At 35.2% G+C, this 72089-nt stretch overlaps 1 pseudogene; it reads right to left on the bottom strand.

Moving 5' to 3' along the window:
* Window positions 1-14295: 14295 nt before the first annotated feature.
* Window positions 14296-48164, bottom strand: LOC129024146 (zinc finger Ran-binding domain-containing protein 2-like; annotated as a pseudogene).
* Window positions 48165-72089: the final 23925 nt, after the last annotated feature.

The raw sequence follows: 72089 nt of genomic DNA on the forward strand, positions 1-72089 counted from the left end.
AAGTAATTGAATCATGGAGATGCTAACCCGCATACTGCAGTTCTCGTGATAGTGAATGAGCTCTCAGAAGATCTGATGGTTTTATGAGGGACTTTTCCCCCTTTTTGCTCTGCACTTCTCTCTCCTGCTGCCATATGAAGGACATGTTTTCTTCCCCTTCCACCATGATTGTAAGTTTCCTGAGGCCTCCCCAGCCATGCAGAACTGTGAGCCAATTAAAACTCTTTTCTTTATAAATTACCTAGTCTTGGGTATGTATTTCTTAGTAGGGTGAGAAGAGACTAATACAAATGATCACTATCTCCTCTATTCTTCAGTATTAGACAGAGATATCACTCAATGCAATTAGAAAAGATAAATTAATTAAAGGTAGTGAGAACTACAAGAATAAAAACTATGATATGATAGTATATCTGAAAAAAAATTAGAGATTCAAAACTAAAAGTAACAAAATAATTCAGTAAGTTAGCAAGATGTAAAATCATTATACAGAAATCAATAGGCTTTACAAATAAAAACAATAATAGCTAGAAAATGTAATGGTAGAAAAATCCCCATTTACAGGAAAAACAAAAATATGAAACACTTAAGAATAGGATTAATAGAAAATGTGGAAAGCCTATATGAGGAAAATTTTAAAATACTCTTCAAAGATCAATGAAATACCTCAAACAAAGAGATAAAGATCCCTTTTTCTTGGATAGGTTGGCCCTATATGATAAAACGTCAGTTCTCTCTATAAGTTCCTTTATACATTTAGAACAATCCCAATACAAATACCAGCAATTTTTTTCCTGGATCCAAACATGTTGATACCAAAGTTTATATGGAAAAACAAAATCAAAATATAAACAGTAAACACTGAAAATAGAAACTTACAAGGTAAGATCAGCCTACCATACATTAAGTCATATCATAGATTTCTATTATTAAACCCGTACAGTATTCATGCATGAATAGACCAACAATCCAGTGCAATAGAATAGGGTGTCCAGAAATAAACCAAAGTACACATGGAAATTTAGTATATAATAATGTAGGCATCTCAAATCACTGGGATAAAGATAGACTTATTTTTTTTAATGCTGTGGGAACAACCAGTTAGCCATTTTAGAAGAAGACAAAAAGTCTATTTCCGAATAACAAATTCCGAATGGATCAGGGGTTTAAATATAAAAAATAAAACTATACAGGTACTAGAATAAAATCTGAATATAGAGAAAAAATGTCAACCTATGACTCAAATCCAGACTGAATAAAAGAAAAGATCAATGAATTTGTTAATACAAAAATTTTAAAGCCATCAAGAAAACTCCAGGCCCAGAATCAAAGGATAACTCACAAACTGGGAGAAAATTTTCAACATATATCACAATTAAAGGGCTAATAGCTCTACCTTTATAACAACTCCTAAAAGTTGAAGAAAAAATCCAAAAATCCAATTGAAAATGGGCAAAAGTCATGAATAGACAAGTCATTATATCTATATCTATAACTATCTCTCTCTCTCTCTATATATACATATATATACATACATCCCTTAAATATATGAACAGAAGTTCATCCTTATTCATCATTACAGAAATGCAAATTATAAGTACATTGTTATACTTCACCTACGTGACTGGCAAAAATTATAAATTACAACAATACATTTTATTGGTGAACTGTAGGAAAACCATCATTCTCATATATTGTGGGTGGGAGTGCAAACTCATCCAACATCTACGGAAGGGAACTCAGTAATGTCTAACGAGAGCTACATATGCATTTATCTTCTGATCCAGCAACCCAACATCTAGAACTTTACCCTAAAGATACTATTCCGGAAACAGGAAAATGCATATGCACAAGGTTCTTCCTTGCAGTGTTGTATGCAACTGTGAAATATCAGAAACAATCTAAATGGCTATACCTAGAAAACTATGGCACAGCCACATAATAGAATATTATGTAAAGTGCAAAGGTATGCTAGTTTTTGCTTAAGGAAAAGGGGGAAATAAAACAATGTATATCTACTCAGTTACACCAAAGGAAACATAAGAAGGACAAATCGGAAACAAATGAGATGTTACCTCTAGATAGTGCATGAGAATGAAGTGGAAAGGGTGGGAGAGTGAGAATGGGATAGAAGATAACACTTCTCTCCCATACAGTTTTGCTTACAGCTCTGAAATCATATCAACATTTCACATATTTAAAAAGTGGGGAAAATAAAAACAAAAGGAAATATAAACAAACAGAATAAAAGAGAACTTACTGGTATTTCAAATAAATAACATCCTCAGACTGAAGGAGAGCAAAAAAAAAACTAACCCAATTAACCTATTAATATAGTATTTTGGCTATACACCTCTGGGCTGTAGACAAACACACACACATACACACACACACACACACACACACACACACACACTCTCTCTCTCTCTGGACACTAAACTCTAGTTAAAAGGGTTGTTGTTTTTCCCAGTGCTATGGGTTAACAATTCTGAAACTGTGTGTGTGTGTGTGTGTGTGTCTTGTGTGTGTATCTTGTAGGATTGAGCAACAAGTGGAATGTATTGCAGAGAAATGGAGATAGATTTCTTACTTTTGGAGAAGTGAGTTACAAATCTGGAAAGAGTGGAGGTTAGAATGAGTTTTGTGGTTTTGTATCAGAATTGGAGACAACAGTATGAACTAATGGTTTTTCAGATAGATAAGTAGGCACATATGCATATATGTGTGCACACACACACACACACACACACATACACACTTTCTAGATCTATCAGGAGGACCTAAAGCAATGGCACCCCAGAAGCAATGAGTACCTAGTATCCAAATGTTGGTCTCTAAATATTAGTTTCCAAGACTTCTTAATGCAGGACGATTTGAGCATTAAATAAGTAATGACAACAAGGATTAATAACCCATAGATTAAAATAAGAATACTGATATAAAAAATGAATAAATGGATGAGTAGGGAAAGCTGTTATTGAAATAGTAAATGACAATTAGTAAGTGCAAAAGGAATTATAGATTTATAAAATTACTAAGAGCATTTGTCATCCATCTTTGGAAGTAATAATTCAGACAAGAATCATCAATGGATTATAAATCTAGTGGGTGCATGTTTAATGAAAACCAGCATATTAAATCATCTTAAAGTATCTCTCCAAAATATTGATTACAAAAAACTATAGTAACTTCAGAATTGGGAAACTTGCCTGACACCGTCATATCCAAGTTACCAAGGTTAACATCATTTCTAATGGTGCCATCTGATAGGATGCATTGAAACACATAATAACACTTCTCTGGTATTCCTGCCAAAGATGTATAAACCGAATATAATCATGAGGAAACAACAAACACACCCAAACTGAGAGACAAAATGACTGGCTAACATTCTTCAAAAATATCAAGATGATGGAAAACCCGGGACAAAATGTCTTCACCATGACTGAAGAACACTTTTGGAGTAAAGAGAACTAGAGAGACAATTAAATGCAATGTGTGATGCTGGATTGGTGTTTTTTTTTCTGCTGCTGTAAATAGCATTGGCAAAATTTTAATAAGGTGTAAAGATTAGACACCAGCATTGTATCAGCATTAATTTCCTGATTTTGGCAATTCTACTGTGGTTATTTAAGTGAATGTCTTTCTTTTTAAGAAATAAACACTGTAGTATTTAGGAGTCAGAGGGGATCCTGTCCATTTATCATCAAACAAATTTTAAAAAGACAGTATGTATCTACAGAGAAAATGATCAAGTAAAATTTGGTATTATGTTAACATTCGAAAAATTTGGGTGAATGAGTATTCAGACATCTTTGGTACTATTCTCACAACTTTTCTGTGAATATAAAATATTTAAAAGTTGAAAGTTAAAAAGAAAAATATATTGTATTTAAAATGGAGTAATAGATAAAAATGGCAAAATATTGATATTTGATGACAGCTGATAGCTTCATGTGTATCATTAGATTGTTCCCTTTTGTGTATATTTGAAGTTTTCAATAATAAAATATTATAAAAGCCTATAATTAATTGGATTCAGAAGTCTCTAACTAACGTATGGAAAAACATGCGGAACTTTTTTTTCCAGAAACTGTTACCTACTTTTCTCTGCAGCATCTACTGCCTTTTGGGTACTGGGGGATAATTTATTCTAATTTCATAACTTCCCAGTCATTTTTATTATTAAACGACTCTAATTTCAGGTTAATGTTTAATAACTTTAGGTATTATCATCTATCATCATCTACATCAACTTCCTCTTTCTTCCTCAGATCTCTCTACAACTGCATTAGTCATCCCATCAGGGATGTTGAAAGCATGTAACCTGTTTTTCCTCATCTCTCTCTTCCTCCTCATTCCTCCCGTATTCTTTGTCCACCTTGCAAGCAATGGCTGTGGAGAAGGTATATAATTGCTTAGGAGATTATCTGTATCCAGTGATCACATAAGCTGTTTCAAAATACAATTAAGACTTGTAGGAATTTGTTGTCAATTTTTAATTTTTTGGGTGCATAGTAGGTGTATGTATTTACGGAGTGCATGAGAAGTTTTGATACGGGCCTGCAATTTGAAACAATCATGTCATGGAGAATGGGGTATCTGTCTCCTCAAGCACTTATCACACATTGAGTTAAAAACAATCCAATTACATTCTTTTAGTTATTTTTAAATGTATAATTAAGTTATTTTTTACTACAGTCACCCTGTTGTGCTATCAAATAGTAGGTGTTACTCAATTCTTCTAGTTTTTATTTGTACCCATTAACCATCTCCACCTGTCCCCCAGTCCCCTAATACGCTTCCCAGCCTCTGGTAACCATCTTTCTACTCTATCTCCATGAGTTCAATTGTTTTGATTTTTAGATCCCACAGATAAGTGAGAACAAGGAATGTTTGTCTTGCTGTGCCTGGCTTATCTCGCTTAACATAATGACCTCCATTTCCATCCATGTTATTGCAAGTGAATGGGTCTCATTCTTTTTTACGGCTGAATAATAATCCATTGTGTATATGTACCACATTTTCCTTATCCATAAAAAACAGAAATACAGATATCTCTTTGATATACTGATTTCCTTTCTTTGGGGTATATACCTAGTGGTAGGATTACTGGATCATATGGTAGCTCAATTTTTTGCTTCTTTGAGAACCCCCAAACTGTTCTCCATAGTGATTGTACTAATTTACACTCCCACCAACAGTGTATGAGCATTCCTCTTTCTCCACATCCTCACCAGCATTTGTTATTGTCTGTCTTTTGGATCTAAGTAATTTTAATTGGAGTGAGATGATATCTCATTGTAGTTTTGATTTGCATTTCTCTGACGATAAATGATGTTGAGCACATTTTCATATGCTTGTCACTTGTATGTCTTCTTTTGAGAAATATCTATTCAAATCTTTTGCCCATTTTTCGATAAGATTAGATTTTTTGCAATAAAATTGTCTGAGCTCCTTATATATTCTGGTAATAAAACCCTTGTCAGATGGGTAGGGTGCAAACATTTTCTCCCATTCTGAGGGGTTGCCTTTTCACTTGGTTGATGTTTCCTTTGCTGTGCAGAAGCTTTTTAACTTGCTGTGATCCCATTAGTGCATTTTTGCTTTGGTTTCCTGCGTCGGTAGGGTATTGCTCAAGAAATCTTTACCCAGACCAATGTCCTGGAGAATTTCCCCAATGTTTTATTGTAGCAGATTCATAGTTTGAGGTCTGAGATTTAAGTCTTTAACCATTTTGATTTAATTTTTGTATATGCCAAGAGATAGGGGTCTAGTTTCATTCTTCTGCATATGGATATCCAGTTTTCCCTGCAACATTTATTGAAGAGATTGTCTTTTCCCCAGTGTATATTCTTGGCACTTTTGTCAAAAATGAGTTTACTATGAGTGTGTGAATTTGTTTTTGGGTTCTCTATTCTGTTCCATTGGTGTATGTGTCTGCTTTTATGCCAGTACCATGCTATTTTGCTTACTATGGCTCTGCACTATAATTTGAAGTCAGGTGATGTGATTCCTCCAGTTTTGCCCTTTTGGCTTAGGATAGCTTTGTCTCTTCTGGGTATTCTGCGGCTCCATATAAATTTTAGGATTGTTTTTTCTATTTCTGTGAAGAACAGCACTGGTATCTTGATGGGAATAGTATTGAATCTGCAGATTGCTTTGGATAGTATGGACATTTTGACAATATTTATTCTTCCAATCCATGAACATGAAATGTTTTTCCATTATTTGGTGTCCTCTTTAATTTCTTTCACCAGTGTTTTATAGTTTCCATTACACAGATTTTTCACTTCTTTGGTTAAGTTAATTTCTAGGTATTTAATTTTATGTGTGGCTATTGTAAATCATAATTTTTATTTCTTTTTCACATTGCACACCATTGGCATATACAAATGCTACTGATTTTGCATGTGTATTTTGTATCCTACAACTTTAATGAATTTTTTAGTTCTAACAGTTTTTTTGTGGAGTCTTTAGGTTTTTTTCAAACGTAAGATTATATATATCATCTGCAAACAAAGATAATTTGACTTCTTCCATTTCAATCTGAACACTGTTTATTTCTTTCTCTTGTCTGATTGTTTTAGCTGGGACTTCTAGTACTATGTTGAATAACAGTGGTGACAGCGGGCATCTTTGTCGTGTTCCAGATCTTAGAGGAAAGGCTTTCCAGGGATATTTTTTTCCATTTAGTATAATATTAGCTGTAGGTCTCTCATATACAGCTTTTATTATTTTCAAGTATGGTCCTTCTATACCCAGTTTTTTAAGGGTTTTTATCAGAACGGGATATTGAATTTTATTAAATGATTTCCAGCATCAATTAAAATAATTACAAGCTTTTTATTCTTCATTCCGTTGATATGATACACCACATTGATTGATATGAGTATTTTGAACCATGCTTGCATTACAGTGATAAATCTCACTTGTTCATAATGAATGATCTTTCTAGTGTATTGTTGAATTCGGTTTGTTAGTATTTGGTTGAAGATATTTGCATCAGTATTCATCAGAATTACTGGCCTTTTTCTTTTTCTGATGTGTCTTTCTGTGTTTTTGGTATCAGGGTAACACTGGCCTTGTAGAATGAGTTTGAAAGTATTCCTTCCTCCTGTATTTTTTGAAATAGTTTGAGTAGCATTGGTATTAGTTCTTCTTCATATGTTTGGTAGAATTCAGCAGTGAAGCCAATGGGTCCCAGGCTTTTCTTTACTGGGAGACATTTCGCTATGGCTTTGATCTCATTTGTTGGTATTGGTTTGTTCAGGTTTTGGACTTCTTCCTGGTTCAATCTGTGTAGGTTGTATGTGTCTGGGAACTTGTCCATTTATTCCAGATTATCTAATTTATTAGCCTATAGTTGCTCATAGTAGCCAGTAAAGATCTTTTGAATTTCTACAGTATCAGTTGTAATGTCTCCTTTTTCATTTCTGAGTTTATTTATTTTTATCTTCTCATTTTCTTTCTTAGTTAGTCTAGCTAAAGGTTTGTCAATTTTGTTTAACTTTTCAACAAAACAACTTTTTGTTTCATTGATCTTTGTAATATTTCCATTTTATTTATTTCTTCTCTGATCTTTATTATTTCTTTTCTTCTACTAATTTTGGATTTGGTTTGCTCTTGCTTTTCTAGTTCTTTAAGATGCATCATTAGAGTGTATATTTGAAGTTTTTCTCTTTTTTAATATAGGCACTTACAGCTATAAACTTCCATATCAGTACTGCTTTTGCAGTATCCCGTAGGTTTTCGTATGTTGTGTTTCCATTATTATTTGTTTCAAAAATATTTTTCAATTTCTTTCTTAATTTCTTCCCTAACCCACTGGCCAATCAGTTCATTCAGGTCATTCAGACATATTGTTTAATTTCCATGTGTTTGTGTAGATTTCAAAATTCTTCTTGTTATTAATTTCTAGTTTTATTCCATTGTGCTCAGAAAAGATACTTGATATTCTTTCAATTTTTTGAACATTTTAAAACTAGCTTTGTGACCTATCATATGGTTTGACCTTGAGAATGATCCATGTGCTGAGGAAAAGAATGTGTATTCTGCAGCTCTTTGATGAAATGCTCTGTAAATATCTATTAGATCCATTTGGTCTATAGTGCAGATTAAGCCCAATGTTTCTTTGTTGATTTTCTGTGTGGAAGGTCTTTCCCATGCTGAAAGTGGAGTGTTGAAGCCTCCAGATCTGATTGTATTGGTGCCTATCTCTCTAACTCTAATAATATTTGCTTTATATATCTGGGTGCTCCCATGTTGGGTGCATATATATTTAAATTGTTGCATCCTCTTGCGGAATTGACTCCTTTATCATTATATAGTGACCTTGTTTGTCTCTTCTTATAGTTTTTGTCTTGAAATCTATTTTGCCTAGGTATTGCTACTAAGACTTGTTAAAATTAAAAACACAGAAGACAATGTAAATGGTATAATCCTTAACAATGTAAAAATAATCATTTAAATAACAAATTAGATAAGAGGAGGCAAGCTTACAGGTAGACAAGAGAAGTGGCCTAAGATTAAACCTCATGGAATCTTTTAAAATGAAATAAAGAAAAACTTCAAAATCTCAGGTTCCCCCAAACTTCTTATGCAAAAGGGAAGATGACTGCAACACTCTCTTCCAAATGTATGGCTGTTACTAACATTATGCATCAGCCAGATTGCCATGGAAAGGTAAAAGACCTCAGGCTTCTGAGAAGGACTGCTTCCTTGATCATTCGTAAGTAAGTTACTGGCTGGCCTCTCAGAAACAAAGACATGCTAATTGTAAGTTTAGATCTAAGTGTAGCTCTTAAAACTAAAGTATGTTCCATTCCACACTGACAATGTCATGACAGTTTTGTCTTCCTAGGTAATAGAACAAAGTCAGGACTCATTCCTCTGCCTACCAGAGATGTCTGCATAATTGACTTTCTTTACTCCCCTTTTCTTATCAGACATTCACTTTAACTTACGGAAAATGTAGATTTAGTGGGCACTAACTAAAGTCTCACAAGAATGTAAGTATTTACCTAACTGGCTACCTGTCTCTCTTTCTACATGCCGCCCTTCGTCCCTTTAATGAAATGTATAAATACTAAACCTCCTGAGAAACCTCTTCGGGAAAATAGCCACAGATGTATCTGTGGCTCATGTTTTTCCCAGTTGTGCCCTAAAAGTAGCTTAATAAACCTTGATGATTAAGAATTAAGCTTCAGTCACTCATTTTGTTTGTCAAAGACAAAACCCAATGAAATCGCCTTTGCAAAAATTCAAATAGTGAGAAAATTATGACAGTGAAAGAGAACTGACCTAACCAACTCCATCTTGCCTTTAACCCTAAACTGCCCTTGTTCATTGCTGGTCTTGGACTGAGGTAACTATAGAAAGAATTTAGTTTTCAGTTTAACTTTGAAACAAAGATGACAACAGCCCTTTCCTGAAACAAACTGCCTTCTTGCCTGGGGACCAAACGACCTTTGTAAGACTTACAAATTAGCCACAAGATTAGAAATTATGGTTTAGGAGTTATATAACCAGAGGCCATGAGATTCTGAACCTCCCCGGTTGCTCCTAGTGATAACATCACTACGGTAAAACCTAAGATTGGTGTTTGAGATATTTTCCAGACCCTGCATTGTGATGCATCACCTGGTGCCACCCAGACCGGTAATGTGGTTAAGCTAGTTATGCAATTCTACCAAGGAACAGAAGCCAGCAAGATGAACCAGCTCTGACCCCCTATGATGTCATCTCTGACCTGACCAATCAGGTCACTGAGGTCCTCACTGCCTAACCCCTTCTCAGTCTTTAAAAATCTCAGTCTCTGAATTTTTGGAGAGACTGATTTGAGCAGTAAAATTCCTTTTATTTAGACACCTTCTGCATGCATTAAACTCTTTCTCTATTCCAATTCCCCTGTCTTGATAAATTGGCTCTGTCTGGGCCGTGGGCAAGATGAACCTGTCAGGTAGTTACACCAATTTAAAGGCTTTCAAAATCATTTCTCTTCAATTTAAAGGATGTTTTAAATACTAATCTCATTTGCAATAAAGAAAAATTTATCTTAAGTAAATCAATTTCTTCAGCTGCATTTATGTTCCTCTTTGTTAAACTCAAGCAAAAGAAGCTTAAAATTTTTAAAATTAAAATTATATATAGAGTTTATTTGCATACTATAGCTTATAAACTACTTATGGTTTGTTTGTGTATATATAAATATTATAAATATATATATAAATACATTTTTGGAAAAACATATATTTCCATTTATCTATCCATCAATCCATTCACCCACTCTTTTATTCATTCATATCTAGATTTACTTTTATTTGCTTTTCTATCTGTATATTTACATAGATGAGATGTATGTCTGAAATATTTCTCACCAACTATTAATGATAGTTATTTCTAGATGATGAAATTCTGTGCAAAATGTTTACATTTTCCTCTTCATACTCTTCCGCATTGATTGAATGTTTAAATTCTACCCATATATCATTTTCAAAAAATGAAGTCATTATTACTTTAAAAAAAACAGTGTATTGTACAATGTCATAATACTTTTCAGGTACCATGAACCTCACTTTAAATCATAATCCCAATTCTGTGGCAGCTTCCACTCAAACTCATAGAATAAAGGTATCAGCTCTTTAGAACAAAGCAATATGCCATTAAAATATCCTTAATTTAAGGAACCTAAAATATTGAGTGTAGTATAGTTAACTGTATAACTCCAATGCAGTTAAATTAGAATTTCTGATTAAATTCTAAATAGTTGTGCCATACTCTTAGCTGAGAGAACTGAAATGTATCTCTATCATAGACAATTCCTTTCCAGGAAAGTTAAATGAAAAGGGGAGATAGAGGAGTCTTTGAATTAAAAAGCTCCAGTAAAGAATACTTTGCTGTGAATGCAATAATATAACAAGATAGAACTAGAATCACTAATGAGAAAGTGTATACCAAAATACTGTAAACAAGCAGTACTGTGTCCGGAATTGGTGGGTTCTTGGTCTCACTGACTTCAAGAATGAAGCCGCCGACCCTCGCGGTGAGTGTTACAGCTCTTAAGGCGGCGCGTCTGGAGTTGTTCGTTCCTACCGGTGGGCTCGTGGTCTTGCTGGCTTCAGGAGTGAAACTGCGGACCTTCCCGGTGAGTGTTACAGCTCATACAAGCAGTGTGGACCCAAAGAGTGAGCAGTAGCAAGATTTATTGCAAAGAGCAAAAAAACAAAGCTTCCACAGTGTGGAAGGGGACCCTAGTGGGTTGCCAATGCTGGCTCCGGCAGCCTGCTTTTATTCTCTTATCTGGCCCCACCCACATCCTGCTGATTGGTAGAGCCCAGTGGCCTGTTTTGACAGGGCGCTGATTGGTGCGTTTACAATCCCTCAGCTAGATACAAAGGTTCTCCACGTCCCCATCAGATTAGTTAGATACAGAGTATGGACACACAGGTTCTCCAAGGCCCCACCAGAGCAGCTAGATACAGAGTGTCAATTGGTGCACTCACAAACCCTGAGGTAGACACAGGGTGCTGATTGGTGTGTTTACAAACCTTGAGCTAGATACAGAGTGCCGATTGGTGTATTTACAATCCCTGAGCCAGACATAAAGGTTCTCCAAGGCCCCACCAGAGCAGCTAGATACAGAGTGTCGATTAGTGTATTTACAATCCCTGAGCTAGACATAGAGGTTGTCCAAGGCCCCACCAGAGCAGCTAGATACAGAGTGTCCATTGGTGCACTCACAAACCCTGAGCTAGACACAGGATGCTGATTGGTGTGTTTACAATCCCTGAGCTAGACATAAAGACTCTCCACATCCCCACCAGACTCAGGAGCCCAGCTGGCTTCACCCAGTGGATCCCACACCAGGGCTGCAGATGGAGCTGCCTGCCAGTCCCGCGCAATGCACTCACACTCCTCAGCCCTTGGGCGGTCGATGGGACTAGGCGCCATGGAGCAGGGGGCGGCATTCGTCGGGAGGCTTGGGCTGCACAGGAACCCACGGAGGCGGAGGAAGGCTCAGGCATGGCGGGCTGCAGTCCCAAGGCCTGCCCTGTGGGAAGGCAGCTAAGGCTAGGCGAGAAATCGAGCGCAGCACCGGTGGGCTGGCACTGCTGGGGGACCCAGTACACCCTCCGCAGCCGCTGGCCCGGGTGCTAAGTCCCTCATTGCCCGGGGCCAGCAGGGCCGGCAGGCTGCTCTGAGTGCGGGGCCACCAAGCCCACGCCCACCCGGAACTCCAGCTGGCCCACAAGCGCCGCACGCAGCCCCGGTTCCCGCTCGCGTCTCTCCCTCCACACCTCCCTGCAAGCTGAGGGAGTGGGCTCCGGCCTTGGCCAGCCCAGAAAGGGGCTCCCACAGTGCAGCAGTGGGCTGAAGGGCTCCTCAAGTGCGCCAAAGTGGGAGCCCAGGCAGAGGAGGTGCCGAGAGCGAGCGAGGGCTGTGAGGACTGCCAGCACGCTGTCACCTCTCAGTACCACTAGCTGAGAGGAAATAATCTCAAACACAGCTGAGTAGAAAGCAAAAATCAAGTATCTGGGGATACCTGTAAAACAAAGTGTATATATGTGCATATATGATACTAAAAAGCACTATATCAAGTATATGTTAATTCACTTATTCAGAATTCAAAATGTACACTACCATTCTAGGGTAAAAATGGTGATTAACAGTGATGACATGAAGTCTATCACTTGAAATAATAAACAAAATTTGTTATCTCCAAATTATGTTACTCATGGATGTTAGACAATCTTAAGCATTTTGCTTAAGATCATAGTGGTCTGGAATAGAGCTAATGAAATGTGGTAATGCCACCATAGGCCATCATGTAATAATGTCATTAAAATTACACTAAAAAGGAAACAAAGAAAAACATGTGTTTTCTTCATGTGACCAGATTTTAATTTTGAGAAATAAACTCTGAAAGCATTTTAAGCCATAAATTAGTCTCAGATGAATAGGAAAAATAACAATTTTTGCTTACATCATGCAGAGAGAGGCATTCATTTGTTATCCAGAAGAAAATTTCATGTGGTGTGTTTATAGTTAAACATCTTGAAGTAAATCATCACTTAAATTCACAGTGTCTCCATTGGCCTTCCATCAAAAGAGAAATATACTTCAAAAGTTTACTTCAATTTGCTCATTAACTATGATTTCGCCTTTTCTACCCTATAACATTTGATAACTAGATTTAAAAGAATATCACACAAACCTTCTTAAAATATTGATAAACATGTTTAGATAAGACGTTTTTCTTATCAACTGACCATATCAAAAGAGATAAACTGTTAGACTTTCTTTCTTGCCCCTAATTATGTGTCAGAAAGGAAAATGAGGCCGGGTGCAGTGGCTCACACCTGTAATCCCAGCACTTTGTGAGGCCGAGGTGGGCGGATTACCTCAGGTCGGGAGTTCAAGACCAACCTGACCAACATGGAGAAGCCCCATCTCTACTAAAAATACAAAATTAGCCAGGCGTGGTGGTGCACGCCTGTAATCCCAGCTACTCGGGAGGCTGAGGTAAGAGAATTGCTTGAACCTGGGAGGTGGAGGTTGCGGTGAGCCGAGACTGTGCCATTGCACTCCAGCCTGGGCAACAAGAGTGAGACTCTGTCTCCAAAAAAAAAAAAAAGGAGAAAAGGAAAATGAATCACACCTTTCTCCTTCTGCAAGTCACACGATTCTTTTCCATTAAATGTAGTGGTGCAAAAAAAAAGTAAAGCTTGATAAAGACAATGATTCCATGGCACCCTTAGTACAGCAAATTTCAAAATAAACCCATTTCCAGTTGGCTGCTTTACAACTTAGTTTAACTTTTTTGGTAAGAATCACTTTGACATAGGTTAACAACATAAACAGGTTGACTTATTTTCCCAGAGTAACATAAACATGTTGTTTCCAACTAGTTTACCAGTTTTGCCTCCATGCCCAAAAGTTCAAGCAAGCCCAGATAATTTTGTCTTAGCCAGTAAACACGATATATGTGGAAATGAGAAAAATGAGTTTAATTAGGAAACAATACTTTGTTACAGCTGAGATGATTTTAAATGAAGCAAATGGTTGTAAACCATGAATGACAGAGCATCTATTTTGGGACATTATGGCTTATTAACAGAATGCTATTTACTTTCAACTTCACAAATAAACACAGCTGTATTGTTCTGAAACATGATGAAAGGCATGCACCTCTACTAGCAGATTTAGCACTTCTGACCATCAAAAACACCAACTTCCTTAAAAATGTGCTCCATGCACTGTATTAGATTTCATTAAGATATACATTTTAACCCCTCATTTCTTTTTTGAACTTGAATGGGAACCAGAATGGAATGATCCAGAAGATGACCTGTGGTGCTTGGGTAAAGTAATGGTGTTCTGTAAGGGTTGGCCATGGGCTCAGGGTTGTTTAGTGAGCCCCTGTGGGACCTGGAACTGGATCTTAATTTCAACCCAGAGGATCTTAAATGTTCTCTGGAACTGAAACAAGATCTTGACTATGAACTAGAACTTCTTGAAGGGAACCTGGACCTAGACCTTGAATTTGAAAGGGACAATGAACATGATGAAGATAGTGAATGTGAAGATTGAGACATTGAGTGACTTTTTCTATTAGATTTCTTTTTATTACTATCATCTTCTTCACTGACATCAATATTATATTTTGAGATATCAGCATCATCTTCATCCTCATCTTCATCTAATTTATATTTAGAAAGATCTTTGTCCTCATCCTCTTCTTCTCCCTTTGATTCTTTACTTCAACCTCCTTTCATATAGATGCAGGACCAACAGGTTTCCCTCTGCATTTTTTCTTTTTATATCCAAACTCATCGTATTTACCTTCAGATTCTTCTTATTCTATATATTCAACATTATCTTTTTTTTTTTTTTTTTTGGAGACGGAGTTTTGCCCTTGTCACCCAGGCTGGAGTGCAGTGGCGCGATCTTGGCTCACTGCAACCTCCGTCTCCTGGGTTCGAGCGATTCTCCTGCCTCAGCCTCCTGAGTAGCTGGGACTACAGGTGTATGCCACCACGCTCGACTAATTTTTGTATTTTTAGTAGAGACAGGGTTTCAACATGTTGGCCAGGACGGTCTCGACCTCTTGACCTCGTGATCTGCCTACCTTAGCCTCCCAAAGTGCTGGGGTTACAGGCATGAGCCACCGCGCCCAGCCAACATTATCTTTTATTAAAGCCACCAACATATCTGTTCTTTCTTCTAATTTAGCATACTTTGGAGTATTACATGTTACACTCTGATCTTCTGGTCGAATTCACATTACTGCAAGTTATACCTTGCCAGTCATTAGCATTAAATAGGCATCAGCTATTTTCTGTAAACATTTTTCCTATTTCAGTGCCCCCAGCTTTCATCATCTTGGCCTGTCGTTTTCTTTTTAATTATTACTATTATTAATATTATTCATAGTTGCTTTTACAAATTATGTTTTTGTTTTCATGAAATGATATTCATAAAATTTGGTCAAGTTGTATTTTTCTATTTTCAGTGCTCACCCTCATACAATTATACCATAACTTCCCCTTTCTGGAGATAATTTTGATTATTCATCTTTTCATTTTCCTTATCATCTCCAGGTAATGACTTGTACTTTCGTGGTTTTCTATTACAGACTTTCAAATTCTGATTTTGAATGAAACAATATACTGTCCTATCTCTTTGCTTTGCTTAGATCCTATTTTGGATTTTTGCTAACAATATAATCTTATAGCTTGTGATAGACCTCTTCTGATTGAATCAATGGTATCTTTAACAACAACTAGATCATATCTAAAGTTTTGGCACTAAATTGACCGTATGCACTTTGAAATATACTTCTGACACAATTTTCTCCATGAAAAAATTAGTTGCCATTGGGATATAATAAATTCACTTGATATTTGGGTACAATATTGCTGCTTGATTAGACTATTTCCCTGTCTTCCTACCATCCATAGTCGGTGCTCTTCCCCTTGAAAGGTGGAGCATAAGGTGGTAACCCTCTCTGTTAGTTTATATATTCCATATGCAGAACTGAAATATATATGGTGGAAATATTTGATAATATTTATACACTAAGTCATTAAATTGACGTTTTTAAATAATGAGAGTCAACCTTTTTAAGTCATCTTATTAACTGCAGCATTTTCAGGGAATTAGTCGGTAAAAATTTAATATAATCTTTTTGATTAATTTTATGTATTTTTTTCTAATGAAAGGAAATTGGATGCAATTCTTTGATTAAGTTCACATAATATTTAATATTATAGTTTTGCCTGGAATATTAACTGCCTTTGGGGGAGATTTTCAGAGATTAGATTTGGTAATCCAAGGGTCCTAGCTGATATTTTAAAAATAAATAAAATTTGCAAATTAATAAGTAGTGTAGATTCCAATTATATGATTACATTAGGTCCAATTAAGTAATTTACACAAGGAAAATTAGTCTAGAAGTAACCTGGTCAGGAATACAACAGAGGTAGTCCGGTTTGACATTACGTCCTTTTTTTTTTTTTTTTTTTTTTGAGATGGAGCCTCACCCTGTCACCCATGCTGGAGTGCAATAACATGATCTCGGCTCACTGCAAACTCCACCTCCTGGGTTCAAACAATTCTCTTGCCTCAGCCTCCTGAGTAGCTAGGATTACAGGCACCTGCCACCACGCCTAGCTAATTTTTGTATTTTTAGTAGAGACAGGGTTTCACCATGTTGGCCAGGCTGGTCTCGAACTCCTGACCTCGTGATTCACCCGCCTCGGCCTCCCAAAGTGCCGGGATTACAGGCATGAGCCACCACGCCCAGCCTGACATTATGTTCTTAGACACTACAAAATACCACCTTACATTCTTTGTATGTTTATTAAAATCTTCTCCAATACTCATTGTAAATACTTGAAAAAAAAGAAGACAAACCTTTAACTTCTCTTTCTTCCCAAGAGATGCTAAATTTACTTTATTTTACTCCATAATAGAATGAGAAATATCATAGTCCATATGTAATTTATAAATTACTAATCAAGATTTATAGAAAGTAGATAAAATCAACTTGAATTAATTCATATTTCCTTAGCCCCGTCTCTAGAATAAAGAATATATTCTTTGGTTATTTGTTTTTAACATCTAACACACAAGAGAATATATATATTTTTTAAATATGAAATTTTTTGATATGTTGTAATCATTTTGCTATAAGTGCTACATAGTTTTCAAAAAGGCAGAAAAAACCTTATGCAGTGTTTTATAGCATGACAACCCAGAAAGATCAAGATTGGAAATTCATAAATGTACTATAGCACTATTTGTTATTTTTATTAGGTTTATATTTAAATACTTTCATACTAAATGTTGGGCTAATTTTTCATCCTTCTACAACTCTAATAATTTTGAGGATTAAAAGGCAAAATAAAAATCTACTATAAAAGAAAAATAGAACATAATTATAGGAGAGCACGAACAACTTTATACAAAAATCTTTTAAAACACACAGGCTCACACTTGTAATCCCAGCACTTTGCCAAGGCAGGTAGATTGCTTGAGCTCAGGAGTTCGAGACCAGCCTGGGCAACATGGTGAAACCCTGTCTCTACCAAAAATAAAAAAAATTAGCTGGGCATGGTGGTGCCCCTCTGTGGTCCCAGCTACTCGGGAGGCTGAGGTGGGAGGATCACTTGAGTCTGGAAGGCAAAGGTTAAATGAGCCAAGACTGTGCCACTGCACTCCAGCCTGGGTGACAGAGTGAGACCCCATCCCAAAATTTTTTTTAAAAAATAAAATAAAAAACCAATTTTCTAAAGTATGTGATTTTCCGAAACCAACAGAAAAGAAGCTATGACTACACATAAAGCTACTTAAAAATCTTATATTTGTACTTTGAAATCTACCCAAAAACAAACTAACAACCCACTACGCTTCTTTAGGCAGGCATTTTTATAGGTGAATTACATAAAAACTCAAAGATCATGAAAAAATGATGGCATAGATGTAAGCTGGCTTCACTATCCCCCCACAGAAAAGCAAAAATGAATATACAGTGCTGAGATTATCACCAGCAATATCCCAAAACTCAAATATGGGTATGGTCAGTTCCTGAAGTCACAGAGAAGTAAAAAAAACAAAAAAAAATCCAAGCAGACAGTAAAATAAGCACATTTCCACATCTTCAGTGACCCTCCTCCCAATTTTCCCAACACCAAGTGCATGGAAAATTTCCTCTGACTCACAGTTTCTCCACTGGAAAAAGTGAGATCAAGGTGGACAACCAGCTTCCTCACCATCTTGAATATGCTGGAAGGAGACCTGTCCCTGCCTCAAACCACAAGAAGCATTTGAGAGTACCAGAATTGAGAAATATCCTCGAGGATAGCCAGAGACAAAGAGGGAAGGCAGGACTGCCATCCCCAACCTTGGAATTTCTGCTCTATAACTTGGCCAGAGGAGATAGTAAATTACAGTAGCTATTCAGCAGCATCATGTCGTAGGAGGTTTGTTCCACAGGTCCCCTGGGCAGGAACCCCCAAGCCAGCCTTCCCACAATACCACTATATTTTGTTTGGTACGACACTCATTCCATTCAGGACAGGCTGCTGCACTCTGTTTACTAGAACCAAGGAAAACCTGGGATTCAAGAGCCATCTAATGCCAAAAAGAAAAAAAAAAAACTAGTAGAAAAATTTTTTAAAAATCAGTAGATAAATTACAAACAACATCTAAGAAAAAATATCTAATAAATACCAAAACAAGACAGACTGGAATAAATAACTAGTCCTTCAATTCAAAGACATAGATATACAACCACAAGAAACAATGGCAAACAGGGAACTATGACCTCAACAGACGGAAAGAGCAAGGAATCAGTGACTGACCCTAATGAGATGGCAATATGTAAATTATCTAAACAAGAATTAAAAATAGCGGGGTTTTTTAAAATTATACTTTAGTTCTGGGGTACATGTGCAGAACTTGCAGGTTTGTTACATAGGTATACACATGCCATGGTAGTTTGCTGCACCCATCAACCTGGCATCTACCTTAGGTATTTCTCCTAATGCTATCCCTCCCCCAGGCCTCCACCCTCCAACAGGCACAGGTGTGTGATGCACCCCACCCCCCGTGTCCATGTATTCTCATTGTTCAACTCCCACTTATGAGTGAGAACATGCAGTGTTTGGTTTTCTGTTCTTGTGTTAGTTTGCTGAGAATGATGGTTTCCAACTTCATCCATGTCCCAGCAAAGGACATGAACTCATTCTTTTTTATGGCTGCATAGTATTTCATGGTATATATGTGCCACATTTTCTTTATCCAGTCTATCATTGATGGGCATTTGGGTTGGTTCCAAGTCTTTGCTATTGTAAACAGTGCCACAATAAACATACGTGTGCATGTGTCTTTATAGTAGAATGATTTATAATCTTTTGGGTAAGGAATGCTTTTACACTGTTGGTGGGAGTGTAAACTAGTTCAACCATTGTGGACGACAGTGTGGCAATTCCTCAAGGATCTAGAACTAGAAATACCATTTGACCCAGCAATCCCATTATTGGGTATACACCCAAAAAAAAAGCGGTTTTAAGGAAACTCACTGATTTCCAAGATAACACAAAAAGTAATTCAGAAATTTATCAAAGAAATTTAACAGAGATAGAAATAATTTTTAAAAGATCAAACAGAAATCTAGGAAATTAGATATGCATTTGCTGAGCTGAAAATTAGAGGCTTTCAACAGCAGAATGAATCAGGCAGAAAAAAAAAATCAGTGAATTCGAAGATAGAATATTTGAAAATACAGAGTCAGAGCAGAAAAAGAAAAAAAGAATGAAGAAGTATGAAGAGTCGTTAGCTCTTTAAAATAACTTTGTGTGTTTGTTTGTTTTTGAGCCAGGATCTCACTCTGTCACCCAGCCTGGAGTGCAGTGGCATGAACATGGCTCACTGCAGCCTCAACTTCCTGGATTCAAGTGATCCTTCCCTATCAGTCCTCCCAGTAGCTGGGAGTACAAGCATGTGCCCTGACACTTGGCAAATTTTTTTTTTTTTGTAAAGATGTGATCTCGTTGTGTTGCCCAACCTGGTCTCAAACTCCAGGACTCAAGCAGTCCTCTCACCTCAGTCTTGCAAAGTGCTGGGATTGTGGGAGTGAGCCACCACACCCAGCAAAATAACTTGTTACATTAATAAGATGTTCTCAGTAAGGTTCATGCAAGCAAAATGCAAAATCTATGATAGATTTAATAAAAATTAAAACCTACTACCAAAAAAAAATCACCTAACCCCAAAGGAAGACAATATAAAAGGAAAGAAGAAAAAGAAGAACCAGAAAACAAGCAACAAAGTGGCAGTAGTAAGTCCTTACTTATCAATAATAACGTTGAATGTAAATTTATTTAATTCCCCAATTAAAAGGCACAGAGTGGGAGAATGTGTAAAGGAAAAAGACACAATGGTGTGCTTCCTACTAGAAACTCACTTGATCTATAAAGAAACACATAGGCTTAAAATGAACAGGTAGAAAAAGGTATTCCTTGCAACTGGAAACCAAAAAAGAGCAGGAGTAGCTATATTATATAAGAAAAAAAAAACAGACTAAAAATCAAAAATTGTAAAAGAGATAAAGACTGTCATTATATAAAGATAAAGGGTTCAATTCAGCAAGAGGATATAACAACTATAAATGTCTGTACACTCAAAACTGGAGATTCTAAGTATATAAAGCAAACATTAATAGGTCTAAATCAGAGAGATAGACTGCAATGCAATAATAGTGTGGCCTTCAATACTCCACTCTGAGTAATAGACCGATCAATCAGACAGAAAATCAACAAAGAAACATTAAAATTAAACTACGCACTAGACCAAATAGTACAAACTGACATTTACAGAACATTTCTCCCAATTGCTGCAGAATACACATTCTTTTTATCAGCATATGGGACATTCTCTAGAATAGACCATACCTTAGGCCACAAAACAAGTCTCAACAAATTCAAAAACGTTGGAATCATATCAAATATATTTTCTGACCACAATGGAATACTAGAAATCAATAATAAGAGGAACTTTGAAACAATGCTAACACATAAAAATTGAACAACAAGCTCTGAAATGACCAACAGGTCAATGAACAAATCAAGAAGAAAATTTTAACATGTCTTGCAACAAATAAAAATGGAAATAAAACATACCAAAATCTGTGAGATATACCAAAAGCAGGACTAAGAGGGATGTATATAGCAATAAATGCCTATATTAAAAAAGTAGAATGACTTCAAATAACCAACCTAACAATGTATCTCAAGGAACTAGCAAACCAAGAAAAACACAGACCCAAAAATTAGCAGAAGAAAAGAAACACTAAAGATCAGAGCAGAAATAAATACAATTGGAGACTAAAAAAATACAAAAGATTAATGAAATAAAAAGTTGGTTTTTTGAAAAGATAAAGAAAATTCACAAACTTTTAGCTAGATTAACTAAGAAAAAATAGAGAAGACCCAAATAAATAAAATCAGAAACAAAAAGGGAGACATAACAACTGAGACCATGTTAGCAAGTACAAAGAATCATTAGAGACTATTATGAACAACTATATCCCAACAAACTCGAAAACCTAGAAGAAATGTATAAATTCCTGGACACACGCAGCCTACCAATATTGAATCATTAAGAAATAGAGAACCTGAACAAACCAAAGATGAGTAGTGTTATCAAAGCCATAACAAAAAGTCTCCCATCAAAGAAAAGCTCAGGACCTGATGGTTTCACTGCTGAATTCACCAAATAATTAAAGAACCACTAATGCCAATTCTACTGAAACTCTTCAAAAGAAATTGAAGAGTGGGGAATACTTCCAGACTCACCAGCATTACACGGATACACAGGACGAGGACACACACACACACACACACATACACACACACACACACACACACTCTAAACCTATTGTCCAATACCCCTGAAGAACATTGATGCAAAAATCCTCAACAAAATACTAGCCAACCAAATTCAACAGCACATTAAAAACATCATTCACCATAATCAATTGAGATTCATCCCAGGAATATAAGAATGGTTCAACATATGCAACACAGTAAACGTGATATATCACATTAACAGAATCAAGAACAAAAGCCATATGATTATTCCAATAGATGCTGAAAAAGCACTTGATAAAATTCAACATCTCTTTATGATAAAAGCCTTCAACAAACTGGGTATATAAGGAAGATACCTCAAAACAATAAAGGCATGTATATATATATACACATATATATGTGTATATATATATGACAAATTCCTAGCAAACATCATACTGAATGGGGAAAAATGGAAAGCCTTCCCTCTAAGATCTAGAAAAAGATAAAGGTTCCCACTTTAACCACTTTTATTCAACAGAATCCTTGGAGTCTTACCCAGAGAAATTAGTCAAGAACAACAAATAGAGGGCATCCAAATTAAAAAGGAAGAAGTCAAAATAGCCTTGTTTGTAGATGGCATTATCTTATATTTAGTAAAACCTAAAGATTCCACCAAAAAACGGTTATAACTGATAAACAAATTCAACAAAGTTTTAGGATACAAAATCAACCAACAAAAATCAGTAGTATTTGTATACGTCAACACAAGCAATCTGAATAGGAAATCAAAAAAGCAATCCCATCTACAATAGCTACAAAGAATATAAAATAAATATATAGGAATCAACTTAACCAAACATGTGAAAGTACTACACAAGGAAAATTGTAAAACAGTGGTGCAAGAAATTGAAGAGGACACAAAAACAATGGAAAGATATTCCATGATCCTTAACTGAAAGCAATAATATAGTTAAAATGACAATACTACCCAAAGCAGTTTACAAATTAAATGAAATCCTTATCAATATTAATGACACTTTTCACAGAATTTCTTTTAAAAGCAATTCCAAAATTTATGTGGGACCACAAAAGATCTCCAAATAGACAAAGTCATCCTGAGCAAAAGGAACAGATCTGGAGGCATCACACTGCTTCAAGATATACTACAAAATTATTTTAAACAAATCAGCATGGTACTGGCATAAAAACAGACACATAGGCCACTGGAACAGAATAGAGAACCCAGATATAAATTCATGCTTTTACAGCTAACTCATTTTTAACAAAGTTGCCAAGAACATACAATAAGTAAAGGACAGTCTCTTCAACAAATGGTGCTGGGAAAACCGAGTAACCATATACAGAAGAATGATACTAGGCTCTTAACTCTCACCATATACAAATATCAAATAAAAATGGATTACAGACTTAAATGTAAGACCTAAAACTATAAAACTATTCGACAAAAAGATTGGGGAAATGCTTCAGGATGTAGATCTATGCAAAGATTTAGGGCTAAGATGTCAAATGCACAGGCAACAAAAGCAAAAATAGAACAGTGAGATTACATCAAGCTGAAGAGCTTCTGCACAGCAAAGGAAGCAATCAACAAAGTGAAAAGGCAACTCTCAGAATGGGAGAAAATAGTAACAAACTATTCATCTGAAAAGGGATTAATATACAAAATATACAAGGATTTCAAACAACTCAACTGCAAAACAACAACAACAACAAAACACAAATAATCTAATCTAATTTTAAAAATGGGCAAAAGAGCTGAATAGACATTTATCAAAAGAAGTTATACAAATGGCCAACAGGTATATGAAAAAATGCTCAATGTCACTAATTATCAGAGATATGCAAATTAAAACCACAATGAGATATCATGTCACCCAAGTAAACTTGGGTTTTATAAAATGACAGGGAGCTGGACATGGTGGTTAATGCCTATAATCCAACATTTTCGGAGGCTGATGTGGGAGAATCACTTGAGCCCAGGAGTTTGAGACCATCCTGGGCAACATAGTGAGATTTTATCTCCAACAACATTTAAAACTTAGCCAGGCATGATGGCATGTGCCTGTAGTCTTAGCTCCTTGGGAGGCTGAGGTGGGAGGATTGCTTGAGCCCAGGAGGTCAAGGCTGAAGTGAGCCATGATCACACTATTGAACTCCAGCACAGGCAACAGATTGAAACCCTATCTCAATGTGTGTATATATATATCATATATATAAATTTTAAAAGTAAAAAGACAAGGAATAATGGATGCTGGCAAGTGTGTGGAGAAAGGGGAATGCTTAGCTGAACACAGTGGTGTGCACCTGTAGTCCCAGCTACTGGAGAGGCTGAGATGAAAGAATTACTTGAACCCAGGACTTCAAGACCAGCCTAGCCAATATAGCAAGACCTTGTTTCAAAAACAAAATTTTTAAATAGGGAAATGTTCATATGCTGTTTGTGGAAATGTAAATTACCACAGTCAATATGGAAAGCTATATGGAGGTTCCTCAAAAAACTGAAAATAGAACTATCATATGATCCAGTAATTCCACTACTGGGTATATAACCAAAAGAAGGAGATTCGGTCTACTGAAGAGATATCTGCACTGCCATGTTTATTGCAGCACTATTCACAGTAGCCAAAATATTGAATTAACCTTGGGGTCCATCAATGGATGAGTGGATAAGGAAATCATGAAATACATACACAACAAATTTTTACTCAGCCATAAAAAGATACAGTCCTGCCATTCGCAGCAACATAGGTTGAACTGGAAGCCATTATGTTAAGTGAAATAAGCCAAGCACAGAAAGACAAATATCATATATTCTCACTCATACGTGGGAGCTACAAAAGTGAATCTCATGAAGATAGAGAATAGATTGGTTGCTACCAGAGGCCAGGAAGGATAGGAGAGAAGGAAGTATGAGAGAGTTTGATTAATGTGTACAAATATACAGTTTAATAGAAGAAATCAAACCAAGTGTTTGATATGTCCGTAGAGAGACTATTATATACAATAATCTATTGTATATTTCAAAATAACTAGAAGAGAACAATACGAATGGTTCTAGCATAAAGAAAAGGCAAATATTTAAGCTGATGGATGTCCCAATTGTACTTATTTAATCTTTAAAAAATTATATGAATGTATTCAATTATCACATGTACCCTGAAATATGGACACATTAGGTATAAGTTTTTCAAATGTAAAAATGTTTTTAACTCAAAGATTATATAATAATTATTATGCAAACTTTTCCAGAAGATAAGACAAAAGGGAATTTTGCCCCTATTCATTTAATACATCTAATGTAAGCCTATTATCAAAACCAGTGAAGGAGACAGTCTCACTTCTGAGCATAGACGAAAAAATCTAAAAGGAAACACAGTAGATCCTCATTATTCATGGGTTCTATTTTGCAAATTTGCTTATTCCCTAAAATTTATCTGTAACATCCGAATCAATATTTAGGGCATTTTCAAGATCATTGACGGACATGCACAGAGCTGTGGAAAATTTGCATCATCCAACACGCATATTCCCAGAGTGTTCTGGCTTCTTGTTTCAGCTCTCATACTGTGAATAAATGTTCTTTGAGTGGTCTATATACTGCCACATTTTTCACATTTTTGTGTTTTTTATTGGTGAGTTTACTGTTTAAATTGACCCCTAAGCATAAAGGTAAAGTATAGTCTAGTGTTCCCAAGTATAAGAAAGCTTTGACCGGGTGCGGTGGCTCAAGCCCGTAATCCCAGAACTTTGAGAGGCTGAGGTGGGCAGATCACGAGGTCAGGAGATCGAGACCAGCCTGGCTAACACGGTGAAACCCCGTCTCTACTAAAAATACAAAAGAAATGAGCCGGGTGTGGTGGCAGGCGCCTATAGTCCCAGCTACTCGGGAGGCTGAGGCAGGAGAATGGCGTGAACCCGGGAGGAGGAGCTTATAGTGAGCCTAGATCGCACGACTGCACTTCAGCCTGGGCGACAGAGCAAGACTCCGACTCAAAAAAAAAAAAAGCTTTGTGTGCTTTAAGAAGTAAATATAGATAAGTTTCTTCAGGTATGATTTACAGTCCTGTTGGCCTTAAACTCAATGTTAGTGAATCACCAATATATAGACAATAAAGTGTCTTTAAACAGAAACATGCATAAAATAAGGTTATGTATTGATTGATTGACAAAAATATTTCCAGAGACTCACAGAAACCTAACCCTGTATTTCTGCTAGGAGCAATGGTTCAGTATTTGCTTAATTTGATGCTCGTGGTGACTTTATAGAAAATAACTACTGTGAATAACAAGAATCGACTGTGTTCTAAATACTAAGACGCATTAAAAATGTTTTTAAGAATCATATCAAATTCAGCTAATTCTAAATGCAAAGACTGATTATTTAATATTTGAAAATGTATAAATGTAATGTATGACATTCAGTATATAGTCTTATTATTTAATACAGAAAAATATTTCATGGTATCCAATACTTGTTTACTATAAAATCACCTAGCAAACTACAAATACAAGGTAACTTCACTAACCCAATAAAAGGCATCTAGCAAAAAGCTAGAAGCAAACACAATCATTAATGTTAAAACATTAGAAACTGTTATTTTAAATCCAGTATGAGACAAGCATGCCTACTCTCAATGCTTCTATTCAATATGGCATCAGACATCCAAGCCAGTGCATTAAGACAAAAACAAGGAAAATACAGTAAGAGAATAAAAATGAAAGAAACGAAATTATAAAGACTTGCAGGCAAAATTATTCTCCAATTAGAAAATGCAAGAAAATCTATATAAAATTTATTGGAATTAATAAGAGTTCAGTAATGCTACTGGATCAATAAATACATCAGTTGAATTCCCAACAGGAAAAAAATATCAAAGTGTTATTTTAAAATAATATTTACCAATAAAAATACTTAAGAATAAAGCTTTTAAAAACATTTCAGATCTTTATAGAGAAATATAATAATACCTTATTATAACTTTTATGTCTTTATTATAAGGTATAAAAGAATACCTAAATATAAGGGGAGATATGTCATGTACATGCATGCAAAGATTCAATATGGTAAAGATGGCAATTCCTGCACATCAATTTTAGATGACTTGAAGTCATCTGTGAAGAAACTGTGAAGTTCTATTCCTGTTAAAATAAGTGGATATTTTTAGGATTCCTGTCTTATCTTTTTTGTAATTTAGATCTCTTATATATGCAAGAGTAATAGAATTCAAAACTCCTGTTTGGTAAAGCTTCAGAACTTTACTTTATAGGTAAAATCAAAAGCCTGTAACCAGCATTTACAACATTATAATTGTGTAATTACCATCCAACTGTAGGGCCACTGCATTCTCATCCCATGATATCTTTTGTTCACATTCCTTGCTTGAGTCAACTGTGTCTTGGATACCTTATCTTGCTTCTTTTAAAATTTTACTTGGGTACAACCTCAAGTCGGTCTTTTATAAATGGTGTGTTACTGATATATTTTATGATTTTTGTATGTCTTAAGATATCTTCATTATCCCTGTATATAAATGCTAGTTTATCCAGGTATCAAATTTCAAGTACAAAATCATTTTCCCTCAGAACCTCAATACATTGTTTTATTCTCTTCTAACTTCAGTGTAACCACTGAGAACTCTGATGCAAATCTGATTTATATTTCTTTGTAAATTATATATATTTTATCTTGGCATATATAGAACCATCTTTGCAAAAATTACGACGGTGTGAGAAATTTGACATAGAAAAATTGTGACAGTGAAAGAGATCTGACCTAACCGACTCCATTTTGCTTCTAACCTCCAAGCTGCCCTTGTTCATTCCTGGACATACGTCAAGCTGACTATGGGAGGAATTTATAGTTTACCTTTAAAACAAAATGATAACAGCCCTTTCCCAAAACAAACCTCCTCCTTGCTTGGGGATCAAACCTCCTTTGCAAAACTAACAAATTGGCCACAAGATTAGAAATTATAACTTTGGAGTCATGCAGCCAGAAGACACAGGATTCCTAACCTTCCCTTCCCAATTGCTGCTATAGATAAGATCACTATTAGGAAATCTAAGATTGGTGTTTGAGGTGTTTTCCAGACCATGCATTTTGATAGACCAGCCGGTGCCACCCCGACCAATAAACTGGCTCATCTGGTCCTGTGGCTCCCTTCCAGGAACTGATTCAGTACAAGAAGACAAGCTCCAACTCCCTATGATTTCATCCCTGACCCCAAAAATCAGCATTTCCCATACTCTATACCCCTGCCCACCAAACTATCCTTAAAAGATCCTTGCCTCTGAATTTTCAGGAAGGCTGATTTGAATAATAGTAAACTCCTGTCCTTCCACTTAGCTGGCTCTGCATTTATTAAACTCTTTCTCTATTACAAAAACCTGATGTTCTCAGTGTGTTGGTTTTTCTGGGCAGGGGGCAAGATAAACCTGTCAGGTGATTACATACTTTTAAGATATTCTCTTCTTGGTGTTTGAGTTTTATCCCTGCCTTGTAGTCCCTTTCAATCTGCAAACATATGTCTTTCTTTAATTCTAGGGTCCCTTTTCAGAGAAAACTTTCTTCTATTTTTAGTTTGACTGTTACCCTCTGTTTGTTTTATTAGTAGCTTTTTTTAATTCATCCAAATTTACAAACAAATATTGGAACACTTGCATTGATTTTATAAATTTATATTTTCTATCTCAGATATTTTGTTCCATTATTTTTGCCTGTGCCTCAATTTTTTCTTCTAACTCCTTGATTGACATTTCCTAGTTTGGTATTTATAATTTTTAATTTCCAAGATACCTTTATTCTATATTTGCTTCTTTTTCATAGCAGCCTGCTCTCATTTTATCAGTTGTATTATTTCTTAAATGTTTCCAAGGATAGAATTTTTATCTTTTGTTCTTTAGATTTTATGTGATTCTTCTAAGACTAATTATTCCATTAGTTCATGTTGGTCCTACCAAAAAGAAAAAAAAATGTTTTTTTTCTCAAATACCTACAGATTCTTAGTTGCTCATTCATATATATGAATTAATGACTAAGTAGCATAGGTTTCCTGTGTGTTTACATATATATGTTTCCTCAATGGTTTCCTTCTCTGAATGAAAGAGATCACCATCAGCTCTCTGTATGCAGACAGAGTATATCATTGACAGACTGCCTTTGCTTTATAGTTTGTAGCTGAAAAGTGAGCAGGTACTCCCACCCCTCATTCCAAAATGAGGAGTGTTTTACTGTGAAGTTCCATTCCTGTTAAAATAAGTGGATATTTTTAGGATTCCTGTCTTTTTTTTTTTGTAATTTAGATCTCATTATAATTGAAGGTTAAATTTCATAACTGCACATAAAGAGGGCCTGACTGGTTAAAGCGCCCCAAAACAGTCATTTTAATAATCATTCCACTTGTTACTCCTTGTACCTGCTTACCCTGAATTTGCAGCCGTTTTATGAAATTCCGTCAATTCTGTAGCTTTCTCCTGTGTCTGTACTTGGAAGTAACTTTTGATGTGGTTTATCCACCAATAAAATGTATGTGCCTTTCCAAATCCAGAAATGCACATATATTTAAATGTGGTAAGGCCTATTCCTCTCATCTTTGGTGCTGTGACAAATTTATTACAATTTGTATTCTTTCACTGACATTTTAAATGGGGCATTTGGAAGGAGGGGAGAAAAACACATATGTTCAGCAAAAGCCAATACATATTATTTTTAGTTTTTTTTTTTTTCTTGTTTCTTTCTTTTTTTAACTTTTATCTTAAGTTCAGGGGTACATGTGCAGGATATGCAGGTTTGTTACATAGGTAAACTTGTGTCATGGGGGTTTGTTGTACAGATGATTTCATCACCCAGGTATTAAGCCTAGTACCCATTAGTTATTTTTCCTGATCTTTTCCCTTGTTCCATCCTCCACCCTCCAAAAGGCCCCAGTGTGTGTTGTTGCCCTCTACATGTTCATGTGTTCTCATCATTTAGCTCCCACTTGTAATGGAGAACATGAGTTTGATGTTCTGTTCCTGCATTTGTTTGCTAAGGATAATGGCCTCCAGCTCCATCCATATCCCTGCAAAAGACAAGATCTTGTTCTTTTTTACGGCTGAAGAGTATTCCATGGTTTATATGTACCACATTTTCTTTATCCAGTCTATTATTCATGGACATTTAGGTTAATTCCATGTCTTTGCTATTATAAATAGTGCTGCAATGAACATACGCATGCATGTGTCTTATAATAGAATTATTTATATTTGGGGGGGTGGGTCTATACCCAGTAATGAGATTGCTGGATCGAATGGTATTTCCGTCTTTAGGTCTTTGAGGAATTGCCATATTCAAGTTCTAGTTATCTACCCATTTTCTTAAAAGACCTATATTATTGTAGATCCTGCCAAGTACTTATTATATATGCTAGTGAGTGCATTGAAACCTGGCTGATATCTCAAGGATAAAGACAAAGGCAACCAAGTTGAAAGATATTTTATGTTACCTTATGCATGTATGTGTAATTTCATCTTCCTATGAAGAAGTAAAGATAAATATCTCCATATTTGGACTATAAATTTTATTAAGTATAAATAAGATGTATTATTTTCCAAGATAGTGGATTGGAAGCAGTGTTAGCATGCCTCTCCCACTGGGAAACATAAAATAGTGGTAGAGATTCACACTGCAAACTTTTTTCCAAGAAACAACACAGGAACTTAACAGAAAGACTGAAAGAAACCACAGTCCCTTTGAAAGAAGCATCAGACTGCAGCCTACACCATGAACCAGATGAAAAACTGTAAGTCCCCAGAGTGTGAGATGGGGATAAACAGCCTCTGGCATATACACTCTCACTGGGGAACTTGGCAATGCAGGCCATAAGGGAAGGTCTTAACCCTACTAGCACTGGAGCTAATTTAGTGAGCAGTGGGGAGTATATGAGAAGAAGTGGCATCTGGATACGCTTTGCACTCACTCCCAGTCTCCAGCAGGATGGAAGGAAGCCACTCCTGATTCTACCTCACAGGGGACCACCTAGAAATCTTCCAACTAATTCGGGCAGTGGTCACTGGATGAGAAAACCTCTCAACTGAGATTTGCAATAAAATCTTGAGTGGGGATGAACTCCCTTGTGCAAAACTGAGGGGTGGGTGGAAAATGTGCCACAGCTATGGGCACAGGAGCTGGGTGCCCCTGCCTCATGGGCAGACCAAGTGGGTCATGGCTCAGTTTCTGTTTCCATGGGGAAGGCTTATGGCCTGGGGTGTTTTGAGTTCTGAGCATAGACTGTCTGGAGCCTAGCTAACTGCTGCTAGCGGAACACAGCTGGTGTGAGACCTGCCTTGCAATGTGTGTGGGAGCTGGATGGGGCTTACTGTTGCCTGCTACTTCCCACTCCCAATGTGGACTCTTCCGTACAGCAGAGGAAGCTGCACTCTTCCCTATAACATTACCCCAGCAGCCAGAGAACTGCCCTCCAATGTTCACTGGGGCTGCTGCTTGCCCTGCACATGGACAGCCCTGACACATAGACTTTCCTGATCCAGCCCCTACCTGGCTTTACCCCTCAACAGGCCCTGGTAGCTTCACACAAAAAACAGAAACTTTTGGGACCTCTCTGGCCCCACCCATTGCCTGAAACACCAGAAAACCTCCCCGGGTAACATAAGGCAAGCACAGATCCCACCACTACCACCACAGCTGGGCTCCTTTGTAAGCACCAACTCCTGGCTGGAGGCCAACCAACACAGTCCATGACAGCATCTGCAGGTAGAATAATGCAGTGCCCAGAAAGGAGAAAACTTGTGTGTGACCTCAGCTATCATCATTGCCTGCATCACCCTGGCTAATACAGAGGTCCTGAGTCTGCACATTTGACTAGATCATTAATACTACAACCAGTATTTGAGAAATTCAAAACTCTAATGCTATTTATAACCAAGAAATTTCACAGTCTCCATCACTGCCCTGCCATCCCCATAAGGGCTTGTGCTGGTAAACACTGCTATGAGACTTGAGGACAGGTCACATCACTGGATGTGACCAGACATCCCCAAACATCAGCCTGGTGTGTGGCAGCCCCACTGGGTGGCTAGACCCAGAAAAGCAGCAGCATTCGTAGTAGTTTGGTTCTCAGGGCCTGCTACTCCTACGGAAAGGGAGAGTGCACCACATAAAGGGAACACTCTGTGCGACAAAGGAATTCAAATAGGCCTGCAGTCCCAGAACTTTCCACTTGCAGAAAGTTTTCTTCAGCAGAGCCACAGGTGCAGTATTGGGCTCAGCGAGGAGTCTGTAGCTCTTCAACAGTCAGGCAGCCCTGGTGCTCATGAATGATCTTAAAAAAGGGGAGTTCTTTTCCCCATCATCTACCACTGCATACACATCTGGGGCTTCCCCCATGGGAGCTCAGCATTGGTGCACCTGTAGATAGCCTTTCTGGAACACTTCATGGCGACCGGATCCCCACAGGAGGAGTGCCCTCCCGATTCAGGTTTGTACGAGGGGTAGAATCACAATCCCACCCACCCTCCATGATACATCAGCATTTCTGCAGAAGAAAAGAGGTGCCTGTATGATCTGAGTAGCTGGAACACTGAGTCAGGAGGGTGACTGGAAGGAGGATCGCTTTCCTGCTAGTCTGGCAGGGAAACTGAGGTGGCTCCCTCCCTTACCCCTGAAAAGACCTCAGTGCACTTCACTAAGAGCTCCCAAAACACCTCTGTCAAGGCTGGAACCACTGCCAACTGTTGGGTATTTGCATTTACCCATTTGCTTTAGCAACAACCAGTTTTTACCTGTGGAAACCTCCACTACTGGACTGAAGCATGAAGTGGTCAAACCAATAAATAAAATACTGGGTAATAAATAAATAAACAAGCAAACGAATAGATAGGTGTACATCACTGGGGAATGAGATAAGCTTCAAGAAACCTCTGTCATTCCAACCCCACAGGAGAGAGTGAATCTGCTCATACAAGGAGAACATTGCTACTACAACCAGCATCTGAGAAAGCCATTATACGAAGACTCTCTATAAACAAGTCATTCATATAGAGTCTTCACCCATGAAAGCAATAAATGCTGAATTACGTTACAATAAACTATAAATATTAAAGTCACATCCTTAAGGGAGGAAAAAGAAATTAAAAAACACAGTCAAACCAAAAACAAAGTTAAGAGTAATTAGAATATACAGTCTACCCAAATGAGAAGGAACCAGAAAAACAATTCTAGCAATGTGACAAAACAGGGTTCTGTAACACCCCTAAAAGATCACACTAGCTACCCAGCAATGGATCAAAACCAAGATGAAACCTTTGAAATGCCAGATAAGGAATTCAAAAGGTTGATTACTAAGCTACCCGATGAGATACAAGAGAAAGTTGAAAGCCAACATAAATAAACTTAAAAAACAATTCAAAATTAGAGATCTGGATATTATAAAGAAAAAACGGTCAGAACTTCTGGAAATGAAAAGCACACTTGGGGAATTACAAAATTCAGTGGAATGTTTTAGCAATAGACTAGACCAAGTAGAAGAAAAAATTTCAGAGCCTGAGGACAAGGCTTTTGAATTAACACAATCAGACAAAAATGAAGAAAAAAGAATGAAAAGAAATGAACAAAGTCTCCAAGAAATATGGGATTATGTATAATGGCCAAACCTAAGAATCACTGGTGTTCCTGAGAGAGAAAAGAAAGCAACATTTTAGAAAACTTATTTGAGGGAATAATTGAGAAAAAATTCCCTGGCTTTGCTAGACATTTAAACATCCCAAATACAAGAAGCTAAAAGAACTCCTTGCAGATTCATTGCAAAAATGACATCACCAAGGCATACAGTCATCAGGCTATCTAAAGACAATGTGAAGGAAAGAATTCTAAGAGCAGGAAGACAAAAAAAAAAAAAAAAGAATTCTAAGAGCAGGAAGACAAAAGCATCAGGTAACCTATAAAGGAAAAACTATCAGACTAACAGCAGACTTCTCAGCAGAAACCTCACAAGCCAGAAGGGATTTGGGTCCTTTCTTTAGCCTCCTTAAACAGAAGAACTGTCAGCCAGAATTTTGTATCCAGCAAAACCAAGTTTCATAAATGAAGAAGAAATTGTCTTTTTCAGACAAGCAGATGCTGAGGGAATTTTCCACTATCCTATGAACCTTACAAGAAACACTAAAAGGAGTTCTCAATCTTGAAACAAAAGGTTGTCATGCAACAGAACAGAACCTCTTGGAAGCATAAAACTCACATGACCTAAAGAACAAAACACAATGAAGAAAACAAAGTATCTAGTAACAATCAACATGATTAATGGACCAGTACCTCACATCTCAATGTTAACATTGAATGCAAATGGTCTAAATGTTCCACTTAAAAATACACATTGGGAGAATGGATAAAAAGTCACAAACCAAATATCTGCTGTCTTCAAGATACTCACCTAACAAGTAAAGCTTCTTATAGGCTCAAGGTACAGGGATGGAAAAAATAAATTATATGCAAACGGAAATGAAAAGTGGAAAGGAGTAGCTGTTCTTGGATAAAACAAACTTTAAAGTAACAACAGTAAAAAAAGGAAAAAGAAAGTCATTGTATGATGAAAGGCTCAATCCAACAAGAAGATATTACAATCATGAATACATATATACCTAACCCTAGAGCTCCCAGGTTCATGAATAAATTACTAGTAGACCTAAGAAAGGAGATAGACATCAACATAATAATAGTGGGGCACTTCAACACGCCACTGACAGCACTAGAAAGATCATCAATGCAGAAAGTCTAGAAAGAAACACTGGAGTTAATCTACACTCTAGAACAAATGAACATAAAAGATATTTACAGAACATTCTACCCCAAAAGTGCAGAATATACATCCTTTTCATCAGCACATGGAACATTCTCCAAGATAGGCCATATAGATAAGCCACAAAACTAGTCACAATAAATTTAAGAAAATCAAAATCATATCAAGTATCTTCTCAGACCACAGTGGAATAAAACAGAAAATCAACTCCAAAAGGAACTCTCGAAACTATATGAATACATGGAAATTACACAATCTGCTCCTGAATGACTTTGGGTTAAAAATGAAATCAAGATGGAAATTAAAAAATCCTTTGAAATGAATGACAACAGTGACACAACTTATCAAAAACTCGGGGGTACAGCAAAAGCAGTGCCAACAGGAAAGTTTATAGCACTAAACGCTGACATCAAAAAGTCTGAAAAATCACAAATTCTTAATAACAACCTAATGTCACACCTCAAGGAACTAGAGAAACAAGAACAGATCAAATCCAAAGCTAGCAGAAGAAAATAAATAACAAAAATCACAGAAGATCTAAATAAAATTGGAACCAAAAAAATTCAAAAGATAGATGAAACAAAAAGTTTTGTTATTTGAAAAGATAAACCAAATTGATGGACCATAGCTAGATTAACTAGCATGAGAAGAGAGAAGATTCAAATAAGCTCAGTTAGAAATGAAAATGGAGACTTTACAACCAAGACCAAAGAAATACAAAAGATCATTTGAGACTACTATAAACACCTCCATGCATATAAACTAGAAAATTTAGAGAAAATAGATCAATTTTTGGAAATACACAAACCTCCTGGCTTGAATCAGGAAGAAATACAAATCCTGAAAAGACCAATAACAAAGCAGTGAGATTGATTCAGTAATTTTAAAAATTGCCAGCAACAACAACAAAATGCCCAGAGCCAGATGGATTCACAGCTGAATTCTACTAGACATTCAAAGAATTGGTATCAATCCTACTCAATCTATTCCAAAAAATTAAGAAAGGGAATCCTCCCTAAATCATTCTATGAAGCCAGTATCACTCTGATACCACAACCAGGAAAGGACATAATAAAAAATGAAAACTACTGACCAATATCCCTGAGGAACATAGATGCAAAAATCCTCAACAAAATACTAGCAAACAAAATCCAAAAGCACATCAAAAAGATAATACACCATGATAAAGTGGGTTTCATCCTAGGGATATAGGGATATTTTAACATAAGCAAGTCAATAAATGTGATACATCACACAAACAGAATGAAAACAAAAAACATATTCATCTCAATAGATGCAGGAAAAGCATTCAATAAAATCCAGAATTTCTTTATGAGAAAACCCTCAACAAACTAGGCATCGTAGGAACATACCTCAAAATAATAAAAGCTATATATGACAAACCCACAGCCAACAACATACTGAATGGGGAAAAGTTGAAACTATTCCCCCTAAGAATTGGAACAAGACAAGGGTGCCCACTTTTACCACTTCTATTCAACATAATACTGGAAGTTCTAGCCAGAACAATCAGGCAAGAGAAAGAAATAAAGTGCATCCAAATTGGAAAAGAGGAAGTCAAATTATCTCTCCTGTCCAGTGATATGATTGTATACCTAGAAAATCCTAAAGACTCCTTCAAAAGACTTCTAGATTTGATAAATGAGTACAGTATAGTCTCAGGTTACAAAATCAATGTAAAAAATCAGTAGCGCTGCTATACAGCAACAACAACCAAGCTGAGAATCAAATCAAGAAATCAATCCTTTTTAGATAGCTTTAAAAAAATACATAGGAATATACATAACCAAAGAGGTGAAAGGTCTCTCTACAAGGGGAACTACAAAACACTGCTGAAAGAAAATAGAGATGACACAAATGGAAATACAACCCAAGCCCATGGATTGGAAGAATTCATATCATGAAAATGACCATACTGTCCAAAGAAATCTACAAATTCAATGCAATGCCCATCAAAATACCATTATCATTCTTCACAGAACCAGAAAAAACAATCCTAAAATTCATATGGAACCAAAAAAGAGTCCACATATTCAAAGCAATACAAAGCAAAAAGAACAAATCTGGAGGTATCATATTACCTCACTTCAAATTATACTACAAGCCTATACTTGCCAAAACAGCATGGCACTGGTATGAAAGTACCTACATAGACCAATGGAACAAAATAGAGAACCCAGAAATAAAGCCAAATACTTACAGCCAGCTAATCTTTGACAAAGCAAACAAAAACACAAATTGAGAAAAGGACACCCTATTCAATAAATGGTTCTGGAAAAATTCACAAGCTATATGTAAGAGAATGAAACTAGATCCCTGTCTCTCACCTAATACAAAAATAAACTCAAGATGGATCAAAGACTTAAATCTCAGACCCAAAACCATAAACATCCTAGAAAAAAACTAGGAAAAACTTTTCTGGACATTGGCCTATATAAAGAATTTATTACTAAGACCCCAAAACCAAACATAACAAAAATAAATAAATAGGTCTTCATTAAACTAAAAACCTTCTGCTCAGCAAAATAACTAATCATCAGAGTACACAGACAACCCACAGAATGGGAGAAAATATTTGCAAGCTATGCATCTGACAAAGGACAAGTATCCAGAATCTACAAGGAACTCAACCAAATCAGCAAGAAATAAGCAAATAATTCCATCAAAAAAGGGGTGAATAACATGAATAGACATTTATCAAAAGAAGATATACAAATGGCCAACAAATATATGAAAAATGCTCAACATCATTAATCACGCAAATTAAAACCACAGTGATATACCACTCTACTCCAGTGATCGTAGCCACTAATAAAAAGTTAAAAAAAAAATAGATGTTGGTGTAGATGTGGTGAAAAGAGAACACTTCTACACTGCTGGTGGGAATGCAAATTAGTACAACCTCTGAAAAACAGTATGGAGATTTCTTAAAGAAGTAAAGGTAGATCTACCATTCAAACCAGCAATCCCATTATTGGGTATCTACCCAAAGGAAAAGAAATCTTTATATGAAAAAGACACCTGCATGCATATGTTTATCGCAGTAAAATTCACAATTGCAAAGATATGGAACCAACCTAAGTGCCCATCAACCAATGAGTGGATAAAGGAAATGTCACATATATACACCATGGAATACTATACAGCCATAAAAAAGAATGAAATAATGTCTTTTGCAGCAACTTGGATGGAACTGGAGGCCATTATTCTAAGTGAAGTAACTCAGGAATGGAAAACCAAATACCATACGTTCTCACTTATAAGTGGGAGCTAAGCTATGGGTATGCAAAGATATACAGAATGGTATAATGGACTTGGGGGACTCAGAAGGGAGGAGGGTAGGAAATGTCTGAGGGAAAAAAACTACATATTAGATACAATGTACACTACTTGAGTGATGGGTATACTAAAATCTCAGATTTTACCACTATACAATTCATCTACATAACCAAAAACCACTTGCATCCCAAAAGCTATTAATATATATATGTAATTAATAAATACATTAAAATAAACCAAATGTAACTGTTTATACATATTTATACACCAGCTATTTTTCTGTCATTGACAATCTTTCTCTTTTGCTCATGTAGCTTACAGCCATGATTCACTCATTCAACAAGAATACAGCAGTGAACAAGAGAGATCTCTGATTTTTATGAAATTTACAAACTGTGATAAAGATACACCATAAACATGTAAGCCAACAATCAACTAAATAATGGTAAATTGTATGAGTGTATATGAACAAAACAAGTTACATGTGAAGACAGCAAATAGGTTTCTGAGATTGAAAATATAGACTGTTATAAAAGCAAAAGTGATTCAATTTCCTACCACCCATAGTAGTAGAAACTGAGGAATTGAGAAACATTACTGACCTTTTCAACTCTCTGGAAGTCACTGGCCAGGCTTTATGTACCAGGCTTTATATACTATGTCACAACTCAACATATGCCACCCAAAAAGATGCTAAGATTACATCTATTTCTTTATCCTGAAGCTAATATTCAATCTATATATCTCTCATGAAAATAAATATGTAAACTGGTGAATAAAACAATATTCACTTACCAGAAATGTGCCAGATTAAATGATGGAGGAAAGGAAAGAATCTGCAAAAATATATTAATATGGAGACACTAATGAGCTTTAAAATGATGCACTGTGAACTTACTAGGTGAAATTGGCTATCTGCCAGTCACAGTAATAATACTCTGCGTACCAAATGGCATATTTGAGGTCAGAACAAAGTTTATTCCAAAACAGTCAAATATTTCATTATTACTTTTGCTTTTATCCCTTAATTTTTCAAAGGTTTTTTTAAGCATGTTCTCATCAATCAGACTTAAGGTGTCTTGCTAGAATGTGTAAAGATAACAAACTGATCATAAATTACAATTCTATAACACTGTCTGGCTTTAAAATGTTCTCAGCTTAAATGCAAATTGAGTGCAAATTCATTCCTCCCTTTCCTTCCTGCTCCTCCCACCCCAGCCCACTCATTAGCACTAACTCTGAAACCGTGACATTTATAGGCACACACAAGGAATCTTATTCTAAATCTATGAAGAACTGATTTTGATCATTTTTTTGCGTATATTTTCCTTCATGACCTTTTACATAAATCATGACTGTGACAAAAGGGTCAGTTTGTTTCTTCATATTGATATCTACTTGAAAGGAAAATCTCTGAGAATATAAAGCTTTTACATAGCTTTGTGATCATCATTTTAAAATACTCATATTTTTCACCATGTAAGAAGCAAGGAGAGGTAGGAAGATGACTGTAAAATTCAGCTTTTCCTTTTCAAATTTAATCCATAGCAAATTACTGAACTACACTGGAGTTTTGATATATATTTATCTGTTGTCTTTCAAATTTCACGTTATTATTAAAATGCCTCCAAATGGTTGCATTAAAATTTGATTCTAGTATATTAATTTTTAAAATGTAAGCCAGTTACTTGTTTTAGATCTTTTATTTTTTCCAGCCAGTGTGCCAGAAGAATGTATTAAAATTGCAATATATATTTCTCTTATATATATACTAAATATTGTCCATTCAAGGCACACTAAAATGTTAATTCATATTTATATTTTGTCTGATACATATAAAATTCACATTTTTAAAATAGAAAAGATGTGCATATTCAACAAATTGCTATGCCTAATGGTGAAATTTCTCCTTGCTGTGGTTTCATTTAAACAAACCTATAAAAAAAGCCCTTTTAATTTTGTAATAACAGCCTAAAATAAAGACTAAAGTAAAAACTAAAATGAAGAAAAATAAAATTTTTTTATATAACATAAAACTTACACACAAAACTATGTTTATTCAAAACCTTTTGAAATTTCTGAGACATTCTGCTCGGTAAATTTGCATCTGGGAACCTTCTTTTTATTCAAAATTCTCATAATGTTCTGCAAATACTAAATCAATTTACATCTGAATGAAATGTAAGTACCAAAGATGTATGTAATTGACATGACAGTTGAAGAAAATTGTATTCTAGCATATCCTAAAAATTAGGGGCTGTGATTTCAGAGAACTACCAATCCAATTGTATCTGAGTTCATTCTTTGTTGTGGAAATTTTGCAAGAAATGTTTATTTATAAACAGAAGCCTGTTTTTCAAATTACTGATGTAAATAAAAGATTGCTCAATTTATTATCCTTGGAAAATGTGATTAATTTTCGTAATACTCCTGGTGCAAGAATGCAAAATACTAAAAGGATTTCTATCAGTGACTTATTTGTTCACCAAGATGAGACTTGAGGGTTTTCACAGAGCTGTTCCTGCAATAATTATATCTTAACCAAATCAGCAGGAGTCTAACATGCCTACTCTTCCTATAAGGAGGATGTAGCAATTGAAATATCGATAGTTATACTTTCTTCCACAGTGTTCCCCAGATACTGGTCTATTTATATTTTAATTGTCATAAGAAAGTTTTATACAGTATGCTCCATCAGAAGTTGTATTTAAGTTCATAAAAATAATTGAATATGAGGCAATAAATAAAAGTGCTTTAGAACACTAGCCTAAGAATGAGACTGATCTGGGTTTTTAATCCTATTCGAGAACTCCCCATGCCTGTGAACTTGAGTAAGTTAACCCAAGTCTTATTTGGCTGAGTTAATCTCTCTTATTTTTCATTTCCCTCATCTCTAAAATGGGTATTAGAATTTCTGTGTCACTGGATGTGAGAATTACATAAAATAATGCATTCGATGTGCTTAGAACAATGCCTGCTACATAGTATATTCTTAATAGATATTATTGATATTTGCTACCTAACAAAAGCATATTAGTATGCAGTGTGACAGTGAAAAATGAGAATTATTGTATAAGAAAGATTGTTCTGTCAGATACTATTTCTGTGATCTTGAGCAACTTATTGAAATTTTATGTGCCTTAATTTTTTCACACATAAAATGCAAATAATAGTACCAATTATCTCATAGGGTTGTTGTGAGGATTTGAATGAGATAATTCATGTAAACTGTTTAACATAGTGGCTGAGACATAATTAACACTCAGTAATCTGTTCATGTGTGTGTGTTCGTGTGTGTGTTTAATTCTTAGTATCTTTCAGACTCCACCTAGCCTAATAACATGGAAAAATTCTCACTGTGACAAATCAAACTGTTAACAACATTTTTAAGAGAACTAAAAATGTGTGTACCTTATAGAGATCATTTTCTATGGAAAGTCTTCCAGCTAAAGTTTAATGAGTAGAAAGAGAACAAACAAAGAACAAGATCAAAGAGCAGTGACATTTGCCAGGTTCTAACATCTTTATTATTAGATCCCTTGGGATATATTTTAATAGTCCAATTTCACCTATAAGCTCAAATAATTTCTAATATCATTTTATTAAAAATGTACAAATGCATATATCTAGATGTAACCATAAACTTTTAAATATATGTACAAAACACCATAGCATCAAAGGCTCTGACAGAGATTTTCCACCAGAAACACCCTTTTATTCACACTAGTCTAAAAAAAAAAAAAAAAACCCAGTTCATCCATTCTTTAAAGCCTACATCAAAAACCAAATCCTCACTGAAGCCTTCCCAGATTCCATCACAAAAAAGTCACTTTTATAAATTTTCATGGCTCTTTCATTATTCATATTTTAATCACTCATAAAATCTAAAATCTGCCTCTTTCATTTTTTCTGTATTTGTGTGTTTCTCTTATTTCCCAATTTAGGCTATAATCTGATGGAAGGCCCAGACTGAGTATTTTTATTTATCTTACAAAGCATCTAGTCCAGTATCCTGGACATAATGAACACATTGATTATTTTGTATAATCATAAAACATAATAACTAGAAAATGTCAGAGGTAATCATATAAATCAAGAATTCTAATGATAATGTTATGGAAGATAAGAAACAAAACTAGCTATATTTTAAAATATCCATAAATATAAAAACTCAATTCAAGTATAATTCTACCTCTTATATAACAGAATCAGTTTCACTCTCCATTGGAAATTATGATATTTTGGGTTGAAATGTCTGCACACTTTGTTCTCTTCACTTTTTAATGCTTTCTCCAAAAATTCTTTCTTTTTCATTTTCACTGTTGACTACAATGATACAATTAGTATTTCCTATAGAGGCAACTTTCCTTTCCAGGTAGTCTTATCAATAGTTGTGAAAAGAAATTTTAATACACAGGCTTAAGTTTCAGCTTTGAAAGATAATGTTTTTCTCCATGTCAAGTAGCTCCAACACAAACCAAAAGCATATAAGAAAAATCTGCTTCAAGTCATAATGGAATAACTGAAACCACACTAGCCTCCTAACATAAACAAATAGAAAACTGACCAAAACGTATGAAACCATTTTTAGAAACTGATCAAACAGCAGCATAGGACTAGGATTCAAGAGACAAGGGAAACAAAAGAGATGATACCTATAATCACTTTGGCTCTACACCAGTGAGGTACTTTCCAGATCAGGATATAGAGAGGGAAAACCCAGGCAGAACATAGCTGAGATTCACTGATTTGAGGAGACAGAAATCAGGGAGTGGGAGATTGCTGAAGCTAAAAATTACAGAGCTCCATACTGGAAAAGAAGGGTATTCACAGAAAAGAACTATAAATATCTGCATAGGGATCTATGTGTGTTTGTTGCTGAACATTCTGCATAGAATGAAACAATATGAGGTGAGGCAAATAATGACTGAGGAGCCATAAGGTGGAGATTATACATTGAAGAGTTGCAATTAAGAGTCATGTCATTCAGTAGAGACCAAGGGAATGTCTTGCTCTAGTAGGGAGGCTAAATTAGCAGTAGAATAAAAGGCTATGCTAGAACCACTCTAGTAAGCTTAAAAGGAAAACTCAAAACGATCAGGATGTTGCACTAGTAACATAATTGCCTGCCATAAAATATAAAAGTGTTTTAAGACAACATAACAAAAGCTAGCACTCAACAAAGTAAAATCACCATGTCCTTGAAAAATAATAGACATGAAGAAGAAGAAAAATATGACCCATAAGCAGGAGAAAGACCAGTCAATAATGACAGAACCTGAAAACACAGACATGATGGGATAAACAACAGAAATTTTAAAATGGCGATTATAAATATGCTAAATGATAAAAGAGAATAAGAAACACCATTAAAAGAGAAATGGAAGATAGAAAAAGAACCAAATGGGACTTTAGAGATGAAAAACACAATATCTAAAATAAAGGTATATTGAATGGGCTTAAATAAAGACAACATAGGAGAAAAGCTCAATGAATTTGAAGACAAAGCAATAGAAACTTTTCAAATTGAAGCATGGAGAGGAAAAAAAAAAAACTGAAAAATCTGAACTGAGCCTTAGGGACACATGGAAAAATATTCAGCAACCAAACATACATGTAATTGGAACTTGCTTTGATATTTTTATAGAAAAGACCTGTCCAGAGGGACAAAGGTAAAAATAATGCCAGATTGTTGTTCAGAATATCTGCAATCCAGAAGACAATGAATAACATCATCACAGTGCTGAAAGATAGAACACTCTCCAACAAGAGTCTATATTCAGTGAAAAATATGATGATGAAATACTCTGTCAAAGAAAAATACGCTAAAAGAATTTGCAGCTATCAAATCTTTACTACCAAAATGTTAAAAGAAGTTCTTCAAGCAGAAGGAAATGATACCTGAAGGAAGTTTGTTTTCTGTAGCAAGGAATGAAGAGCTACAGCAATAACAAATGCATGGGTAAATGTAAAAGACTATTTTCTCATTTTAAATTTCTTTACAAGATAATTATTCAAAGTAAAAATAATATCAAACTATTGTGCCATTTATAATGTATGTTGAAGCAGGAAGCATAATCTTATAATAATCTTATGCGTTGTTATATAATAGTATTTGAAGGTAGACTATTAAAATGTAAATGTACATATCATATACTCTAGAGTAAAATATATGGGATATATTGAAAAAAACACAGTGGTAGTTTTAAACCCAACTATATCAATAATTGCATTAAAGGTAGTCTAAACACTCTAATTAAAAGGTAGTCAGAATTGATTTTTAAAAAGACCTAATGATATGACCTGAAACATGTACTTTAAAGATAAAAATATAGTTCCAATGTAAAAAAATGAAAAAGATAACATCATCCAAACATTATTCATAAAATGAATACAGTAGCTATATTAATATAGGCAAAGTAGATCAGGAAAAAAATATTGCCAGGTAAAAGAATAATATTTCCTAGTAATTATAAGTTAATTCATTTAGAGTATATAATAATCCTAAATGTATAATTACCTAGTTATAGAGCTTTAAATACACACAGAAAAACTGATATAACTGCATGGATAAATAGGCAAATCCTAAATTGTCATTGGAAATTTCAAAATTCATTTCTTTGTAATCAATAGAACAAGTAAAAAGAAAATAAGGATGACTATAGAAGACTTAAACAATACAACAAATCAACTTGACTGAACTAAAAATGTGTAGAATACCTACCCAACAAGAGAACACACATTTCTTTCAAGTACACATGAAATAGCCATAAATTGAGCCAGAAAACTTCAATTCATTACAAAGTAGTGAAATCATAGAGACAATGTTTTCTGACCATACTAGAATTAAATTATAGATCAACAGCAGAAATATATTCTCAGTCAACCCAACAGCAGATAGCTAAATTTTTATGGGCTTCACGTGTCAGAGGACAGAGCTGGAGACAAGCAGAGTGACTGGAAATTAGGAGTTAATCTTAAAAACAAGGAAATTGCAGAGAGAAAGAGCTAAAACTCTGCCCAAATCAAGAAATGACTGTAAAATTATCCATGTACAAAAGACAAGTTGGAGGGGCCAAACTGAAAAGAAGTACTCATGGAAGGCTTTAAGAATAAAGCAACAGTGTTTTGTACATATTTTGTTTTGAGAGTGGATATTCTTACCTTCTTTCTCATCTTAGAGGGAAATAATCCGAATATTAGCTGTAGATTTGTCCATAGTTGTCCTTTACAGCTTGAGGAAGTTCCCTTCTTTTTCTATTTTTTCATCATGAGCGGATATTGAGTTGTTGTTGTTTTATTGTATTTGTTTTGCTTTGTTTTTGTTTTGCCTGTTCTCAAATTGCCAACTTTTTCTCACCCACAGTATACAGTGGCTGATATCTCTGCTCCATTATTAAACAAAAAGTTAACTGTAAAACGGCCTCAGGCAGGTCCTTTAGGAGGATTCCAAAAGGAAGCATTGTTATTATAGGAGATGACAGCTTCATGTGTGTTATTTTGCCTCTGAAGGTCCTCCAGTGGGACAAGATATGGAGGTGTAAGTCAGAGATATTGGTGATCCTGACCTGATATAGACCTCAGCTAATATGTGTGTCTGTGTCTCAGTTTTTAACAAGAAAGTTTTACAAGTAAAAATAAAATTAAAACAAAAAAAAGCTTATATAATAAAGATATTAAAAGTATTTTGTATAGTTGTACGTTTTTATGTTTTAAGCAAAAGTATTATTACAAAAAAGTCAAACAGTTAAAAATGTATAAATTCATAAAGCAAAAGGGTTATAGTAAGCTAATGTTAATTTATTATTGAAGAAAGAGGATTTTTATAAATTTAGAGTAGCTTAAGAGTACAGTGTTTATGAAGTCTACAGTACTATACAGTAATGTCCCAGGCTTTTATGTTTACTCACCATTTACTCTGACTCACCCAGAACAACTTCTTGTCCTGCAGCTTCCATTTCTGGTAAATTTTCCTTATACAGATATACTATTTTTAATCTTTTATATTGTATTTTTATTATACCTTTACTATGTTTGCCATACTGAATACTGTAGGCAATTGTAGCAATACAATTGTAGTAGGCTATGCCATCTAGGTTTGTGAGAGCACACTCTATGATGTTCATACAGCAAGCAAATCACCTAAAGACACATTTCTTAGAGCATAGTCCCATCATTAAGGGACACATGTCTGTACATATAGAATAAAAAAATGCACACTAAATCTTACCTCACACCATACACAAAAATTAACATGAAATGGCTCATAGGGCTAAAGATAAAAGCTAAAGCTATAAATCTTTGGGAACGGGTAGATAAACCAAACATGGCCCCTAGACCACACGTGGCCTACTGTCGGTGTTGGCAGGCACTTAAGCTAAGGAATTTTTAAATATTTTTAAAAGAGAAGAGGAGAGGAAAATACACAACAGAGACCATATGTAAACCTCAAAGCCTAAAATATTTGTTATCTGGTCCTTCACAGAAAAATTTTTCTGACCAAATTACAGAAGGCAACAAAGGAGGACTTCTTTCCAACCTATAGATGGTCAAAGGGTTCATACATAATACACAAAAAGCACAAATCATAAATGAAAACATCAATAAAGTGTACATCACACAAATTAAAAACTAACTTCAGCTCTTTGAAATACTGTTATTAATATGAAAAAGCAAGTAATTGATTGGGAGAAAAGATTCACAATTCACATACCTGTTGTGGGACTTGTATTCAGAGTATCTAAATACTTCTTACAATTCAATAATTTACAAAGCACAACAAACTCATTGGGAAGAGTTTTGAGAAGACACTTCACAGTAGAAGATATGTGTGTGGACAATAAGCCCATGAAAAGATGTAAACCATCATTAGTCACTCAGGAAATGAAAATTAAATGTACAATGGTGAAATTTATCATGGCTAAGATTTTTTAAAGATTTAAAATGCCAAGTCATGGAGATGATGTGGTACAATCAAAACCCTTGTACCCTGCTGTTGGAGATGTAAAATGGTATATAACTTTGGAAAACTTTTGGTTGCTTGTGGCCAGGTTTAGAGAGAACAGACTAGAAAGGGAGCTTAAGGGAATATTTTGGGTTATGGAAATATTGTACATTTTTATTATTGTGATGGTTACACACATATACACATATGTCAAAACTCATTGAACTGTCATTTAAAATGGATATACCTTATTGTATATAAATTGTAACTCAATAATTCTTTTAACTTAAATGCATATGAGAAAAGTAAAGTAATATAGGTGAAATAAAGACAAAATTTCAGGGCCTTGTTTTAGGCCTACTTTCGAAGCGAGATATTTCCCTGAAACCTCTGCAGGACCCACAACAAGGGCTCCTCATTTACTCAGCCTGCCACTCTAAACTCCTCATGGTAGGAAGCACATGAGTAAAGGAGGTGGGAACTGGAGTGCACAAGCAGTGGAACTGGTGAGCCACTTCGGCACTGGCAGGCGCAAACTCTGTGTTGGCCCCGCCGCAGCATCCAGATGGTAGTGCCTGCAACCCCCACATCCCCAGAGGGCGTGTTACAGTGCTTTTTTAGCTCTGCCATCCAGGGACAGAATAAGCGTTCACAGCTCAGTGGGCCCTTTGCCTTTTCACGTGAGGTGGCTGTCCTCCGCCAGCAAGGGCAAAGAGCCAGTTTGACAGCCTTTTGTATCCACATTCGTGGCTCACCAGCTCTTGTCCAGCATCCAGGAAAAATGAGGTCACATGAACAAACTGAAGGATGGTAAATGCAGGGGATTTTATTGCCAATGAGAGTGGCTCTCAGTGGGAAGGGGAGCAGAAAAGGGGATAGGGAGGTAGGTAATCTGCCCCTAAAGTCCAACCATCTCCAGCCGTCAAGCTGTCCCTCTGAAGTTAAGCTGCTTCTCTCCAACATCCAGCCATAGTCCCTGACGTTCAGCTGCTTTTCCTCTCTTCTGGCTGAGTCTGGAGCTTTTATAGGCACAGGACTAGGGGTGGGACAGGCCATGGACAGTATAGGAAAAGGCAACATTCGAATAGGAAAACAAGGATAGAAGTTCTCACTTTGGGCTGTGGGTTTCAGGCTTTTTGGCTTGAAGATGGGGTTTTGTCGGGGACCCACCCTTTTCTGCCTAAACTTTCTTGGCCCCTTGTCCCTATCACCTTCAAAAGTAATATAGGAAATTCTCAAAGGAAACTCCATTAGCAAAAATTAAGTGAAGAAGCTGCCAGGAATATCTTCATAGAAATTTCTCAGGAAGAAGTCTAGAGGAAGCTGGTTCCTAAATAAAGGAGACACTGTTGACTGTCTAGTAGTTATTAATCCCTTATTACTTGGTGCTTAAACCACAATTTATTCACGAGTCTGATCTCTCTACCATGGACTCAGGGGTAATTCCTATTTTAATATAATCATAGTGATCTCTTAAATATGGCCAATGCTTGGTTTATAAGTGGGCATGTGATTCATTTTTGGCCAATGAGGCATAAACAGAGGTCTATTGGAGGTTTATGGTAAAGAAATTTTTCTTCTTATACAGACACAAAGAAGAAAAAATATCCCTCTTTTTCCATTGGGCATTGTCCTTTCTGGGCAGCCATCTTGTGGCCAAGAGGGAAAATAGCCCAAGGCCAATATTGTCACACTGAAGGTATCAGAGCAGAAAAATGGCAAAGAATCTGGATCCTTCATGATATTATTGAGTCAATTAAATGACCTACACAGGATACGCCTATTCTCAATTTCCTATAATGGGGGAAATAAATTTCTTCACTGTTTATACCACTTTTGTCTAGGCTTTTTGGGGATTGAAGAAGATGAAGACATTGCAACTAATAATGACACTGCTACTACAGCTTTAGGAAAGAACGCACTAAGGAATAACCAGGTAGCTCGGTGACCAGAACTATCCATACAGCAAACAACATTTCAAAAAAAACTTATTGACATCAAGTTAAGAATGGAAGATTAACTACTATAAAGATCTAGAGTAGACTAAACCTAAATAGGCTCCATTTGACAAAAACACAGCTTAAATGAAAAGAAAAACAATACTTTATGTTAAGTATTTGTGCACCCAGGCTGAGATAGAAAATTGAGATAATTATAAAAACAATTTTCCTTTTCTTGAATTACTTGGGCCTTTCTTGAAAAATCTGTGAGTTGCATTTCAGTACATTTTGAGAGCAAAAATAAGGGTACATGTGAAATGCATACATTAATGAAATTATTTTTATGTGAAATGGATTTCTCAATTATAAGTGCTACATTTAACTTCCTAAGGTATTTAAATGAACTTATTCGGTCACTTGATTTTGCATATGTAGACAGAGATATAAAGTTTCAGCTTTAATTATAAGTAATACAAACAACATGGACCTCCTCTAGCACTTGTAAAATTTAGCTGTGCTAAATAATGATAATCCTTACTATGTTTCAAATACTCCCTGAGGTACATATACAGTAACATTATTCTATCTGCTTTGCAGGGAGAGTAAACAGAGAAGGTCACAAAAAAAGAACAATTAAGTGACTCACCCTAGATTATTTAACAGAAATGACCAGATGGAATTGGGAACAGAATTAGAATCAGAATTCAGTCACGGATTGATCTTCAGCCTTTTAACAAGAATACCAAACTTCATACTTTCCAGAAAAGAAAGAAATGACAACATGCAATACTTTGAAAAGCAGGGTTAGTTTATTTGCAACTGTGAAAAATACATCAGTTTGTTTTCCAACATACATCTCCAAAGCAAAGAAAATGAGGCCAGATAAGCAGGAGGGCATTGTACTTCTTCAGTTGCAGGAAATAAACTGGTTGAATATCAGCCTTTGAATATTGAAGTGTTCCCTGAACAATACATTAAAAAAGAAGAAAGTAAGGTATTCTAATCAATGAGATAAGTAAGCAGCTGAGACAAGGAAGAATTACAATTCATAATTAAACAATTGCATTGACTTATTTATGTGGGACATATGGCAAACTAATTTTATTTGCAGAAACGGATGAAGAAGATGATACAGAGCCACACTGCAGGACTATTTTGATAAAGAAGGAAAAAAGCGGCCAGACACGGTAGGTCACGCCTGTAATCCCAGCACTTTGAGAGGCCGAGGCCGGCAGATCACGAAGTCAGGAGATTGAGACCATCCTGGCTAACACGGTGAAACCCCGTCTCTACTAAAAATACAAAAAATTAGCCCGGCGTGGTGGCGGGCCCCTGTAGTCCCAGCTACTAGGGAGGCTGAGGCAGGAGAATGGCGTGAACCCGGGAGGCGGAGCTTGCAGTGAGCAGAGATCGCGCCACTGCACTCCAGCCTGGGCGATAGAGCGACACACCGCCTCAAAAAAAAAAAAAAAAAAAAGAAAAGGAAAAAAGCAAACATAATGAAAAGCAATGTTTTATCAAAAGAAAATCAGAAGTAAAGAATTTAAAGTCCTAAACTGTTTGTGGTAAGGACAGGACAGACAAATTTAGAGTTCTACCCAGGAAGACAGCACATGTAAATAAATAGTCTATCCTCTCTGTTTGAAAGATAATTCCAAAAACAAACACACTATCCAAGATACACATGCACATTTACAGAATACATATTTCTGTCATGTCTATACATAACTGAAGTTTATTTAAATGACTGAAACAGACTAAAATAAAATAAATGTCTATTTCTAATTAAAAGTTATTTTCTATGCTAGAAAAATATCCTAGGATACTAACTATATTTAATCAACATTTATTCCTTAATGTCTATTTCATACTCTGAGTTAACATTTTTTCTATTATTTGAATCTGTTCCTCAAGCCCTGTTTCCTCACACATAAAAATTTTCATAACTCAGGCCCTTGCTCTGTCCTGTAGTAATTCATCCTATAGTTTTCTGCTACTAATGGGATACTTTGTTACTCTTCCCCTCCTCTCTGTTCTCCACATAGGAGTCCAATTTGAATAGAAGTTTCTAGGAGCACTCAACATTTGACAAAGCTTAGAAACCATGGAAAGTGCACTTAATATTAGCCTGTCAAAGCCCCAGCTTGTTCATGACTAATAGGCCCTTAGATGAGTAAATAAACCTCACTGAGCATTCATTTTCTCTAGCTATGAAAGCTGTGTAACAGTACCTCCAGCCTAAGGTTGTTAGAATTCCATGAGAGGATGTATATAAAAGTATTGTACTTTGAAAATGGTAATGTACTACCATTAGTATAGATGTAGGGCACTATTGTTCCTCTACAAGCCAGGAAGACTAACTCCAATTAGGGGTGAGAATTCAAAGCTCTGAATTGTAGCCAGTGGGAGAAACAGGTGTGAGACACCTCTCACGTTATACTACACATGGGGTCACCAGGCATTGCATCAGGCCTAATAAATCCTGTCCCACAATGCAGATTGTAGAAGAACATGTTTATGGGAATAAAAAAAAGTGGCTTTTTAGCTCTCTATCCTATTTGTATTGAAAATAACCTCAACTAAATATATCTTGCAGAGAAGTTATTCACATGAGTTTCAGATACCACCTGCATGCGTGAAAAATGCATAGGTCTGTGTGGGCGTATGTATGTCGATGTATTAGGACTGGAATTTTGGTGCTGCCATAGTATTTTGATGATGCCTGAAGTGGCTGTTTAATATCCTAGAAATATGTGATAGAAATGGCATAGAACTATTTTCTATTCTTAGTTAAGTATATTTTTCAGATTGTATTAGTTCTACTTTTTACATTTTGGTGAACAATTGTATTTTCATTGTTAATTATTAGCTTTCAATTGAGACCTCAAATTCATGAATTTGACTTCTTTCCTGATAGTGATCCCCTGAAATTATTGTGTTCCATTTTTAAAAAGCTTTGTTGACATATAATTCACATACTTTTAAACTGTACATTTCAGTGGTTTATAATATATTCACAGTTGTGCAATCATCACCACAGTCTAATTTTAGAAGATTTTCTTTTCTTTTCTTTTTTTTTGAGACAGAATATCACTCTGTCACTCAGGCTAGAGTGCAGTGGCATGATCATGGCTTACTGTAGCCTCAACCTTCCAGGCTCAAGTGATCCTCCACCGCAGCCTCCCAAGTAGCTGGGACTACAGACACACCACCAGGCCTAGCTAATTTTTATGTTTTTGGAAAGGACGGGGTCTCATCATGTTGGCCAGGCTGTTCTCAAACTCCTGATCTCAGGTGATCCACCCACCTCGGCCTCCCAAAGTGCTGGGATTACAGGCATGAGCCACCGTGTCCAGACGTAGAACATTTTCATCACCCACAAAAAAACTCTGTACCCATTAGTAGACACTCTACATTCCCTTACGGCATCCCAGCACTCAGTCCTAGGCAACCAATACACAAATATCTGTCTCTATAGCTTTGCCTAATCTGAACATTTAGCATAAATGGAACCACATAATATATGTTCTTTTGTCACTGTCTTCTTTCACTTAGCATAGTATTTTCACAGATTTTCCATGTTGTTTCATATATCCTTACTTCATTTCATTGCCCAATAAGTTTCCATTATAGGGATATACCGCACTTTGTTTATACATTTATCTACTTATCAGTTTATGGACATTTGGATTTTTTCCTACATTGAGGCCATCATAAATTATGCTGCCATGAATATTCGTGTGCGTGTTTTTGTGTAGTCATGTGTTTTCATTTCTCTTGGGTATATATCTATTAAAAAAAAAAAAAAAAAAGGCAAAAACCGCAATTACTTTTGCACCAACCTAATTGAAAATGAATTGCTGAGTCATATGATAATTTTATGTTAACTTTTTGAGGAACCACCAAACTGTTTTCCACAGTGGCTGCACCATTTTACATTCCCAGCAGCAATGTGTGAGGGTTCCAATTCTTTTACATCCTCAGCAACATTTGCTGTTGTCTTTCTTTCTGATTATAGCCATCCTAGTGGGTGTGAAGTGGTATCTCATTGGGATTTGAAATTGGAAACTGGATTTGCAATTGATAGCATTTCCCTGATGGCTTATAGTGTTCAGCATCTTGTGTTTATTGGCCATCTGTTTATCTTCTTTAGAAAAAAATGTCTATTCAGATGCTTTGCCCATTTTTACAATTGGGTTATTTGTCTTGTTATCATTTTATTGTAAGATTTCTTTATATATTCTGGATACTAGACGATTTTAAGATGCAGAACTTGTAAATACTTTCTCCCATTCTGTGGATTTTCTTTTCATTTTTTGATCATTTCCATTGCACAAAAGTTTTTAATTTTGATGAAGTCTAATTTATCTATTTTTTGTTCTGTTGCTGTGCTTAAATGTCATATTTAAGAAACCATTCCCTACCTATTGTAACAAACCTGCTCATCCTGCACATGTACACCTGAACTTAAAATAAAAGTTGAAGAAGGAAAAAAAAAAAAGATTTTTGATGGAGAATCTTGTAGTCACTAGTTCATACACTGCAAAGTTTAGGATTATTGAATGTTACCATCTGCTGTTTGTTTGACAATTTATAAAAAATAAAGTGTTCGTTGCAGTTTTAAAAAAAAGAAAATAAACCGTTGCCTAACCCAATATCACAGCTCCCACTCATGTCTCTTAAACTTTGCTTTTTTAAAAAACATAACAGCTTTATTGATATAATTCACATACCACACATTTCACAATTTAAAATGTACAATTCAGTGGTTTTAAGTCTATTTAACTTTATCCCCATTTTTAAAATTGGGTTTTCTTTTCGTTGATGGGTTTTAAGAGTTCACTGTATTGTCTGGATACTAGATCCTTATCAGCTTTGTGATTTATAAATATTTCTCTAATTTTATAGGTTGTCTTTTCACTTTCCTGATAATGTCCTTTGATTCACAAAAGTTTTTAATTCTGATGAAGTCCAAATTCTCATCTAAATATTTAAATCAATAATAGGTGAGACTCATGGTATGGTCCATCCTGGGGCAAAATTCCTCTCTTCATCTGTGAAACTGTGAAGCCAGAAAACAAGTTATCTTGTTTCAAAATACAATGGTTGGATAGCCATGAGATAGATATTCCTGTTCCAAAAGAACAGGGAGAAAGAGCAAGAAAAGAAGTATCCACAGGTCCGAGGCAAGTCCACAACCCAACAGGAATAATTTCATTAGATTTGAAGGCCTGAGAATATTCCTCTGTGGCTTGATGCTCTATGCTCTGCATCTATGGCTCTGCCTTTAATTTTTTTCTTCACTTTGTCCTATTTCTTTCTCATTCAGTCCAGGCTGGCAACATTTTTTGTTAATATAAAATTATTTTAAAATGTATTGGTCTCCTGTCCAACTTATGGTAATTCAAGCCATTAGAAAAGAGGGTTCCCCACAGATACTTCCTGAATAAATACATCTCTGTTCATGATTTCTACTGAAATTGTTGATTAAATCCATAAGACGCCTAATCTCTTAGTAAGTGGTTGTCCAACCACACACCATTTCTAGAGCCACTATCTGCATGGGCTGAGAATTTTCCAAATGATCAGGTGCTAGTGAAGTAGTCTCATTGCCTGGGGTAATACCCAAGATTTGTTGTCTCACAGCCATGGAGATCAAGGATGTGGACACACAAAGAGTGAGGTTAAGAGTGGAAGTTTAATAGGTGAAAGAAACAGAATAGCTCTTTGCTATAGACAGGGGTCTGGGAAAAATGGGTTGCCAGATCCCCAGTGAAATTCAGGGTGTTTTATAGATGAGCTGGTGGGAAGGCAGTGTCTGATCCTCACAGGGTGCAAAAAACTGGTTAGGACCACGTGTGCCATTTGCATATGGTGGGAATCTCTGGCATCCCCCACCCTAATCTTCTGTTATGCAGGCAGTTTCCCACCTGAGCTGTGCTGTGTTGCCCATTTCTTTCTTACTGTACACATGCCAACAAAAAGGGAAGATGGAACCTCCATGTTGAACATGCCTGGCTCCCAGGTACCCCTTTTCTATTGGCACAGCTGCCAGCATTCCCCTGTGTAAGCTTCCAGCTTGCTTATATATGCTTGCAGCTCAATTTCAAGCTGCTCTTTGTTAGGAAAAGAATAATTTATTGGGCTGTTTTTTTGTTAGAAGGGAAGCTCTGCTGAGGGCTCTTTTGCCCTCACTACCTGCCTAAATAATTTCTTTCTGCCTCCTGTATTACTGGTTCCATTGTGCTTAACAGTTCATTCACCAATTTATATCTTTCCTCTTGCATTTTACTATAAGCAGTGAAAAGAAACTGAGTGGTACCTTCCACATTTTGTTTAGAAATCTCCTTGGCTAAACATCCAAGCTCATTGCTTACAAATTTCACTTTCCTCCCAGTGATAGAATACAAGTCAGTTAAGACTCTGTCACCTTTAAAAAGTCAACTCCACATTTTTAGTGTATGTTACAGTAACATCCTACTCTCTAATACCAAAATTTGCATTAGATGCCTATGTCTGTCTTAACAAATTACCACTAACTGTGTGGCTTAGAACAATAGAGATTTATTCTGTCACAGTTCTGGAGTCTAGAAGTCTGAAACTAAGGTGTTGGCAGAGCTATGCTTTCTCCACAGGCCCTAGGGAACAGTTCTTCCTTGTCCCCTCCAGCTTCTGGCAAAATTTGGCATTCTTTTCCTTATATATGCACCTTCAATCTGTGTGTCTATTGTCATATGACATTCCATTGCATATCTGTATCACTTTACCTCCTTTTAAAGGACATAAGGCATACTGTATTAAAGGCCAACCCTTCTCCAGTATGACCTCATATTAACCAATTATATTTGCAATGGTCCTGTTTCAAAAAAAAAATGTTATGTTCTGAAGTACTGATGGGGGACATAATTCAATCCATAACATATATGGAGCTGTGTGTGTATGGCTGTGTATATATCCCTTGGGACCTTATATATATATAGGATTATGTTATCTGCAAATGTATATAGTTTAACTTTTTTTCTTCCAATTTGGGTGCCTTTTATTTCTTTTATTGCCTAATTGCTCCAGCTAAAACTTCCAGTACAGTGTTGAATAGCAGTGGTAAAAGTGGGTATCCACATCTTATTCTTAATTTTCAAAGGAAAACTTTCAGGCTTTCACCATTAAATATTATTTTAGCTATGGGTTTTTCATAATTGCTGTTTATCATGTTGAGGAAGTCCCCTTCTATTCTTAGTGTGTTGAGTGTCCCTACCATGAAAGGGTATTGAATTTTGCAAGATGCTTTTATTGCATCAATTAATTAAGACATTTTTTCTTCATTCTATTAATGTAGTATATTGCATTGATTGCTTTTCTCATGTTGAACTACCCTTACATTACTGAGATAAGTCTCACTTGGTCATGGTGTATAAGCCTTTCACTATGCTGGTGGATTCTGTTTGAAAGTAGTTTGTTAAGAATTTGGCACCTATATTCATAAGGCACATTTGCTTATGGTTTTCTTACAGTGTCTGTCTGACCTTGGTATAAGGGTAATTTTGGCTTCAAAAAATAAGTTAGAAAATGTTTCTTACCCTTTTATTTTTTGGAAGTGATTGAAACGATTGGTATTAGTAATAATTTAAATTTTTGGTGTAAATAAATTAAATTCACCAGTGAAGTCATCTGGTCCCAGCTTTCTCTCTGTTGAAAGGATTTTGGTTGTTGATTCAATCTTTTTATTTTATATAGTTAGGTATGTTAAGTTTTCTATTTCATCTTGGTTCAATTTTGATAAATTATATGTTTCTAAAAAATTTTCTGCTTCATCTAGGCTTTATAATTTTTTCAGGTACAATTGTTCTAGTACTCTCTAATAATCATTTGTAATTCTTTAGGTCAGTGGCAATATTTCCATTTCATTTCTAATTTTAGTTATTTGCATCTTTTCTTTTTTCCCTTGTAAGTTTAGCTAATGGCATGACAATATTTTTGGTCTTTTCAAAGAACCAACTTTTGGTCTCACTGAATTTCTCTACTATTTTTTACTCTCTATTTCATTTATCTCAGCTCTAATTTTTATTGTTTTCTTCCTTCAGTTAGATTTGGGTTTGCATTGCTCTTCCTTTTCTAGTTCATTAAAGTGTAAAGTTAAATTATTGACTTGAGATTTTTTTCTTTTTTAATGTAGACAACTTTAAATTTCCCACTGGTCACTGCTGTTACTATACTCTTTAAGTTTTGGTATATTTAGGTATATTTTGTTGTTTAGTTCTGTTCCTCAACAAAATACTAGCAAGCTGAATTCAACGGCATATTAAAAGGATCATTCACTGCCACAAAATGGAATTTCTTTCTGCAGTGCAAGGATGGTTCAACACACAAAAATCAATAAATGTTATATACCACATTAACAGACTGAAGAATAAAAATCATATGTTGTCTCAATAGATGCAGAAAAGGCATTTGACATAATTAAATATCCTTTCATAATAAAAAAATCTTCAACAAATTAGGAAGGAAAGGAATATACCTCAAGACAGTAAACACCATATATGAGAAGTCCACTGCTCACATTACACTCAATGGTCAAAAGCTGAAAGCTTTTCCTGTAAGATCAAAGAAGACAATTATGCCTACTCTTGCCACTTCTATTCAACATACTACTGGAAGTCCTAGCCAAAGCAATTGGGCAAGAAAAAGAAGTCAAAAGCATGTAAATTGGAAAGGAAGAAGTAACAGTTTCTATTTGTGGATGACATAGTCTTATTTACACAAAACCCTGAAGACTCCACCAAAAACCTGTTAGAACTAATAAGCGAAATCAGTAAAGTTGTATGCAGGATACAAAGGCAACATACAAATATCAGTTGTGTTTCTAGCCAAAAAATAAATTAATAAATAAATCCCATTTACAATAGCATAAAAAATAAACTGCATAAAAATAAATTTAGCTAAGGAGGCAAAACATCTATACATTTTAAACTATAGAACATTGTTAAAAGAAATTGAAGAAAACACAAATAAATGGAACGATATCCTGTGTTCATGGATTGAAAGAATATTGCTAAAGTGTCCATAACACCCTTAGTGATCTACAGATTCAACACATCTCTATCAAAGTTCCAGTGGTATTTTTTTACAGAAATAGGAAAAATAATATCAAACTATATATGGAACCACATAACACCCTAAATAGCCAGTGTAATTTTGAGAAAGAAGAACAAAACTCGAGTTATCAATCTTCCTGATTTTAAATTCAATTACAAAGCTATAGTAATTAAAAGAGGATGGTACTACCATAAAAACAGACACATGACCAATGGAACAGAATAGAAAGCCCAGAAATAAAACTAAGGAAAAAGCTATCCACTAATCTTTGACAAGGGTACTAAGAATACACAATGGGAAGGGGATAGTTATTTCAATAAATAGTGTTGAGAAAACTGGATATCCACATGCATAAGAATGAAATTGGATCCTTATTTTACACCATACACAAAATTCAACTTAAAATGGATTATAGGCCTAAACATTAGACCTAAAATCATAAAATTCATAAAAATAAACATAGGGAGAAAAACTTCTTGTTATTGGTCTTAGCAATGATTTCTTGGATAAGACACCAAAAGCATGGCATTAAAAGCAAAAATAAGAAGTGAGACTATATCAAACTATAAAGCTTCTGAACAACAATCAACAACAACAAAAAGGGCAGCCTACGTAATTGGAGAAAGTCTTTACAAATCATTTCTCTGATAAGGGCTCAATATCAAAAATATATAAGGAACTTACACAACTCCATAGCAAAAAAAAAAATCCAAGCCAATTAAAATGTAGACAAAAGACTTGTATAGACATTTCCATGAAGAAAACGTACAAATAGCCAAGAGGTATAAAACAAGGTGCATGTGGCACTATTCACAATAGCAAAGACTTGGAACCAACCCAAATGTCCAACAATGATAGACTGGATTAAGAAAATGTGGCACATATACACCATGGAATACTATGCAGCCATAAAAAGTGATGAGTTCATGTCCTTTGTAGGGACATGGATGAAATTGGAAATCATCATTCTCAGTAAACTATCGCAAGAACAAAAAACCAAACACCGCATATTCTCACTCATAGGTGAGAACTGAACAATGAGAACACATGGACACAGGAAGGGGAACATCACACTCTGGGGACTGTTGTGGGGTGGGGGGAGGGGGGCGGGATAGCTTTAGGAGATATACCTAATGCTAAATGACAAGTTAATGGGTGCAGCGCACCAGCATGGCACATGTATACATATGTAACTAACCTGCACATTGTGCACATGTACCTTAAAACTTAAAGTATAATAATAATAAAATAAAAAATAAATAAATAAATAAATAAATAAAAGGTGCATGACCTCATTAGTCATCAGGGAAATGCAAATCAAAACCACAATGAAATATCACCTTACATCTGTTAGGATGGCTATTATTTCAAAAAAAATAGATAATAAGTGTTCATGAGGATGTTGAGAAAAGGGAACCCCTGTACACTGTTAGTAAGACTGTAAACTGGTACAACCATTATGGAGAATAGTATGGAGGTTCCTCAAAAAATTAAAAATGGAACTATCATATGATCCAGAAATCCCTCAGCTGGGCATATGCACAAAGAAATTGAAATCAGTATCTTGAGATATCTGCACTCCCTTGTTTATTGTAGCATTATTCACAGTAGCAAACCTATGAAAACAACCTAAATGTCTACTGATGCATTAATAAATAAATGAAATGTAAGATAGAGAGATAGAGACATAGATAGAGATACAGATAAAATGGAATATTACTTAGCCTTAAAAAATGAAATCTTAGGCCTGGTATGGTAGCTTATGCCTATAATCCTAGCACTTTGGGAAGCCAAGGCAGGAGGATTGCTTGAGCCCAGGAGTTTGAGACCAACTGGGCAAGACAGCGAGATTTTATCTCTGTGAAAAATAGAAATTAGCGAGGCCTGGTGGCGTCTGCTTGTGGTCCCAACTACTCCAGATGCTACGGTGGGGGGGTTGCTTAAGCCTGGAGGTTGAGGTCGCAGTAAACTGTGATTACATCACTGGACTCTAGCCTGGGTGACAAAGTGAGACCCTGTGTCAAAACATAAAAATAAAAAATTGAAATCCTGCCATTTGTGACAAAATGTATGAAGCTGGGGGGCACTATGCTTAGTAAAATATTCCAGACACAGAAAGACAGCTATGATCTCACTTATATGTTAAATCTAAAATTGTCAAACTCATAGACGCAGAGAGTAAAATTATGGTTGCCACGGGCGGGGGAAAGGGAGAAATAGGGAGGTGATGGTCAAAGGAGAGAAAGTTTCAATTATGCAAGACAAAAAAGTTCTAGAGATCCACTATACAGCGTAGTGCCTATAGCTAACAATACTGTGCTGTATACTTGAAATTTGCTAAGAGCATAGATCTTAATCTTACTACAAAAATAATAATAAAACCAATGGGAGGTGATGGACATGTTTATGGTCTCAATGGTAGTGATGGTTTCACAGGCATATACTTACCCCAAACTCATCAAGCTGTATGCATTAAATATGTACTGCTGTTTATATTTTAATCATACCTCAATAAAAAGATTTCTAAGAATAAAATAAAATATTGAAAAAGTAATGCCTGGCACAGAGTAGATATCAATAAATATTCATTGAATAAAAAAGTCATTTTAATGAGTTTTAATTAAATAATGATAAACTATCTTTAAAACTCAGTACATTAGCCTTATTTATGATTTATCACTGTCAACAGCAGGAAATACCATGGCCTACATAGGAGTGTCCTATCTTGGAGGTCAGTAGGTAAACATTTATAATATACTGATTTGCACTTATTTTTATCTCATATCTTTTTGAGAATTAAATGCTAAGATAAAATGTAACAACTTAAAAAGGGTAAAATGCTAAAAGTTATTCATTCAAGAAGAGATATATTAACAAAGAACAGATAAGCCATAAACTAGATAATGAGATACGCAATAAAAGGTAATAGAAAGGATACTATTAAACATTCAGAATAGAAATGGAGCTTATAAGAGGGAAACAGGACAAATTAAGGGGAAAAAGTGATATCTAAAGAAGTCTAGAACTCTCCAAGCGTGGGATGGAGATAGATATATATATATATATGTTATAAAATATAAATATTTTAGTTTTGTGAGTACATAGTAGGTGTATATATTTATGGGGTACATAGATATTTTGATACAGGCATGCAATACATAATAATCACATCAGGGTAAACAAGGTATCAATCACCTCAAGCATTTATCCTTTTTGTTTCAAACAATACAATTATACTCCTTGAGATTTTTTTCAATGAAAAAATATTAGTTTTTACTATAGTCACCCTGTTGTGCCAGCAAACACTAGGTCTTATTTATGATTCCTATTTTTTGCACTCATTAACCATTGCCCCTTTCCACTCACACTTACCCCTGACTACCCTTCCCAGCCTCTGGTAACCATCTTTCTACTCTCTGTCTCCATGAATCCAACTGTTTTAATTTTTAGCTCCCACAAATAAGTGGGAACATGCAATGTTTGTCTTTCTGTGCCTAGCTTATTTCACTTAACATACTGACCTCCAGTTCTGTCACTGTTGTTGCAAATGACAAGATCTCATTCCTTTTTATGGCTGAATAGCACTCCATTGTGTATATGTACCACATTTTCTGTATCCATTCATCTGTTGATGGACACTTAGTTCACTTTGAAATCTTGGCTATTGTGAATAGTGCTGCAATAAACATAGGACTGAGAGTTATCCCTTTGATATACATATTTCCTTTCTTTTGGATATATACCTAGGAGTGAGATTGCTAGATCAAATAACATCTCTATTTTTCATTTCTTTTAGGAACCTCCAAACTATTCTCCATAATGGTTGTACTATTAATAATTTACATTCCCACCAACAGTGTATGAGCATTCCCTTTTCTCCACATCCTCGCCAGCATTTGTTATTGCCTGTTTTTTGGATAAAAGCCATTTTTAACTGGGGTGAGATGATATCGCATTGTAGTTTTGATTTTCATTTCTCTGATGATCCATGATATTGAGCACCTTTTCAAATGTCTTTTTGCCACTTGTATGTCTTCTTTTGATAAATGTCTATTGAAATCTTTAGCCAATTTTTAAATCAGATTATTAGATTTTTTTCCAAAGAGTTGTTTTAACTCTTTATATATTCTGGTTATTAATGCCTTGTCAGTTTGTTAGTTTGCAAATATTTTCTGCTATTCTGTGGGTTGCCTCTTCACTTTGTTAATTGTTTCCTTTCTTGTGCAGAAGCTTTTTAACTTGCTGTGATCCCATTTGTCCATTTTTGCTTTGGTTACCTGTGCTTGTGTAGTATTATTGCTCAAGAAATCTTTGCCTAGACCAATGTCCTGGTGAGTTTCCCCAATATTTTCTTGTAGTAGTTTCATATTTTGAGGTCTAAGATTTAATCTTTAATCCATTTTGATTTGATTTTTGTTTATGGTGAGAGATAGGGGTCTAGTTTCATTTTTCTGAATATGGATATCCAGTTTTGGGATAGATATCTTGATACTCTACAATAGAGGGAGATTTTGATACAAGTCAGTCTTGGATGAGTTGGGTGAGGGGAATGATCTAGGCATGTATGGGCAGATAATTTTTTTAGATAGCAAATCTGACCTCATTGCTCCAATTGTTTATTTAAGATTAAATCAAAGTGCTTCTTGGAATATATTCTTTCAAACACACCTTATTATGAAAAGGCCTAGTTTTCTAATCTTATATCAGTATAACATTCAGATGAATCATAAAGCAGAAATAGTGGGAGAAATGGTTTACAAAAGTAAGAGAAACTTTTCTGGGCTTCATGTCTATGGTTTATTCTAAGATCATTAAACATTACTTATGAAAACTATTTCATTTTAAAAATAAGTATAGGGATATGCATCCAAATAGAACCTCCTTGACACATAAATCTCACGAGGCCTGTAAAACAATAACACAATGTAAAAAACAAAGTATCAAGGTAACAACTAACATAATGAATAGAACAGTACTTCACGTCTCAATAATAATGTTGAATGTAAATGGCCTAAATGCTCCATTTAAAAGATATGGAATGACAGAATGGATAAAAAAAAATGAACCAAATATCTGCTGCTTCAAGAGACTCACCTAACACATAAGGACCCACATAAACCTAAGGTAAAGGGATAGAAAAAGATACTTCATGCAAATGGAAACCAAAGCAAGCAGGAGTACCTACTGTTATATCAGACAAAACAGAATTTAAAGCAACAGGAGTAAAAAAAGACTAAGAAGGGCATTATATAATGATAAAAGCATCATTCCAAAAAGGAGATATTGCAATCCTAAATTTATATGCACCTAACACTGGAGCTCACAGATTTATGAAATAATTACTACTAGACCTAAGAAATGAGATAGACAGCAATACCATAATAGTGGGAGACATTGATACTCCACTGACAGCACTAGATGGATCATCAAAACAAAAAGTCAACAGTCAAAAAAAGAAAAATGGGCTTAAACTATACCCTAGAACAAATTGAATTAACAAATATTTACAGAATATTTTTCCCCACAACTGCAGAATATACATTCTTCTCATCAGTCCATGGAACATTCTCCAAGATAGGCCATATCATAAGCCACAAAACAAGTTTCAATAAATTTAAGAAAATTGAAATTATATCAACTATATTCTCAGATCACAGTGGAATAAAACTGCAAATCAACTCCAAAAGGAAACCTCAAACTATACAAACATATGAAAATTAAACAATGTTCTCTTGAATGATTTTGGGGTTAATGATAAAATCAAGATAGACATTTAAAAATTCTTCAAATGAATGATAATAGTGACATAATTTATCAAAACCTCTGGGATACAACAGAAGCAGTACTAAGAGGAAAGTTCATAGCCTTAAATGTCTACAACAAAAAGTCTGAAAGAGCAAAAATTGACAATAGGATGTCACACCTCAAGGAGCTGGAGAAATAAGAAGAAATGAAACCTAATGCCAGTAGAAAATAATAACAAAGATCAGAGCAGAACTAAATGAAATTGAAAGAAAAAAATATAAAAGATAAATGAAACAGAAAGCTGGTTCTTTCAAAAGATAAACAAAATTGTTAAAACATTAGTGAGATTAACCAAGAAAAGAAGAGAGATCTAAATAAACTCAATTACAAATGAAACCAGATATATTATAACTGAGACCACAGAAATACAAAGATCATGAAAGGCCGCTATGAACACCTTTATATGCACAAACTAGAAAATCTAGAGAAAATGGATAAATTCCTGGAAATTTACACCCTCCTAGATTAAATCAGGATGCAAGAGAAACCCTAAACTGACCAATAACAGTGTGATTGAAATGGTAATTAAAGTTACCAACAAAAAAAAAAAGTCCAGGACCAGACAGATTCACAGGTGAATTATATCAGACATTCAAAGAATTGGTACCAATCCTATTGACACTATTCCAAAAGATAAAGAGAGAATCCTCCCTAAATTATTCTATGAAGCCAGTATCAACTAATACCAAAACCAAGAAAGGTTTTGTTATGACAAAAAAAGGTTGTGACAAACAAAGGTTTTGTTATGAAAAAAAAAAGAAAACTACAGACCAATATCCTTGATGAACATAGATGCAAAAATCCTCAAAAAAATACTAGCTAATCGAATGAAATAGTACATGAAAAAGATAATACACCATGATCAAGTGGGTTTCATCCCTGGGATGCAGGGATGGTTTAACATACACAAGTCAATAAATGTGATACATCACAAAAACAGACTTACAAACAAAAATCATATGATCATCTCAATAGATGCAGAAAAAAGCATTTGACAAAATCCAGCATTGCTTTGTGATAAAAACCCTCAATAAAATAAGCATAGAAATGACTTACCTCAAAGTAATAAAAGCCATATATTAGTTTGCTGAGAATGATAGTTACCAGCTACATCCATGTCCCTGCAAAGGACATGAACTCATCCTTTTTTATGTCTGCATAGTATTCCATGATGTATATGTGCCACTTTTCTTTATCCAGTCTATCACTGATGGGCATTTGGGTTGGTTCCAAGTATTTCCTATTGTGAAGAGTGCTGCAGTAAACATACATGTGCATGTGTCTTTACAGTAGAATGATTTATAATCCTTTGGCTATATATCCAGTAATGGGATTGCTGGATCAAATGGTATTTCTAGTTCTAGATCCTTGAGGAATCGCCACACTGTCTTCCACAGTGGTCGAATTAAATTACACTCCTGCCAACAGGATAAAAGCATTCCTATTTCTCCACAACCTCTCCAGCATCTGTTGTTTCCTGACTTTTTAATGATCACCATTCTAACTGGCGTGAGATGGTATCTCATTGTGGTTTTGATTTGCATTTCTCTAATGACCAGTGATGATGAGCTTTTCTTCATATGTTTGTTGGCCGCATGAATGTTTTCTTTTGAAAAGTGTCTGTTCATATACTTTGCCCACTTTTTGCTGGGGTTGTTTGGTTTTTTCCTGTAAATTTGTTTCAGTTCCTTGTAGATTCTGGATATTAGCCTTTTGCCAGATGGATAGATTGCAAAAATTTTCTCCCATTCTGTAGGTTGCCTGTTCACACTGATGATAGTTTCTTTTGCTGTGCAGAAGCTCTTTAGTTTAATTAGATCCCATTTGTCAATTTTGGCTTTTTCTGCCATTACTTTTCGTGTTTTAGTCATGAAGTCTTTGCCCAGGCCTATGTCCTGAATGATATTTCCTAGGAAACCACCATTCTTAGCAAACTAACACAGGAACAGAAAACAAAACACCACATGTTCTCACTCTTAAGTGGGAGTTGAACAATGAGAACACATGGACACAGAGAGGGGAACATCACACACTGGGGCCTGTTGCGGGTTAGAGGCCTGGCGGGGGATAGCATTAGGTGAAAGACCTAATGTAGATGACAGGTTGATGGGTGCAGCAAACCACCATGGCACGTGTATACCTATGTAACAAACCTACACATTCTGCACATGTATCCCGGAGCTTAAAGTATAATAATAATTTTTTAAAAGCCGTATATTACAAACCCATAGACAACAACATAGTGAATGGGGTAAAGTTGAAAGCATTCCCCCTAAGAACTGGAACAAAACAAGGTTGCCTATCTTCAACACTCCTATTCAACACAGTTCTGCATGTCTTAGCCAGAGCAATCAGACAAGAGAAAGAAATAAAGAGCATCCAAATTGGAAAAGAGGAAAACTATCTCTTTGCCAATATGATTGTATACCTAAAAAAACCCTAAAGTCTCATTCAAAAAAGCTCCTAGATTTAATGAACAAGTTCAGTAATGTCTCAGGATACAAAATCAATGTAAAAAATTAGTAGCACTGCTATACACCAACAATGACCAAACTAAGAATGAAATCAAGAACACAATCCCTTTTAAAACATCTGGAAAAAGTAAAATAAAATAATTAGGAACATGCTTAACCAAGGAGGTGAAAGATCTCTACAAGGAAAACTATAAAACACTGCTGAAAGAAATAATAGATGACAAAAACACATGGAAACACATCCCATAGTCATGGATGGAAAGAATCAATATTGTGAAAAAAAACATACTGCCCAAAGCAATCTACAAATTCAATGCAATTCCCTTCAAAATACCATTATCATTCTTCAAGAAATAGAAAAAACAATCCTAAGATTCATATGAAACAAAAGAAGTGCCCACATATTCAAAGCAATACTAAGCAAAAAGAACAAATCTGGATGTGTCACATTACCTGACTTCAAATTATACTACAAGGCTATACCTACCTAAAGAGCATAGTACTGTTATAAAAAATAGGCATGTAGACCAATGTAACAGAATAGAGAACCCAGAAATAAAGCTAAATATTTATAGCCAACTGCTCTTTGACAAAGCATACAAAAACATAAATTGCGGAAAGGACACCCTATTCATTAAATAGTGCTGGGAAAACTGGCCAGTCAGACGTAGAATGAAACTGGATCCCCATCTCCACCTTATACTAAAATTAACTCAAGATGGATCAAATAATTAAATCTGAAACCATAACCATTCTATAACAAAACCTAGGAAAACTCCTCTGGACATTGGCTTAGGCAAAGAATTCATGACTAAGACCCCATAAGCAAATGCAATGAAAACAAAAATAAATAAATAAATGAGACCTAATTAAATTTAAAAGCTTCTGCATAGCAAAAGAAATAATGAGCCAACTAAACAGACAACTTACAGAGTGGGAAAAAAAAATTGCATACTATGCATTCAACAAAGAACTAGTATCCAGAATCTACAAGGAACTCAAATGAATCAGCAAGAAAAAACAAATAATCCCATCAAAAAGTGGGCAAAGAACATGAATAGACATTTCTCAATAGAATATATACAAACAGCCAACAAACATAAGGAAAAATTCTTAACATCAGTAATCAATAATGCAAATTAAAACCACAATGAGATACCACCTTACTCCTGCAAGAATGCCTATTATTAAAAAGTCAAAAAACAATAAATGTTGGCATAGATGTGGGGAAAAGAGAACACTTTTACACTGCTGGTGGGAAAGTAAATTCATACAACCACTATGGAAAACAGTATGGAGATTCCTTAAAGAACTAAAAGTTGAACTACCATTCAATCCAGCAATCCCACTACTGGGTATCTACCCAAAGGAAAAGAAGTCATTATATGAAAAAGACACATGCATATGCATGTTTATAGCAGCACAATTCACAATTGCAAAGATACGTAACCTACCTAAGTGCCCATCAACCAACGAGTGGATAAAGAAAATGTGGTATGTATACACCATGGAATACTACTCAGCCATAAAAAGGAATGAAATAATGGCATTCACAGCAACCTGGATGGAGTTGGAAACAATTATCCTAAGTGAAGTAACTCAGGAACGGAAAACCAAATATTGTATGCTCTCACTTATAAATGGGAGCTAGGTTATGAGTACACAAAGGCATAAGAATGATGTAATGGACTTTGGGGACTCAGGGAAAAGTTGGGAGTGGGTGAGGAATAAAAGACTACATATTGGGTACAGTCTACACTGCTTGGGCAATGGATTTATTAAAATCTCAGAAATCACCATTAAAGAACATATCCATGTAAACAAAAACCACCTGTACCTCAAAAACTATTGAAATGTTTTTAAAAACATTCAAAAAAATAAAAATGAAAAAATAAGTACAGGCATACGTGTGTCACTCTGACCTTCATATTCTTTGCAATCCTAGTTTATAGATAAAAGGGCTTTTAGTTCAGGAATATGTTGTGGAATTTTTAATATAGGCCCCAAAACTCAGGACAAATTTACATATTATCTGAAAGGTTTTTTTTTCTTTTGTTTTGTTTTGTTAACAAATGAGAATAGCAATGTCTAAAATGCACTAGAGCTTCCATAGAAAGTGTAGTTTGATAAGCCAAAGGGGCCAAATTGATTTTTTTCTGAATTATGAATAAGCTATAATAATCCCCTTTGTGCAGGTAGAGATAGTCTGCATAGTATACTTAAGTTCTAAAACCCACTGCAAATCAGGATATTCTGGAAATTTTAACACAACTTAAACTAACTGGACATCAATGCTCATTGTTAATATAAGTTCCTTTTCTTTCCTTCATCTATAGATGACTCAGTTTCACTGTGCTCTTCCTTTAACCTGTGTCTCTTTGTATCATTTTCATCCAAACTTACATTTAAAAGCAACTCTTCCCCTTTGATCAATTTTGACATTGCATTTATTTCTATGTCATTCTTATTCTGAGAATTCTTTTTCCCTTTCCTTTTTCATTTTGTAGAGCTCCTGGTTTATAACAATCTGATGAAATAGAGCTCAATCTTTTTTGTTTCAATTATATAAATACTCATGGCTTATCTTATTAAAACACTGCTTTCCACTACAAGGTAAAGTATTTCATGAGAAAATGGTGATAAAAAGCAACAAGAGCTCAGGCAAAGAAACTACTGTATTATGCTAAATATTCATCAAATTCTGAAGCTTTAACATCCTATTTTTGACATTCAAATGCTTTTAGCATTTCATTGTTAGTACAGTCTATTCATGCAAAAGACATTACACTCAAAATGTTTTTAATTTTGTTGTGCCTAGCCTTACAGTCCTTTAATTGTTTCTTTCATTTCTTATTCATTTCAATCTATATGTATTCAGTGAAAACTTAAAACTCAGCTCCCTTTTTTGTCTCTCCAGTCTAGAATAACTCACTTTTATCATAAATTGATCAAAACCAAGATGATTACTTTTCTCACTATTTCCTTATGAAAGACTAGAGTGATTGTTTTTGACCGACATTCTACATTTTAATTCATTCATTATTGTTTGCTTCTTTATACTGATGTTAAGCATTCTTTCAAACTTTCAAGAGTTTTACCTCCCTCCCCACCAACTAAATTATTTTTCTGATAATAGGCTTGGTATTCCATGACTTGAAGTGCAGATTTCATTTCCTCATTTCATTCATTCATTCATTTATATCTTTGTTATTCTAAAACTGTATTCCATTCACTATTTTCATCCCTATTTATCATCTATAGCAATATCTCTTTTTCTGTAGAGCACATGCTGCATTTCCAGGCGACTGGTGCTTACACTGATTGACTTTAGTAATATTACATTTTAAGCAGAAAATAGAATGAAACCAGATGATATTCATATTAGCATAGATATTAGCACAAATACTAATAATCAGTGTATTAAGTTCAGCTAAATTTGTTTAGGCAGCACCACCTATATTAAATTTTTCTCCAAAAGGACACAAAAGGACCCTGACCTAAATATGATCTAAACTTTTGTGTCCATGTATGCAAGGTCTTTTATGCCATGTCAATTGTTTAGTACCCACTGAACACAGAAAATGTTATTTGGAATGTCTGTTGCCAAAATTGGCATAGTCTCAAAATTTATTGCCTCTGGCAATATCCAAAGAAAAATAAGCTAATCAATATAAAAAATGTGTCAAAAATTCAACTCTTTAGAGAAATCTGTATGCTTGGAACCATAGTAAAAACATCTTATTAATTGATTGCATCCTTCCCTTTCCATTAAATTGCATGATGTGCAGACATACATAGCAGGCTGATGTATAATCAGCTTGACACACTTTTGTGTACAAATGCAGTCTCATACTCATATTTGACTCCAGATCTTTCCTAATAACAAGACAACTCATATATTGACTACCACACACTTTGCCTGTCTGCTGCTGTTATTTTTCAGACAACTGTACTCATACTTCACTGTTGCAAGTTGTGATTCAGTTAAATCCAAGCAAAAGTGAATTCCTCTAGTTTCCCTTGCTTTCTGTTGCCAGCTGCATGCTATGCTCTGGAATTCATTCACTGTCACGACTGACTACCCCTTGAGTTTCAAGAAACACATGGCACAGTTTCTGTGCCCATTTCAAAGCCTTTTGGAAATCCTCAGCTGGAAATAAAGTCAAAGTAAAATTGTTTTCTGTATTTTTCTACAGTGAAAACTTGCAGTGTGCTGAACTCTTTTGAAGAGACCGCTCTCCCATATTTTGTTTTGTTTTACTTTTACCTTCCTAAAAGATGTAGTATCCTCCCTGTTTGTGCAAATTCAGGTTACATCTAACTCTTATCTGTTCCTGATTATTCACAAATAAATCATCCTCAAAATAAAGGAAAAAGTCACACAATCCTTCCTATAGCATTAAATTTGTAATCACACAAGGCAAGTCATGAAATTCAGGATTATGGTTCCCACGGTAACCCTGCTCTTTTCTTACTGTGAATGCTCTACAACACTTTCTTTATATTTAAAATGCTTTTTTTACACTGTATTCTAACTCTCAGCATCAGAATCTTGCAAGAGGTATCTGATTAAGTATTCACCTTGCAATATGAACAATGATTTATTAATTTTTGAAATCCAACTAAAATTAAATAAATCAAAATAGCTAATAGGCATTCTGGCTAGAAGAGAAAATAAGATTTCACATTATAACCAGTTCTATAAATCTAACTTGTATTTCCTAATTTAGCCACTAGTTGTCATCTACTCTTTGAGGAATCATCTCCTGAGGGAGGTGGAAACTCATATCCCAATTGGAAATGAAATTAGATTATCCTTTATGCTTCAAATATTTTGTGACATCATAAAATAGATATTAAGTGTTCATAACTTTTCTCTTTTTCCAGAACAGAGTATGTGTAGAGCATTTTGCAATATTTAGTTTTGATTGTAAATTATCATGCTTGATTGTACAATTATCTTAACTGAATTGTTAAATACAAGAAATATTCTTTATTTATATAGGAGTATGATGATACAATGTCAAAAGATTAACTGTTTCTCTTTAGTATGGTATCTCTGGTTGTTAGCTATTCAATACAAAACTAACTGGCCTTGTGATTTCTGTGTAATGACCTAAAATAACATTTAAGGTGTGTTTAATCCCCTAAACCTTATTTGACATTCAAGACTCAAGTTATTCTCTAGTCTGATTAATTTATGTAACCTGCTTGCTCCAAAAAACTGAACCAAAGTTGCTGAGTTTCTGTCCTTAGTCTTTTACAGTGACTTTTGCTGTGTAACACATAACCCAGAACTTCTATTCAAGAGACATGGGATCTCTTTAAACAACATCATTCCAAAGCCCCTTCAAAAGTAAGCAATCACCACATTTTGATTCTTCTTCCATTGTACGCAAGGATTTGTCCTTCAGAGCATTTCTCTATAGTGGCCACCTTTCCTTCATGTTTTCATCACCTCATAATTGGATTACTATAATATACTCATAATTAAAATTTTCTTCTGGTCTACAGACAATTAAAATCCACTTTGAGTTTAGATATCTAATAAAATACAAGATGTCCAGTTAAATCTGAATTTAAGAGAAATGAAAAATAAGTTTTATATAAGTATGTCCTAAATATTACATGGGATATATTTATACTAAAAAGTATTTATTCTACGAAATATGAAATTCAAATTTGCATTGGAGTCATGCATTTATATTTGCTAAACCTGGCATCTCAGTGAGCCAGGAATTAATCTTTATTGTATCACAAATGGTAAGAATCCATCCTTTCCACAGAAATCCAGAGAGCAGTAATAAATTCAGTGTGAATAGAAGAGGTAGGAGCCTCTGAAGTAATATGAAAACTATCCAATT

The sequence above is a fragment of the Pongo pygmaeus genome, chromosome X (assembly GCF_028885625.2).
Source record: "Pongo pygmaeus isolate AG05252 chromosome X, NHGRI_mPonPyg2-v2.0_pri, whole genome shotgun sequence".
In the NCBI taxonomy this organism is placed as follows: Eukaryota; Metazoa; Chordata; class Mammalia; order Primates; family Hominidae; genus Pongo; species Pongo pygmaeus.